At 44.3% G+C, this 60948-nt stretch overlaps 1 protein-coding gene across 1 annotated transcript; it reads right to left on the bottom strand.

The window, feature by feature from the left end:
• Positions 1-4708: 4708 nt before the first annotated feature.
• SPOCD1 (SPOC domain containing 1) lies at positions 4709-26581 on the bottom strand. The gene is made up of 15 exons (XM_074377816.1): positions 24371-26581; positions 15223-15264; positions 14072-14251; positions 13597-13638; positions 13364-13430; positions 13012-13102; positions 12064-12223; positions 11837-11953; positions 10371-10496; positions 8362-8488; positions 7979-8129; positions 7537-7672; positions 6894-6983; positions 6453-6639; positions 4709-5523 (listed from the first exon to the last, which is right to left on the bottom strand). Exons 1-15 carry the CDS (start codon positions 25553-25555, stop codon positions 4880-4882), a joined length of 3345 nt encoding a protein of 1114 aa, XP_074233917.1. The 5' UTR covers positions 25556-26581; the 3' UTR covers positions 4709-4879.
• Positions 26582-60948: the final 34367 nt, after the last annotated feature.

Genomic DNA, 60948 nt, shown 5'->3' with positions numbered 1-60948 from the left:
TGCAAACACACACAGGCACACATGTATAGACACTTGTGTGCTTACACACAGGAATGGGCCCATACATTGCTAAAATACACTCCTGCAAGGACACAAACGCTTAGAGTTACATGCACGCAGACATGCTTATGGACATGTTCACACGCATGTTCTATTCCTTCCCGCCTTCACTTCAGTGCTCCCAGTCCAAGACCCTTCTGCAGCTCTCACCCACTATGGATGACCCTTTGCAAGGTCGGCATCAAAGTAGGGCAGATGCCAGATGCATCCAGGACCCTGGGTATGGAGCTATGTGTCTACATATGGATATGGGAGTGTCACTGTGTATCTGCTAGTCTGTGTGGCTCTAGCTCTGTGTAAAACAGAGAAGTGTCTCTTTGTGGCACTGCATGTATTTTCCTGTGTACATCTGTGTGTACTTCTGGCAAGACCAATGTGTAGCCCTGTGTACCCATTTGTGTGAAAGTGAGTGTGGGTGACAGTAAGGCATTTGTGCATCTGTGTGACTGTGTTGGTGGACTGTCTCTCCAAGCACATCTGTATATGTATGTCTATGTGCCTGTTTGCATGTATGTGCATTTCTCATGTGTATGTGGCCCTGTGGTCGGGAATCCACAGGCTAGCTGGGCTGACTCCCCTCTCGGCAGAGGCTGCAGCCTGGGGTGGGGCCCAGTGAGACTGGACTGAATCCCTCAGCCATTGACAGTCGTATTTACAGAGCTCCGAGTAGGACGTAATTGCTTCTATTAATCTTTCTCCGGTTGTTAATTGCTCACTTATCGGGTTGTGTATTATGCCGACTGTTGCTCTTAATTCGCCTCCATAGCTGCAGGTGTTTGCTGCCTTATTAACTGTTAATCGGCGCAGCTAGGGATGGAGACTTAATTGGCCCCTAGAGTGGGACACAAGCAGGCCAGCCGGGCACTGCCAGGCTCTCAGCTTGTCCCTAGAACCCTCACCTGTGAAGCACAGGTGGCTACTAGGGAAGGATTTGGCCCACTGCCATCCTCCAGCAGACAGCAGTCCTGCATACAGTGACAGAGTGACAACTGCAAGGTGTGGCCCCCACGTAATTCTACCTCCTCCAGAAAGCCAACGAACCAACCAGAATCCAGCTTTTATAGACCCTCTTCATCACCAACAGCCTTCCTCTACCCAGGATAGGAGCCAATCTCGTTTATCTTAATTATCTGAACCTAATCGAGAACTAAGAGACCAACGCAGAGTGGAAAGTGATTCTCCTTCTTTAACACCTGCTCTGCCTCCCCTCTGGCCCTAACAGTCAAGGCTGTTAAGGTTACAGAGACACTGGGAGAATGCAGGGCAAGAAGGAGCTTCTGCCAGAGCAGGAAGGTAAAGTTAGACCCAGAAAGGACCTCCCAGCAGATGGAGGTCTGCTGCTCCATCCCAGCCATGTCAAGGGGCCCTTCTCAGCCTTTGCTGTCACAGCTCTAACAGGAACTCACTTCCTCCGTGGCACTGCTATGTTGCTGCAGTAGTGAGAAGGTTCTCCATACTGAGCTGACTTCTGCCTCCCCCACCCCAAGTCATAGCAGAGGAGTCCCAGTTGTCCACAATGGGGATATCGAGGACCAGAAAGAGCAAAGGAGTGGCCCCAGGGTTCCCCAGTCCTCTCTGACAACAGCTCAGATATGCGGCTCTTCAAGTAAAGTTTCTGCCCTCAGTCCCCTGCTGGGCTGACCTCCATCCCAGACATCTCAGTCCTGGAGGGTACTTTCTTGGTCACCACCTCCTTAGCTCTGGTTCTTAAGCTTCTCAACCTTAGCTGCCACTGCTGTAGCCACCTCAGAACTTCTGAGACAGCAGTGCAAGGTTTCTGGAAACAGTTGACTCCATAGAGAGACAAGAATGTAAGGGTGCACATAGTGGTGGTGAAGGGAGGGAGGGTCCATGTTTCATCACCCTGGCCTCCAGCCTCCAAGAAGGACAAACAGGCAAACCACTAGTCCTCATCCTCTGCCTCGAATCCAGTCTGCCCTGACATCTGGAAGTTCTTCCTGGTGTTTCATTGTCCTGTCCTGAGCAGCAAAGGAAGCCAATTTGCTTTGGTCGGAGTCTGAGAGGAGCTGGGCTCCATGGAGGGAGGGAGTGGGCTACCATTGAGTGCCTATTGTATGCCAGAAGCAGCAAGAAGTGAATGTAAAAGTGGCATCTCATTGAACCCTCACATAACCTGATGAGTTAGGGATTAGTATCTCTATTCACAGAGAAGGAAACTGAACCATAGAGAGGGCAACTAAACTTGCCCAAAGCCACACAGACAGAAAAGGGCAGAACTGGGATTCCAGCCAGGGCTGGCATTGCCTGGTGGAACTGGTTGGGTGTCTTTGGTCAGGGGTACCTGGACAGATTAATGTAAATTGCGCTGTAAGGTGACTGGGGGTCTGGGAACCAATGGTCACTATTATAGTTCACCCACCTACCCCAAATCTAGGAACCTTAATAAGCAAAACACTCACGCATGCGCGGCCCACGTGCCCATCAGGCAGGATGAGAGAGAAGCAAACGCAACTGTCCAGGGATAGTTGCCAAACAGTTCCGGCCCCGCCTCTATGTTAATGACATGCAGATACATGTAAATTTGCACACGCAACAGCTCAAATCTTTGGGAGCAATGGGGTGGCATAGGAGCGGTTGCTATGGAAACCCAAAAGCGACCGCCCCTCTCCTAACCTCACCAGCAAGCCCATAGACACGTGCACAAAGACCCAGGTTTCCTCGCTCCAGAGCACAGAGGATCACGGAGTCGCGGAGGGTGTGACCGGAAGGACCCTCAGAGACAGCATCCTGCCCGAGGGAAGCTGAGGCCCAGAGAAAATCGCGGGGAGAGCAGAGTAGCCGGGTGCCTTCCATTAAAACCGAGGGAAGCTAGGTGGCCTTTCGGGTCCTTGGCGACTCCTACTCGGGCCTGGCAACGTGAGCCCCGCCCAGCGTTGCTTAGCAACGTCCCCGAACCCTAGTAACCTCGGTCACGCCCCCGGCAACAGTTCAACTAATCCGCTCTCCTGGCCTCTGCCAAAAGAAATCCAAGGGGCTTGTTGACTAGGGCCAAAAGGTGGATGGAGGTCATGTCCAGCTCCCAGGCTCGAAGCCGACTGAGGATTTCGAGGTTCACCTATCCAAGCCCACCCCCCGGCCGAGGTGCTAGAGGGCCACCTTATCACCCCCATTTACAGAGAGTAAAACTGACGCTCCGAAAGGAAGTCCCGGCCCATAGTACAGAGCTTCTTCCTTGAGTGCTCGGTAAGGCAGCAAACGCTCTCCTATCTCCCTAGGAGGGAGCCTTGGGCCTGGAGTTAGGGGGCGCACCGCCGTCCCCCCTACTGCCCTGTGTTAAGAAAATGACCCCAGTTGCTGCCGACTCAGAATTGAGCCGTAGGTTGCATGATAATTTGAGTAATTTGCATATAGCTCTGAGCCTTCACAATCCCCTTGGAGCAGGAAAGTTCCGGAAGGAGCCCCGCCCCCTCTCCGGTTCACCTGTTCTGTCCCTTCTCCCTGTCCCATCCCCGGCACCCCACCCCCGCACCCGCTTCCAATCCCTACGGCTAAATTCCCACACTTCGTCCCGCCCCTAGTTTGGCCTCTGGTCCTGCCGGCCCCGACCTCCATCCCAAGGCTGAGGGCCCCCTCTGCTGTCGGCCGCGGGTAGGGCAGTAGCAGAGATCATGGGGCAGAGACGGGGAACTCCAAACAACTCTTGTCCCAAACTTCCCAGCCCTGGGAGAGGCTGGTACACCGGTAGACTTTGAGAAGGGGTAGGAAGGGGTATACCCCTTCAGGCCGGGGCGGCGGTTGGGGGTGAAGTTCGGGACGTGCCAGAAGTTCTCTCCTCCAATTCAGGCCCTGCTTCTGGGCCCTGGGTTAGGCAGCCAGGAGGTAGGTAGTGCCCCCGGCAGTGCCTAGACTCAGCTCTCCGGAGGCACACATACAGATGCCTTACAACTGTAGCTGCTGTTAGGAGCTCACTCCAGGCCCCAGGCAAAGCAGCCCCATTCTGTCCAAACACCAGCCTCCAACCCCACCCTGAATATCCACCCAACCCAGGCCAAGACCTTTGGCTTTCTCTGGTATCAGTCCGTGGGCGCTCACAAGAGGAACAGAGAGGAGTCATCCTATATGGACCTCCCAACTTTCTCAGCAGCCCCACACACGGACATGCAATCAGACACACACACATGCTAACAGGCACACACACACATAGAGACTCCCATATACACATAGAGACGCCCAGATACACACAGACACAGAGACATGTAGGGATTATGATGGTAATCTCTGACTATCCAGAGTGAAAATTTTTGGTCACTGAAAAATATAAAAACCACTGCAATCTGCTCCCCTTAACAATCTCTAAGAGTCTGCTCCTTCAAAAGCCTCATTTCTCTTCCCCTCTACCCCTCCTCAAAAAGCCACATTTCTCTCTCTCCCCAGCCTAGTGCTGCCTTCTTCCACCCACTTCAAAATACTTACAAAATACTTCCAGACCCCAGCATGGCAACAGCTGTGCCCTCAGGCACAATGATGGTTCAGGACCTCAGACAAGCATCTGGCAAGGCTGCCCCTCCATGCCCAGCACTTTAGCTCTGCTATATCTGTGCACAGAAACTCACAGACACACTGGTTACCTCTACCCCTACCTGGCCAGGCCCAGGGTCCCTCCTGTCCAACCAGCAGATACAGTCTCAACTTTGCCAAATTCTTTATTAAACTGAAAATCAACACCAAACAAACCGCAGAACAGGAAACTCAAACAACTGACTCTCTCCTTCCTCTGCCCCTGTGGCTCTCCCTGGAACAGCTTAGGGTGCAGCACTGCTGAGGGAATTAAAGCCCCTCTGCTGGTGGGCAATGAAGGTCAGGTCTCTCCAACTGGGGGTTCCAAAGAGGAGTCAGGGGCTGGGCCAGGGGGCTCTGGAGCTGCCGGGGCTGGCAAAGGAGGCCAAGGGTCCCAGGGACTGCATGCAGGAGGTGGGACAGAGGGTTGGGGAAGTTGCTCCTGGCCCAGGGACCTCAGTGAGGCTTGGAGCTGATGGCTCATGGCTACCAGGGATTCAAGATGCTGCAGGAGGGCTTGCTGGGGACAGGAGGCCCTGTGGAGGTGCTGACCATGGCTGCCCAGTGCTGCTGAATAGGGATGCCAGGACTGCCACCACCCTGGTTTGGGGGGCCACTGCCCTTGCCCAGGACCCTGCCAGGACTCAGACTCTCCCCACAGTCTCCCTCTGCCTCTGGGGGGCCTCTGCCAAGCACAAGTTCCCCTTGGAGCCAGGCTGCCTTTGTCCCGGCTCTGCTTCAGGGGATCCCTTGGGGGAGGGGAGCCTTTCAGGGCCACATCTGGCCCCGAGTCTTCTGGCTGGGAGCATCTCATCTCCACTTTTCTGTTGAAGGAGACCATTTTGTGAACCTTCCCCCACAAAGGGCTGGACTCTACTGTGGCTGGAAGCCCTGCCTTGGGGAGCAGCACGGCCAGCAACAGGCTTGAGTGAGTGGCTTCCAGGCCTGGAGGAAGAGAGAGGAAGAGAGGGGAAGAGACCAATGACCTGGGAGGAGAGAATGCCTAGCCCCCAGAAGTTGCATTCTGGCTGGGGCAAGAGGTCTGGAGGTTAGGCCCCAGGAAGAGCTTTCCAGCAGTGAGATGGTGCCCATGAGATGCTGGGGAAAGTAAGTGGGAGGGAGAGCCTGACTCCAAAGATTTGCTCTCACAATGTGGGAAAGGGTTCAACTGGCTGAGGGCGGGCATGGATGGTTTGACCTTGACTGTATGCTTCAGAGTCTACTACTTTGTCCCCAGGACATGCAGCCCAGAAAGGTCAAGTTCTCTGCTTAGGAACAGGTACAGTCCACCCCTTGACCCCCAACTCCACCCCCTACCCATGCTTTCCTGGAGCCACGCCCCAGAGGCTATCCATGCACAAAAGTCAGCTTGGCCCAGGATAGCTGTGGTGAAAACATCCCTCTTTCCTCTTTTATTTAGATCTTGCTTTCAGCCAGTTGTTTGTGGGTCCTGCCTCTGTCCTGCTGTGCTTGGGTCAAATGTGGCTATTTCGTGAGTTTCTCTCCAGGGTGCCTGATTGGAGAGGCTGTATGTGTGGTGGTCAGGCACCCAGCTTCTGCTATTGACTGGCTCTGTGACTCTAGACAAGTCACTTGCTTTCTCCCTACCACCGTTTCCTCATTTACGAAATGAAGAAATGAATACTATCATTCTGATGGGGTTGTTTTGAGGACTATATCAATTAATATCAATAAAGCTTTCAGAGCACTGTCTAGCAAGTAGTAAGCAATATCCAAATGTGGGCTATTCTTGTTTGTGTTGTCATGTTTGCCTGTCTCAGCTCCCTTCTGAGATGTGCCCATCTCCAAGGAGATGGGTGACTGTGTCACCAAGTGAGGGGAGGCAGGGTCTGGGACGGGCATGGGGCACTCACCTGGGCCTCCAAGAGGTCGCAGCCTTGTGGGCAGGGGCTGGAAGGCAGGCAGGGGCAGCAGGACCACCCCAACCTGTTCCACAGCTGCCAGGCCATGGCGCTGCTTGTTGTTGAGGTAGGAGTAGAGCAGGTGGAAGTTCTGGGTGTCCCGGGCACCGTGTGGGCACAGTCTGACCGCACAGGCATCCTGCAATTGCAGGAAGGAGAGCAGGTTTAGGAACAGTCACTCTTTGCTCCTGTGAACACCCCTGGTCTCATCTGAACCTCTGAGAACCCTGTGAGGAAGAGCGTCCCCATTTTCCAGAGGTGGAAACAGAAGGCCTGGCCGAGGGTCACCCTGTGAGTCTGTAGTCACAGTGGAATTTGGACCTGGATATCTTAAACCAGACCTCTGCTCCAGAGCTGGAGCAGAAGAGAGCTGAGGGGTAGGGGAGGGGTTACCTTGGCCCGGGCTGGGCAGATGCTGGCCAGAAAGTCCCAGACAGCGTTGGGGGGGATGCAGACTGCAGAGCGGATCACTGGGGGCAGGGCCTGGGGGCAGGCAGGATGGCCAGTCAGCCTCCCAGCTTCCCACCTGCCCAGGGCTGACTCGGTACCAGCTACCCAGAAGCCACAGCCTGTGGCCAAGAGGATGGGCAGGAAGTATACCAGGAAGCCCTAAATGCCCCTGGAGACCTACAGCCCGTCCTGGCCAATCCCCTACAACTTTAAGCCCCTCACTCCCTCCTCTAAACCCTGCCCACCCTCACCCAATGCTTCAGCTGATCATTCACTCAACAATGATTCCTAAAACCCTCCTCTGGGTCAAGAGGCACCAGACCCCTTCTCCTGGTTCCTTCTTGCTTTATGCCTTGGGCTACAGGGAGTCCTTTGCCCATGTGTCTCTGCAGGAGTGGGGCTGGCATCTCATTTGCCCCTGTGCCTAGCACAGGGCCAGGAACAGAGAGGGTGCCAATGACTTGTTTCAGAATGAGTGAGTGAGTGGATGAATGAATGAATGAATGAATGAACAGATAAGGGTGCAAGTAGTTGACTAGGCTGGCCAGTGTGCAAGGGAATCCCTTGACAAGCACGGCAGGAACACCTGGATGAGCTGACAGCTGTGTCCCGAGACCAGCTGGGCCTTGACCCGGAACTGCTTGATGGAGAACATGTCCAGAGACCCTTCCCAGGGCAAATGGCTGGGCAGGGCCTCTGTAGGCCCAGCAGGCATCTGGGGCCTAGAAGAAGGGATAGAAAGACAGGGCTAGGCACAACTCAAGTCATCAGGGCCTCCCCTAGCAGCTCCCTAGTTTTCAGAGAAGGTCCTGTATCCCCAGCGTGGCCTTAGGATGGCCTTACTCAGTGGAGACCAGCAGGCAAGGATGATTAGTTCCATTGCACAGACGGGGAAACTGAGGCCCATACAAGCAGTAAGATTTGCCCTAGGCCATATGGAAAAGCCCAGGCTGTGTCTGCTGCCCCAGCAAGTGGCTTCCCCTACCCACCCTGCTGGGCTGCCCACCTTCCTGGCCCCTGCCCCACACCTGTCCTGGGGCTCCGTGGGAGGCTTCTCCCTGGTCTGGGGCATCTCTGGAGAGGACATAGGGCCTAGGATTGGGACTCTCTGGAAGGCATTGTCCCCCATCCTCCCAGTGGCTTTGAAGGAGCCTGGCATCTTACACGAGGGCTTCCAGTCTGCAAAGAGCAGAGGCAGAAGCTGACATGGAGTGGGTAGCAGCTAGGCTGAAGCCAGCCCAGGGCATTAGAAATAGGGTTGAAACTGGGTTCTTTTAGAGATGACCTGGGACACAGGTACCCCTACCCTGCCACCTTCTCCCCAGTCCAGGAATCCCTGTGGCCCCTGAGCCCCCACATTCAGCCTTGGTCTGCCCACCACCCCTGCACCCCTCCAATGTCTCTCTCCCACCCATGCAGACGTGGCAGCTGGGGTCTAGGAAGTGGTGCTGCTCTGTGGTGTCCTTGTGCTGCTCCGCGGTGTCCTTCGCCATGGCAGGCAGGGCCAGTGCGCTGCGGTCGGTGGACACCATGGGTCCCTGAGGCACAGGAGGAGAGAGGGGTGGGCTGGGAAGGTGGCTGCAGAAGTCAGCAGCCCTCCATGAGTAGGGAGCCTCGTGGATGTAGTTTTACTTTTCTAAATAATATATTCTTTTATTACAAAAGTACCGTGAACTTGTTACAGAAAATTTGGAAAATACAGCCAATTTGAAAAAATTTTTTTAAATCACCCCTGTCCCACCACTTAGAACAACTATGGATTTTCTGGGTATTCAGTATATAGTCATTTTTCTATACACAGGGTTTGGGGGGTCCTTTACTAGAGTAGCTGGGGTCAAATATTCAACCTTGCCTTTTCATTTTGCCTGTGAACCACAGCAGAACCGTAGCACCTGCCACGTGACATCGTCCCTGTAGACACTGCACTGATGAGCGGACTAGAGTGTATGCATCACCTCTGTTTCTAAACAGTCGGGTCATTGCCCAGCTTTCACTATTACTAACAGTACTGAGGACATCCTTGTGCCGACGGTATTTCCTCAAACTTTCAATTACCTCCTTAGGACGGAGTTCTCAGAAGCAGATGACAGAAATGGGGAGAATGAACATTTTCAAGACTCCTGATGCCCATTGCCAAATCTCCCTTTTCCCTCATAATAGAAACAGCTCTAAACACAAACAGACATTGCTTGAGGAAGATCTGAAACGATTTTGAAAACTCTGCTCTTGCCCTTAAAACCACCTCAAGAGTAGAGCCAAAGAACAGGTTTTGGAGTCGGACAGGGACAGCCTGGGTTCCAGTCTCCCCTACGGCCAAGTGGCCTTGAGCAAATGGCTTCAGCTTCCTCACCCAGGAAACTGACATCACCTACCTCCCAGGGCACTGTGAGGTCTGAATGAGGCATTGTTTGTGAAAGAGGCACATAGTAGGTGTTCAACAGGAGTAAAGATTGCTATTCTGAGTTATTTCCCCTCCCCTACTCTGCACCTCACCCCCTTTCCTCTCTCTCTGGCTCCTCCTTCTACATTTACATTCGGTTTATTCTGGGAAAACAGATGGGCGTGGGTTGGGGAGGGGCCACACCCCCTCAGGGCTCCTCTCTGCACAGCCAGCAGTTCTGGTTGTTGGCCTGGATACTGGTTGGGGAGGAGCAGGGATTTCCATCGGTCATATCACTGCATTTCCCCAGCGAACATAGATCAAGGGACCTGCCCCACACTCCCCCACCCTGGACACAGCTGATTAGACCATGGTGAACATCTGACCCACGGAGCACCCAACCAAAGCCAGAGCAGCCCTCTTCTGAGAGTGACTGAAGTGAGCCACTGGGGTGCTCTGATTGGCTGCAGGAGGCTGAGCAGATGGGTTCATGATTCAAGGGCTGCTGAGCCACCTTTTCAGACCACGTGGAAGATGGAGGAGCCAAGGGAGAGGAAGGAGCAGGATGGACAAGAGGATGGGGCAGATCCCCTGAGGCAAGAGGAGACTCTACCCAGACTTCCCTGGACTCCAGGTGGTTCCCTGTCGGTAGCATCCCTAAGTCCTTCTGCGGAATAGAGCAAGTCTCTGCTCCTTACATCCAAAAAGTCACTGGCTCAAACAGTGCGGCCCTCCTGCTTCCCAACCTGGGATCTGGTTGGAATGTCTGAGCTTGAGGGTAACTGCGGAGACAGGACTCACTACCACTCACGTGAGGTGCCTTGGGGTTAGGCCAAAAGGAAGCAGACCAGCACTGAGAAGGCGCTGTCACCCCCATGCTCTCCCAGACCCAGCATGGTAATCATCATTACCCTGCTTTACAGTGAAGACCCTGGGCCTCAGTGTAGTCAGGGACTTGTCCAAGGCCACATGGCTGGTGAGGTGAGGAGTGGGAGCCTTGGGCACAGACCCTGCCTGGCACCAGGTCAGGCCCCACTTACCACCAGATCCTCCAGGGTCAGCATCTGGTCCATGTCCCGCAAGATCTCGACTTCCCCCTTGTGGGTCAGTTTGGAGGCCGGGAGGCTGCACGGCTCCTTCTGTAGCTGCTCAATTATCTCCAGGCCCTGAGGGGCAGAGCAGCCCCAGCTCAGCTGGGGTCAGGGGTCTCTGACCACCAAGAGCCCAAGTGCTCCCTTTTCTCCCTTGAGACCCCTCTGCTGTGACTCTTCTTCCATGCCAGCCCTGTCCCCTCCTCCACACTGCTGCTTCTGCCAGTCCCTCTGCCCTCAGCTCTACCTCTCCATATTCCACTCATTCACCCTCCAATTCCAGCCCTGCCTCCTCCAGGAAGTCTTCTTGAACTTCACCTTCTCCCACAAGTCAAATCTGCCTCCTGACTATACCCCACCCTCTGTCCCGGGAAGAATGGTGGAGTCCAGAGAGCGCAGGCTCTGAAGGACCAGCTGCCATTCACAAAGGCCCACAAGGTAGTACGGCCTTGGGCAAGCTTCTCACTGCTCTAAACCGCAGTTGTTCTGATCTCTAGAAATGAAATTAAGAGCATCATATTAAACAGCATATGTAGAGTGTTTAGCCCGGAGCCTGGCTCATAGTAAATGCTACTTGTGATTCTTATTGGTGATCAATGTCATCCTATCTGAAATGTTTCCTGAAAGCCTGCCTCTTTCTGACAACCCCTGGAGGACAGAGGCCCTGTCCTCCTTGCAGGGCTGGCTTCATGGGCCTGGGCTCCATGCAGTAGCCAGGGCCCTGGGTGTAGAAGGGCCCCATGTTTAATGCTGCTGTCATCTTGAAATTCTTAATTATTGAACAAAGTGCCCATATCTTCATTCTGCACTGTCCCCACCAAGACAACCATTATGCAAGCATCTCCCAAAGCTGGCTCAGTGCCCACACCTTCACTGCCCCTGAGCAGTCCCCAGGGAAGGAGAGCCCCACAGACACAGGGTCTATGGGGGTGTAGCTGTGAAGTGTGGGTGCTATGGGGTCTCTCACCCAGCCTAGAGCATCAGGAAGACTTCCAGCCTTTTCCAGGGCTTCTGAAGCTCGGATGGGAGCAGGGGAACCCCACAGGGTCTACCTCCCATGGATGCTGGGTGACAATCCTGGAGTCCAGACTCTGGACCATCAACTCCAGTCCCCCCACCCCCCAGCCCAGCTCCACAGAAAAGCAAGTAGAAGATGACATCTCCCAGGGATGTAACCCCTCTTCCAGATGCTTCACCCCCAACCCCCTTCATTTCTGCTTTTTTTTTTGGTGGAGAGTCTCTCTGACTCTCCCTGGCTGCCTGATCTTCCCGTTTCCTCATTTCTGTTTCTCTCTGTCCTGTTCTCCCTGCCTCATGGTCTTCCTCCTCTCTCTACTTTGTCTCTCCAGCTCCATCCTCAGCCTTCCCCCTCCCAAAACCCCTCCCACATGTCCTGACTTGAACCAATAGCTCACCCTCTTCTCCTCCTGGTCCCGCCATCGGGCCAGCTCTTTGGGGGCCAGCTGGACTGAGTTCATCCGCACCAGGTCGTGAGGGGTGACATCTCCGTGAGCCACTTTGAAAAACAGGTCCTGCAGGGACAGGGGCTGCACCATGCCGCTTGGAGAGACCCCCACCCCGACCCCATGCCAGGGCTTCGCACCTCTGAGGGAGGCCTGGCCCAGCCCAAAGCCCTGCTCACCCAGTTCCTGGGGTCTCGGAGGTTGAACAGGAGGCTGCGGTACTTGGTCTTGTAGCGGCTATTGGTGGCTTGTGTCAGGTCGTAGAGGGCTGTTTCAATGCCAGCAGCGATGCCCTCCACCGCCTCCTCACTCAGCACCAGGTCTGGGAGCTCCCGAAGGCTGCGGGGGACAAGGGCAGTGCCAGAGCACTGAGCCCATGGGGTTATCCTGGCACTCAGCCCGAGAGGGAGACCTGGGTGAGAGCAGGGTCTGGGCCAACTCCAGTTTCCCTTCTGAACATTTTCCTACATGAAGCCATTTATCCTCATTCCAACTCTGTGAGGGAGGAGGAGGATCATTCCCCATTTACAGATGGGGTGACTGAGGCTCAGAGAAGATAAGGGGCTTGCCCGAAGCCATGCAATTAGTGGATAAGCAAGATCTGATTGCTCAGCCCATGCTCCATCCCTAGCCAGTGAAGTGGGGTGTGGATGGAGGAAAGGAAGCCTGGAGGGAGGGGAAGGCATTGATCAGGACAGGGGACAGAGCCCTGGCCCTGGATGTAACCTTGAATCTGCCACTGACTTTCTGTGTGGCCTCTGCAAAATCCTGCCCTCTCTGGGCCTTGGTCTCAACATTAGTAAATGAGAGCTCTGGGCTCAGAGCTCTGAGATAGTCCCAGCACAGAGTCTCATTGTATCTGAAAGTATTTGCTGTGGGTGAGGACCATGAGGGCCTGAACAGGCACTGAGAGCTGTCATGGCTTAAGTGGAAAGCTCGACCTTAAAGCCAGAGAGACCCCAGTTCAAATTCAGTTCTCCATTGGCTCCTTATGCTGACAAATGACCTCACAACTACAAAATGGGGTTAGCTGTACGCACAAAAGCCCTTAGAACACAGCCCTGGGAGTTGTGAGGGTACCCCTTCCGGATGTCAAGGATGTCAGGGAAGTCAGAGCAAGGCCTTACCGACTCCACAGCACCTCTTGCATAGCGCGGACCACAGTGCCCCGTACCTCAATATCCAGGGGCAGCTTCTCCTGTTGGGGCTGAAGTTGAGCTGTGGAGAAAGAGAGTCACAGGCTCCCAGTGGATGCTCAGGGGCAAGTGGAAGGGGAGACTCAATGCTGACGGGTTGGGTAGCCAAGGGAGGGGTCCCAACCTCAGGAACCTACCAGGACCTAGGGTGTCTAGGACGTCTGTCTGGGAGCCGAGCCCAGGCAGCCAGCAGCCTCTACCCCTTTGGGAAAGGACTACGGGCTGATTAAAGGGGGAGGGCGTAGGAGAGGAGTCCTAACAGGAGCTGGGCATGGCCGCTTACCTGAGTCCTCTCCCTCATCTTGTTTACCACGCTCCTCCTCTTTAGCCTCCACTAGGCCGCACTGTGGCTGGGGTGGGGGAGTGGAGTAGGGGTAAGGAACTGAGGCCTTGTCTTTGGGTGCAGCCTCCTGGCCCCAGGGGGCCACTGCTTCTCCAGTTGCCTCCCCACTCCCCCATTCTCCCTGACCTGTGCTCCAGCGAGGGAGGCCGTGTGGCCAGGGCAGAAGCACTCACCCCAGGACACTCAGCATCGGCCTCCTGAAAGGGGACCCCATCCTGCAACAGAACAAGGATGTGGAAAAGAAGGTGGTGTCCCTGGGGGGCAGAGAATGACTCCCGGGATAGTGGAAGGGATCAGAGAGGCCACCAGAGTCCCATGCTGTCCCCCTTGAGGGAGGCCACTAGAGGACCTTGGGATGGTAGGACTTGCTCATTGGCCAGGAACAAAGGTCAGCGACTGCTCTCTCCCCAGATACGAGGGGCCTGGCCCCCTTCCTCCCTTGCCCTGGCAAGCTCCTGAACTCAGCAGTGCAGAAGGAGCACACAGCCCTCAGCAGACATCTAACCCTGCCTCTGGCTATTACACTGTGTGACCTTGAGCAAGTTATAGCTTCTCTCTGGCTGCAGCACCATCTCTATGAATCAGGTGTGCAAGTGCCGCTTTCAGCAGGATTAAGTGACATGTCAGTGTAAATAACCTGTTCTGTACCTGGCACCCCTCAAGGCCCTGGGCCATTGGCGTTTCCTTCTTTCTGGGCCTCTGGGCAGGTGAGGCTGAGCTGACCTCCATCATGTCCTCCAGAACCTCCAGCTTTGGAGGCAGCGGCCCCCTAGCCTGGCCACGGCTGATGGCCCCCAGGAGACGGATCACCGCGCCAGAACCAACCTGCTGGGGGAGAAGAGCCCTTCAGAGCCCTCGCCTCACCTGTACTTGTTTACTGTCGCTCTGTCCCACTGGACTGTAAGCTGCGTGAGGACAGGAACCATGTATGTCTTGGCCTACACTGTGTTCCCAGTGCCTACAAAAGGCCTAGAAAACAGCAGGGTTCAATAAATGTTTGTAGGCTGCCTGGCCTCTGTCCCAAGATAGGAGCCTGTATTCACTCCCATCCTCTCTGTTTCCCCTCTCACTCCCAGCCACGTTCAGAGTCAACTGGACCCTGTACTGAGACCCTTCTCACCCTTTTCACTAGAGATGCTGCTTATCAAGGGGACAGATTCTGAGTCCACTTTCCATTCTTCAAAGCCCTGTCATGCCCCTTTTTGGGGGTCACCGGCTTGCTCTTTGCACTTCCCCTGAAGCAGGCACATGGTGAACATGTCCATCACCCCTCTATTGCCTTTTGGAGGAAGCCCTTCAACATCATTTCAAGGTGCAGAGAAGTTTGGGGTCTTCTAATGATCTACAGAATCTATTCTATTCCCCTTTTTGCTTTGGCTGCTAGGAAGCTTAGCATTAACTTTGAACCCAGCAGCTATACCTTTCCAGGATTACAAGGCAAGGGGTTGCTGTAACAAGATTTCCCCTTCTCCTTCCCCTTTTCTTGCTTCCTTTAGGCTTTTATCCCAATTTAAGTATGTTTTTATTCTTTTAACTTAAAACAAACCATGGGGAATTGTTTTGAAAGCAAATGGGTCTGAACACTAATCCTTGAATGAATTATCATGAATGGTCAGGTTCCAAGGTTTGGGGGAAACTGGAAGTCTGAGATTCAGCATCGTAGGGAATGGGGAACACTAGGAAGCTCTGGACTAGGGTAGGCCATGAGGGGCTGGGATTGCCTTTACTGGGGAGGACCCCTCCCACCCCACCAGACCTCAGGAGAAGGAGGAAGAGGAATAATAAAAGCAAAAACCTACATAACACACATGCTTCACCCCATGGGGCATTTTCACTGCCTCCTTGGAAAGAAAGAAGACACAGAGATTAGAAATCAGAGGACCAGTGACCCCACTGCAGGGAATTCACAAGAAGACACCCACACTAAGGTGAAAGATGTATATTTAGTGTTCGCTGGGTTGGCATTTATAACAACAAGAAAAAAACTGGATATAATCCAATGTCCATCAAAAGGGGAATGGGTAATAATTGGTGATACATCATACTATGGATTTTAATTGGCCATTAAAAGAAATGAGTCATAATAAAAAACTAATATTCATTGGGGGCTTATAAAGCAGCTGGCCCTGGAGGAAGTCATACCTGATCTTATCAAGGTCTCAGAAAATACCAAGAAGTATGTACAATTTCTATCCCCATTTTCCAGATGCAGACACTGAGGCTCAGAGAGGCTCTGAAAAGTCCTGTAGCTAAGTGACAGAGCTAGGATTAGAACCTAGTTCTGCCTGACTCCAGGGCCCAGGCACTTAAATGCTGGGCTATATGGAAAGCACTGACAGATGTGGAAAGATTCATGGAAAGATGTCAAGGCATATTATTTGGGGAAAAAGAAAAAAATAGGTTATGGAACAGTATCTGTTGCATAAGCCCATTTATGTAAATATATATTTATAGATGCATAATACAGGTTATCTCTTGGGAATGAAATTCCAGGGGGATTTTCGCTTCTACTTGTAGACACTTGGCTATTTATGTTATTCAAAGTGAGCATGTGTTTCTTTTACAATCAGAAACATATTTTTTAAATTAAAAAACGAGTTCAGAACAATATGTGTCGTGTGCTACCATTTGCGTTAAAAATGGAGAGAAGGAATTTTTAATTTGTATTTGCTTGAATCTGCATAAAACATCTCTGGAAGTATCTACAAAAACCTTATAATAACAGAGGCTGCCAGCAGGAAAGGGACTAAGAGCTGGGAAGGAGACTTTTTGGTTTTTGTTTTTTTTTTTCTTTTTTAAACCATGGGAATGAAACAGCCTTTCAAAAAAGTAAATTGAGAAACGGGGGAATACAGAACACAGGGGACATCTGGGAAGGAAAACAGGAAAGATATTAAGAATAGTCCTTCACAGTTTAAAACTTTTTGGCTGGCCCCCGTTCTCAGGGGTCCATATACTAGCATATGAGACTCTAAAACATCAGACAGCAGAATCAGATCAGCAAAGACTTTAGATACTGGACTTATCAGACTGGAGTACGACATATGTATGTATAATATGTTTAAAGAAATAAAAGGAGATGTCATACATACAAGTGAAGGGCAAAAAATATATATAGAAAGACCAACCAGATTTGGTTGGGAACCAAACACAACTTCTAGAAATGAAAAATAGTATAATAATAACTATTAAAAGTAAAAGTCCTCTTCAGCAAGTGATGTTGGGAAAACTGGATAGCAGCATGTAAATCAATGAAGTTAGAACACTCCTTCACTCCACACAAAAATAAACTCAAAATGGCTTAAAGACTTAAATATAAGACAAGACACAATAAATCTCCTAGAAGAAAACATAGGCAAAACATTCTCTGACATAAATCTTAGCAGCGTTCTCCCAGGGCAGGCAATGGAAATAAGAGCAAAAATAAACAAATGGGACCTAATTAAATTTATAAGCTTTTGCACAGCAAAGGAAACCATAAGCAAAACAAAATGACAGCCTAAGGAACGGGAGAAAATATTTGCAAATGATGCAACTGACAAAGGCTTAATTTCCAGAATATAGAAACAGCTCATACAACTCAATAACAAAAAAGCCAACCCAATCCAAAAATGGGCAGAAGACCTAAACAAGCATTTCTCCAATGAAGACATATGAATGGCCAATAGAATATGAAAAAATGCTCAGTATCACTAATTAGCAGAGAAATGCAAATCAAAACTACAATGAGGTATCACCTCACACCAGTCAGAATGGCCATCATTCAAAAGTCCATGCAATAAATGCTGGAAAGGGTGTGGAGAAAGGGAACCCTCCTACACTGTTGGTGGGAGTGTAGTTTGGTGCAGCCGTTATGGAAAACAGTATGGAGAGTCCTCAAAAAACTAAAAATAGACTTACCATATGACCCAGCAATCCCACTTCTGGGTATATATCCAGAGGGAACTCTAAAGTAAAAAGATATGTGCACCCCAATGTCCATAGTAGCACTATTTACAATAACCAAGACATTGAACTAACCTAAATGTCCATCAACAGATAACTGAATAAAGAAGTTGTGGTATATTTATACAATGGAATACTACTCTGTCATAAAAAAGAATAAACTAATGCCATTTGCAGCAACATGGATGGACCTAGAGATCATCATTCTAAGTGAAGTAAGCCAGAAAGAGAAAGAAAAATACCATGATATCACTCATATGCGGAATCTGAAAAAATAAAAAAAGGACACTATGAACTCATCTACAAAACAGAAACAAACTTGCAGACTTAGTAAACAATCTTATGGTTACCAGGGAAAGGGGGTGGGAGGGGATAAATTCAGGAGTCTGAGATTTACAAATGTTAGCCACTATATATAAAAATAGATTTTTTTTAAAGTTTCTTTTGTATAGCACAGGGAACTATGTTCAATATCTTATAATAACCTTTAACAGAAAAAATACAAAAATGAATATACGTATATATATATGCATGACTGGGACATTGTGCTGTACACCAGAGACTCACACATTGTAATTGACTGTACTTCAATTTAAAAAAAATTTTTGAAGTCAATATATAGGTTTAATAGCATATTACATACAGCTGAAATAAGTTAGTGAACAAGAAGATAGATTTAAAGACATTATCCAAAATATTCACAGCACATACTCTGTTGAAACACCATCAAAGAGACACAAAGGATAGATAGAATGAAAAGGACTAATTTCACTTTGGAACTAAAGTTCCAGAAGGAGAGAGGAGAAAGAATTGAGCAGTGGGAGTATTTGAAGATAGATGGCTAAGAATTTTCATGAATTGATAACAGATAATTGAGATTCAAAAATCTCAGTGAATTTTCAAAAGTTAAGAAAAAGTAAATCCACACCTAGACAAATCATAGTGAAACTGGTCTACACCAATGATAAAGAGATCCTAAAAGCATCAAGAGGGAAAAAAAAGGCTAACATTTTAATAGCACTGAAAAGATGCTACCAGTGTTCTGAATGTCTTCCATGTTAGTTCACTTAAACTTCATCAAACTCTATGAGCTAGGTACTGGTACTATATTATTGCTCCCATTTTACAGAAGGGGAAATTGAGGCATACAGAGGCACAGAGAGGTTAATCAGCTTGCCCACTGTCATACAGTTGGTAAACCAAAGATCTAAGATTTAAATCAAGGCAGTCTGATTCCAGAGGCCACACCGTTAACTACTAACCCTATAATGCTGCTCATCAAAAGACATTTTATCTACAAAGGAATGGCAGTTAGACTAACAGCTAACTTGTCAATAGTAATATGGAAGGCAAAACATAGCAGAATGATATTTTCAATATGCATAAAGAAAATATCAATTGTGGAACAAGAAAAAATATTTTTTGAGAATAAAGGTAAAGATATTGAGAAACCAAGAAAGTTATTATTTTTCTTGATAATTTAATTTTTCTCAATAAACAAGATGTTAAAGGATGAACTTGAGGCAGAAGGAAGGAGAAATGATCCCAGATAGAAAAGCTGAGATGCAAAAAGGAATTCTGAGCAAAGAAAATGATAAATTTATGTTGTTAAATCTAAATAAACTGATTATATGAAACTATAATATTTGTATAATTTGTGGAATTAAAAAAATAACTTAGGACCAACTTACTAGATAACAACAGCCCATAGATTGGGGAGGTGCATACATGAAATCAAAGCATTCTGAGATCCTCATATCATTTCAGAGAAAGATAAAAATAGTAACTACCTTTATACTTATGAAAGGTTAGGTATTTGTGTTAACATTGCTAAAACAGCCACCAAAAGAATATTAACAGGGCACAGAAAATTTCCAAACTATTAGAGAGATAAAAAAGGAAGCAGAAAAACTAATCGATCTAAAAGAAGGTAAGAAAAAGGTGAAAAGTATAGAAAATGCAAGATATATGCAAAGCACAAAATAAGACAGTAGGAATGGATTCAAATAAATCAGTGACTACAACAAGTGTAAATGGACTAATACTTCAGACGAATATAAAAATTATCAGACTTTTTAAAAAAAGAAAATCCAATTACAAGATATTTATAAAACTTATTTCTAAAACACAACAATGCAAAATGGTTAAGAGGAAAACATAGAGTAATATGTGAATGAGCAAATGCTAACCAAAATAAGGCTTTGTATCTCTACTAATATCAGATAAAACAGACTGTAAGGCAAAAAATAGAGGCAAAGACCTCATTACATAATGATTAGCATTTTCACCAGGAAGCTATAATAGCTCTAAATGTATAAGCATCCAATAACATAATCTCAAAAAACATCAAGGAAAAATTGACTAAGCTATGAGGAAAAAGACAAATCCACCAGTAACAAGAAATTTTAATGTATTTCTCTAACTACTGCTAAATCTAGCTGACAAAATAATCAGCAAGGATAAAAAAGATTCAATGAAAACAATGAAGAAGCTTAATCTGTGTGCATGTATATAGAACACTGTTCTTATCAACTAGAACATATGTATTATTTTCAAGGACACATGTAACATACATGAAAATTAAGCACAGCCTGAGCCATAAAGCAAATCTCAATAAATTTCAAATGACTAGTATTTTTTAGACCAACACCCCCCAATTAAATATAAATGTGAGCCATATGTGTACTTTTAAGTTTTCTAGATGCCACATTAAAAAAAAGGAAAAAGAAACAAGTGAAATTCATTTCATATTTTATTTAACTCAACATATCCAAAATATTATCATTTCAACATGTAATCAATATAAAATTATTAATGAAATTTTAACTTTTTTTTGTACTGAGTCCTTGAAATCCAGGGTGTGTTTTACACCTGTAAGTACATCTCAGTTTGGATTGGCCAAGTTTCAAGTGCTCACTAGACACAAGAGGCTAGTGGCTACTGTATCAGACAACTTAGATAAAGATGACTTTCTCAGAACACAATATGATTAAGTTAAAAAGCAATAATAAAAAGAAAGAGAGAAAGAAAAGAAAGAAACCCCTATGAATGGAAATTAAGAAATACACTTTTGAAAATGAATATATGTGTATATATATGCAAGACTGGGACATTATGCTGTACGCCAGAAGTTGACACATTGTAACTGACTATACTTCAATTAAAAGGGAAAAAGAAGAAATACACTTCTAAATGACACATAGGCCAAAGAAAAATTGTAATAAAAATTATGAAATACTGAGAATTGAATGATAAGACTATATATTAGAGTGTGTGGATACAGCTAATACGATAATTAGAGGCTTCTTTATAATTTTAAATTACTTTATTAGAAAGGAAAAAGACATAAAATTAATGAAATAAGCATCATTCTTAAGATATTATAAAATTAGAGACTAAATGGAAAGAAAGATGACCCTGAAAACAACCATACAATGGAGAGGATCAACAAAACCAAAAATTGGTTCTTTGAAAAGACTGAAAACACCAGACAGTTCTCTGGCAACATTAGGGAAAAAGGTAAGGTACAACTAGACAACATTTGGAATGAGTAATCATGAGTGCACAGATATTAAAAAGATTAAAGGCTACTGTGAAATACTTTATGCCAACATGCCAATAAATTTGAAAACTCAGATTAAGTAGATACATTTCTAGAAAAATATAGCTTAGCAAAATTGAGTCAAGAAAAAAATATTTTGAACTGAATAAACCTACAATCATAGAATAAACTGAGTAGAGAAGGAAACATCTTCCCTAAAGAAAACACCAGTCCAAACATTTTTTTTATCAGTATTCTACCAAAATGTTCAAAGAACAAATAATTCCAATCTTATACAAATTATTGCAGAAAACAGAAAAGGAGAAGACACTCTGCAATTCTAAGAGGCTGCAAAACCTGACCACTTATTTGCTGTGTGACCACTTATTTGCTGTGTGACCCTGAATTCCAGTTTTCTTAATCAGCAAAACAAAGTTACTAACATTGACTTTTAATACTATTGTGAGGATTAAATATGAGATGATGACGTCTGTGAAGCTCCTGGTATACAGTAAGCACTTAAAAGAGCTATTCTTAGGCTGTTCAACTGCTGGAGACACATTCCTCCCTCACACACTTCCTGATGCTTTGCAGCTGCAGACAAAGTACCCAAGCCTGGGAGCCTAGGTGGGGCCGGAGGAGTTGTGTGCCTCCCAAGCTGTGATGGGCGGAGCAGGGGCACTGGCAGAGCTGCCCTCCCATGTCCCCTGCTATCCCATCCACAGAGTGACTCCAGACCTCACTGATCACTCACTGTGGGACTCAGGACAGAGAAGAAAATGGTGTTTCAACCCACCTCCCCACCTCCCTCCAAGAGTCTCCAACTCACACCAAAAGAATACAACACAACCAACCTCTCAGCTTCCCAGCCATTTTGGGGCCCAGCTGATAGAGGCGGCAACTAAGATTCAGAGAAGAGAGATCTCTCTAAAGTCACTCCATTCTAAGAAGCAGAGCCTGACCTTGAACCCGTCTATCTGCCCTTGACATGGGCCAAGCTGCCTCCAGGAGAAGGTGCCAGGGCCCTGAAAGGGGCTCCAGTCCAGCCAGGCACTATGCCCACGCTTGCCATGCCTGCCCACGCCCCACTCAGCCCTGTCCTCAACCACCTGCCCGTCCCTGTCACAGCCCAGCCTCAATTCTTCTCCTGCAGCTGGCACCAGTTGCCATGGCAACGGGTTGTTTGGGAAGTTGTGGGATGACAGGCGGAGCCACAGAGTCAAGGATAGGGCCAGGAGGAGAGAGCAGCCGTGAGCTGCTTGCAGTGCAGGCAGGCAGGCAGGCACCTGGCTCTACCACCCCTGCCCCCAAACACTGCAGACCCAGGAATCCCAATTCTGGGCATCTGGCCCAAATACATAATCTGAAATGGGGAGAAGCCAGATGCACAGGGATGTTCACCCTGGCAGTACTTAGAGCAGGACAAAATTGTATGTCAATAACAGATAACATTTTTGAGTATTTTTCTTATACCAGGCACTGTGCTAAATGTCAAACACACGTTCATGTCATCTCATCTACTCCTCACCACCACCCTTTGGGTAAGTTCTTTTAACACCCCGATTTTGCAGATGAGGAAAATACACTCCAAAAGGTGAAGCTACTTGCACAGGTCATTCTGATAGTGGCAAAGCCAGAATGAACACAAGCTGTTGGCCTCTGGGCTTTGTGCTCTTTTTTATTTTTATTTTTTATATGTTTTTTCTTTTTTGGGGGAGTAGGTAATTAGGTTTGTTTGTTTGTTTTAATGGAGGTACTGGGGATTGCTTGGTCCTGCGTGCTAGGCATGCACTCTACCACTGAGCTATACCCTCCCCCTGGGCTTCGTGCTCTTAACTACACAATAGTATTTGGAAATGAGAAAAGGAAGTCCTGGCTTATCCTCTGGTCCTGTTAGTGCCGGCAGACAGCTATGATGCAGGGTCCAGGGAACACACAGATTCAGCAAAACAGTATGTACCAACTTGGAAAGATCTTCAAATAATTTAGCACTTGAAAAATAAACAAAGTAAAAGTCCCAGAACAATGAAGCATAGTATGAGCCTACTTATATATAAAAAATTGTGATCAATATATAGACGTTCATATATGTATAGAAGTTCATAAAAAGGAGACTAGAAGGATGTTAACCATTAACAGTGGTTATTTCCACACAAAGGGCAACTTGGCCAGGAGACATTAAAAGGGATTTCTGCATTCCGTGTTAACAAATTCATTGTAAAACAGTTTTTTTAATACCTAAAAAGTCAAGTTATAAATTTTGACACACGTGATCCAATTTCTAGGCAAAGAAAAGATATCCATGCATAGGAAAAAGATGGAAGAAAGGACATACACCAAAATGTCAATAGGAGATAGCTCTAAATGCTGACATTATGAGGGTTTTTGTTTCTTCCTTATTTTCTATGATAAACACTTACTAGTTTTTTAACTAAAAATTAATGTTTCTGAGTGATGTTTGCAAAGACAATGTAACAGCATTTCTAATGTAATTATAGTATCAAATAGTGGTAAATCACACAAGCAGCTCATTGGTTCCTATCCCAGTTCTACTAATTTGCTATCTGGTCTTGAACTAGTCATTTCACCTGTCTGAGCCTCCGTGTCCCCATCATTAAAATGGGTATATAGCAATAGCATAGACCTTGTAGCGTGTTAGGAAGGTGGGAAATAAAGTGCTCAGCACAGTACCCACCATGTGGTAAGGAAGCCTGGTGCTATTACTGCTGTGATGCTAATGAGGAATGTGTACAAGTGGGTAAGCTCTCCAAACAGACTGCCTGGGTTTGCATCCTGGCTCTGTCATTTACCAGCTGTGGGACCTTGGGCCTGTAACCTTACCTCTCTGGGCTTCATGCAAAGAATAAATCAAAAGCACCTAGCATATAATACATATTCAATAAATGTCATAAAAAATTCAACTACGTGAGAAATATACATCAAAAACAGGTAATGCCATATTCTCCCTTGGTGTATAAACATGTCAGCTATGATTATTAATCAAATGACAGTTATTATTAGCAGTAAAGGAACAATGGAAAGGGAAGCAGTGAATGCAGGGAACATGGCCAGGAACTGACTCCCTTGCTGTATGAGCTTGGAGAAGTTTGTTAACTTCCCTGAGCCTCAGTTTCCCCATCTGGAAATATAGGACTAATGCCTATCTCACAGGGCCATGGTGACACCTGAGGAAAAGCAAATTTAACATGAATGAACCTTACCTTGTGCCTTATGCTGTGCTAGGCATGTTATTTTACACCATCATCACATTTAATGCTCAAAACAACACCATTAAATTGGAATTAGTGTTCCAATTTTACCAACAAGGAAACAGGGAGGTTATAAAATATTCCAGAGTAACTCAGCTAGGAAGTGGGCAGAAATAAGATTTGAACCCAGGACTCCCTGACTCCAAAAGATAATGATGCCTTTTCTATCCCAACTGTTTAGACTCAGCTTACCAGTCTGTGGCAGCCTCCTGGGCTGGGGTCCTCTGGCTGGTCCTGGTTGGAGTTGTCTGAGCCTCTGTCAGCGCTCTCGTCCTGGTCATAGGGCACTGGGCCCCTTCTCAACTTTTTAGCACGCCTGCAACTTCTCTGCCCCGTGGATGGGCCTGAGCTGGCCTTGCCGGCTGCAGGCTCCTGGGAGCTGGTGGGGTTGTCAGTGGAAGCAGCAAGTTCCTGCTCTGGCCTCGCCCCCGACCCCGGCTGAGCCTTGACCTCCAGCTCTTCCTGGTTGTGCGAGGCGGCAGGGCCATGATCATCGCCAGCTCCCACAATGTGTTTGGCTTCTTGACACTCTGTAGAAGCCTTTCCAGACACTCCCAGGCACAGTGCAGGGCTCAGTGGAGGATCCCAGGCAGGTGGCCGAAGGGACTCTCCTTCACTGGGCAGTGGGGACCCGACAGGGTCACAGGGGCTGCCTGGCTGGGCCCCAGCCCCTGCAGTAGGCAAATATTCAAACTTCTTAGTCCCTGAGGCACATCCCACCCAAACTTCACCTGGATCTCCAGGCCCAGACCCAGTGTCCTTGGAAGAGAGAGGATTGCAAGGGCCTCCCACAGACTCCATGTCAGCACCTTGTGGGGGACCTCCCACAGACTGGGGCTTGTCCCCACCAGGGCTCTGATCAAGCCACAAGATGCCACCAGCCCGCTCCCCACCCTCTGAGTGGGCCTCACACTTCCTGCTTTTCTTTCCTGCCCCCACAGAAATGCTACAAAGATTCCTGGGCCAACCTCCAGCTAAGATGTCGTGCAGAGAAATCTGGAGCCTCTTGGGGGCCTGAGCCCTCCCCTGGGCAGGCACTGTGGGCATCAGGTTGTGGAGCCTGGGGCCAAGCACCCAGTCCTGGCTCTGTCTCACAGCTTGCAGCCCCGGGACCACCAGGTGGTCCTGGGCCTCCAGGCTGGTTCCACAAGCACCCACAGCCTGGGAGCTGGCACCTCCATGGGCCTCTTCCCTGAAGACCTTCTTCCTGCTGCCAGCCCAGACTGGCACCCCAGAGCTCTCTCCTGGAAGGTTTAGTACTAGGCCTGACATGGAGTTGGTTTCTTCCACATCCTCCCAGAAAAGCCCACAGCTGTGGAGGGGACTGAAAACAGGATCTTCTGTGCTGGAGCCCTCTGCAGCCGCCTCCTGAGACATGTCTGTCCACCTACTGGGGCCCAAAGCAGAAGGCAGGCCCTGTGAGGAGACAGAGACTTCACCATGGAGGGCCTGACTCGGCAGCCCAGTCAGGACACCAGGCCAGTGGGAACCTGGGAGGCAGCTTCCCCCACAGGTGGCACCTCCAGGGAGACAGCCCACAGTAACTTCTGATGTAAGCACCCCAGCAGGACCTGGGGCCCCAGGTGAGGGACGGGAGGCCTGCCTCCAAACAGGGTTGAGCTAGAGCCACCTTTAAGGCCCTCCCCTCTCAGATGTTTGCTTAAATGGGCTATAGAAACAACAATGATCATTTATTAATTACTTACTCATGTGCATTATTTCACTGCATGCTGGCAGCCACAGGTGAAGAAACTGAGATTCAAAGAGGTAAAGTGACTCGCTCAAGGATGCGCGCGGACGGCAAGTGGAAGAACCGGGGTTCTCTCCCCCACAAAAAGCCCAGCTCTAAACCACTTGGCACAGAGCAGGCACTGAATGGGGTTCATTTCCCATCACCTCGCCCGTACCCCTGATACTGGTCCAGGTTTGACAGACACTCCACTCAGGCTCCCAGGCCTCACCAAGCAATCCCCCACCGGTCCAGACGCTCTCACCTTGGGTCCCTGGGTTCCACCCTCAGCTATAAAGGGGCTGGGACCACGTGATGCGGAGAGCCCTGGGCGAGAGACGGGGGCGGACTCTATTGACGCGCAAACGGCGATACCCGAAGCGTGCTGGCTTCCCTGCTCCGGCAGAGGGCGCCCTCTCCCTCCCGAGGGCTTCCCGGAGGAGGTGCCAATTCCTGGGTGCCTGGCGACGAAGGGTCTTGAATTCCTGCCTGCGAATTAAACATGATCCTTGGGAGATGGGGAGTTACAGAAAGTGCCTGAACTTTTCGGGGAATGTCAGAATCAGATCTAGATTTTTGCTGAATCATTTATTTTAATTATTTCTCAAATATAATTCCTGTAGATAAAAATGCACACCCAAGCCCAACATAAAGGTTAGAAATAAAAGCTAAAAGCATCACCTCACTCCCCAGTTCTTAGGAGCAACATTCTTTCTTCTTTCTTTTGTCTTTTTTCTCTTTCTTTCTTCTCTCACCATGTTGTCATTGTTTTAATTTTTATTAATATAACTGAATAATATACTTATGCTTCTATTTATTGTTAACAGTAACTGTTGACTCCCTGCTGTGTGATTTCATTAACCATCCTTCCCGCATTCTCCCAGTTTTTGTTTTTTATATTTATGTCTTTTGTTTTTCTATTGGTTGCTAATACAGCTCCCTGAGTACGGGGGATTTGGTTCCCCAAACCCCCACACACCAAAATTCCCCAATGCTCAAGTCCCTTGTGTAAATTGGCATAGTATTTGGATTTAATCTGTGCACACCCTCTGGAATACTTTAAATCATCTCTAGATTATTTATAATACCTCATACAATGTAAATGCTATGTAAATATTGTGTGTGTGTGTGTGTGTGTGTGTGTGTGTGCTCAGCAAATTCAAATTTTGCTTTTGGAGACTTTCTTGAAATTAAAAATACTGTATTTTCCATCTGAGGTTGGTTGAATCCAGATTCAGACCCAGCACATACGGAGGGTCCACTGTATCAGTTTGCATCTTAGTCTTAAGTATCTTTCTTCTTTAGATTGTATCTCTCGACTCTCTTCTGTATGAAATGAATGATTTCCCTTGATATCTCCTTCCCACTTCCGCCTTCCTGCACCAACTCAACTTTAACTTTTGCTTTGTTAAGATTTGTAGTGTGTACACTCTATCCTGCAAATATAATTCAGTTTGCCTGTATGTTTTTCTTAACATTGAAAGCCAATGACATTTATAACATTATAACTATGTGAATACTTTCACTGTAGAACCAGGGATTTGATAGACCTCACTGAGAGGGAGAAGGAATTTCCCAACACTATACACTCAGTTAGAATGAATAAATAAATATATATGTGTACGTTTATGTATATGTGTGTGTATATATATATAAACATGGATGTATCTCAAAGACAAAATGTTGAATTTTAAAAGCAAGAAAATGTTAATGAGGGAAACTGAGTGCCGGGTATGTGGAAACTGTACTAATCTTCCATTCTTTCTCTAATACTAAAACTCTTCTAAAAACTAGTTTACTTGAAAAAAATGGAAGCTGTACTGTGCTCCATATCACAGGAAAGCTATCAGGACCACAAATGGGGTAAGAGTTGAGACTGGAAGTCACCAATGACCACAATCAGTGTTCTAAAGAAATAACTTTTTTGAAGTGAGAAGACCTCCCACTATGGGATGTCCTCCCACTATAGATGGCAGAGATTTGGACCAGGGCCCCTAAGAACAAGTGAACTGTTATTATGATCCATTTAGATAGTGGAAATCTCCCACCACTGGGCAAAGAAAGAGGGAATGAAGGTACTATGGTGACCATGTGGCACAGAGGATAAAAGGACAATGGTAACTAATACAAATAGTGCTACCTCAAGCCAAGGACTGGTCTAAATCCTTAACCTGTATTAATTCTATATTTAGCCTCCTTTAATTTACTTTATAAATCTTTCCACCAGGTCTTTGAGGTAAGTACTGTTATTATCCCTACTTTACAGTTGAGGAAATAGGCACAGAGAGATTAAGTAACTTGCCCAAGGTTAGTAAGTTGGCGTAGGAACCCAGGCATTCTCACTCACTCCTGATATTCTAAAATGTCTCATTGTCATAAAAAATAATCAGGTTTTGCCCAGGTTTTAGCCCAATTCCCCTTATCGAATAGTTTGCTGATTCCTTCATTGATTTGTGACAGCATCTCTGATGTATACTTGGTCTTCACTAATGCATGGGTTTATTTCTGGATTCTCTGTTCTGTTCCATTGATCAGTTTGCCCTGACCAATATGCCATTGTTTCAATTCTATGATTTTGTGATAAATCTTGATATCTTAGGGGCAAGCCCCACCCCCAACTTGGTTCCTGTTTTTCATGATTGTCTTAGCTATCTGTATACCTTTATTCTTCCATACGAATCGTAGAACCATTTTTTCAAGTTCCCTGAAGAGTTCTGTTGGGATTTATACTAAAGTTTCATTTAATTTACAGATTAGAGTTATAACTGAATATTTAAAACACTGAGTCTTCTAATCTATAAATGTGATATATATCTCTCTATTCTTTCAGGTTTTCAATTAATTTTTGTGATTTTTCTCCATCAAAATAGCATACATTTTATTTATTTATTTGTTTTTTTGTTTGTTTTTATTGAAGTATGGTCAATTATGATGTATCAATTTCTGGTGACAGCACATTAAATAAATTATTCTATATTTCACAATTTTTGTTGTTTTTTTATATTAACTTTCCACTTTCATTGGTTATAGTACCGAAGAAAAGTAAGGCAATCATATTTCATTGACTGTGTATCCAGAAATTTTGCTGAACTCTCTTATTAATTGTAATAATTTTTCTATTGATTCTTTTTTAAGTGTATGTAACTCTATGATCATATGGTCTGAAAATAATAACAATTTCATCTTGTATTACATCAGAGTTATATTTCCCTTTTTATTTACATCTTTCTGGTAGTTGCATTATTTCTTATATATCATAATTCTTTTTCATATCTTATTCCATAGTTTAGAATTTCTAGTGCAAGATAAGAAAAAGAATCTTTTCCCCCTCTCTCAGGTGCTTCTTGCAGGGGCACATGGGAGCCACACAACATCACAGGCGATGTTAATCTTTATCACATGGTAAGATAACATTTTTCAGACTTCTCCACTGCAGAGTTACTGTTTTAAGAGTTTTAAGATGGAGAGAGGTAATATTTTGAAAGAATATTTAATAATGTGGAGAGAGTGTCATAATGTGATATTAAGCATAGGCAAAAAATGGAAGTAAATGCATCAAAATGTTAACAGTGGTTCTTTCTAAGTTGTTTCTTTTCCTCTCTTTTGCTTTTCTGAATTTTTTTTACTGTTCCACAACAAATATGTATGACTTGAAAACTTCTTAAGTTTAAAGAAACTATATATAATATCACCTCCATTTTATAAACAACACATGCAGACATATTTAATTCATAAAAAAGTTATAAGACTTTCATTAAAGGTTGATAGTTGAGGTTAGCACTGGGTAGTAATTTTTATTTCTTCATTTTAATTTTATGTATTTTTCCATTTTTTTTACAATAATCTTGTTGTACTTTTTTATTGGACCTCAAATACATTGAATCAGGTTTATTTTAATCACTGGGTATATAGGACACATTCTCATCACTGATCTATTCAAAGCCTCCCTTAAATTGTTTACGAATGTATGTATGTATTTGTTTCTTTTAATAATATAAAATGATCCATGGAATCACTGCCCAATATGAAAAATAAAACACTGATAAGAACTTGCATCCACTAGTCTGGTCTTCCCCAAAGTGAATTTGAATCCTGTGTTCACTGCTTTCTTGCTTTCCTTTTTAAGTAGTTTTATCACATTTATATCTATTTCCCAGAAGTATATCTTTTGTCTAGTATTCAATTTTTATAAAAAAGATACCATGTTGAGTGCGATATTTGGGGATATATGTTTATCATTCAAAATTAGATTGCTAAATTCCACCTACACTGTTGCATTTAACCATATTGCGTTCATTTTGACTGTTGTATAATACTTCATTGTATGTTATTCCAGAATGGCTGTGTCTGTTCTCTTGCCACTGATTTTGTGCTAACAGGAACATTCTTGTTTCTCCTGATGTGCATGATAAGAGTATCTCTTGACCATGGAGCTAGGAGTGGAATTGCTAGGTCATAGTTGTCTTAGTTGGGTCCCCTAAAGCAGAGCCTGAAACAAAAGGGATGCTGATAGTTTATTTGAGGAGTAGCACCAGGAAGCAGGAATGAGGTAACAGAGAGAGTGAAACAGGGAAAAAGGAAAACATAACATAAGAGAGCAATACTGAGGTCACTGTGAGGGGCTGGTTCGCAGAATTGTGAGCCTGAAGGATGGACAGCAGGGGCATTTATCTGCAGACTCCTGAGCCCCAAGGGTCAAGGGCTGCCCCTGGGATGTTAACTTCCCTACATTTCCAGGCTGTGCTTGTGGATGGACTGCATCCCCCAACCCCTGGTCACCCAGCAGAGAAAACCCCGGACAGAAAACAGAAACACATGCATCTTGTGCCAGGGTGGGACCTGTCAGCACCAGTGAGTCCTGAGCTGGGTGGCAGGGAGGGGGGCTGCAGCTGTGGCTTAAAGATGGGCTAAGAGGGTGTGACGCTGGCACCAGAGGTGGCTACGGGATAGACTAGGTGAGTGTAAGACTATTGCACACTGATGCCATCTGTGCTCCCAAGTGGTGCCAACTTTCTCTCCCATCAGCCATGTGCGAGAAACCCAGTGATGCCACATCCTAACAACTGCTATTTTCTAGCTCCTTAATGACCAGTTTCTGATTTTTAGTAGCCTGCCTCTCTCTCTCCTTTTTCTGCCTTTCCCGCAATAAGTATGTGGTATTTGGGGCATATATTTCTTTTACATTTTGATGGGAAAACAAATCTTTTGTTTTTTTTCAATGAGTAATTTATCTGTTGAGAGTGTCAATTGCTGCAGAAGGGCCTGGAAATATAAAGACTAAGAAAGAACCCATCGCGAGGCCTGGAGGTGTTGGGGACTCTGGCAGGAGTGGCTGAGGCAAGGGACGGGGGAGGGGGAGGCTGAGCTGACCAATCCTCAGAGGGCTAAGAGTCAGGACAACAGAAGGAAACAAGCAGGAGGTTTGATAGCAAAAGGGAGGAGAGGATGGCATGCAGCTCCGTGTCCCGAGGCTTGATCCCATCTGAGGATGGACACCAATGGCTTACAGTCACCCCCAGAGCTCTGCTGAGGCTGCCAGGTGCCGCTGTCCTTGAGACCCCAGCCCGTGGGACCTCTTCTGGATACTTCTGCTCCTCTAACTCAAGGTCATCTCTGCAGCCACTAAGCACTGAGAACTCTGTAGCTGGGGATGCCGGTCAAGTTTACTGGGCACTGCTGGGGCATCTGGCAGAGCCCTCCCGAGACACCGCTGGATGTGGCTGTCCCTCTAAGTCCTCAACTGCAGCCAAAGGGACTGGATTTCTTGTGCTTCTGAGCTTCTAGCAGCTGAGGCGATGGCCAGGTGCTCCAGGGCTCCTGATCCCCATCCTGCAGGGTCTTGGACAGACATGGCCAGCAGTAAACCAGGGCAGTGGCCACTGAAGGTAGATACACCTGTGTTTATACAAAGCTGCTCAAGGCTGCTGATGGACACACACTGAATCGGTATGACTATGTATCACTGTTGATGTTGACCTTGAGCACCTGGCTGAGGTCGTGTTCGTCAGGTTTCTCCACTGAAAAGGTGCCCCCACCCCACTGTACTCTCAGGATGGACGTCACTCTGCAGCCCAGACTTCAGCGGTGAGGAGTTCTGCACCACCTCCTTTAGGGCGGAATATCTACATAAATTATGGAATCCCGCAAGGGAGATTTGTCTCTTCTTAATGATTTGTTTATATCATTTATTCAGTCATTTATTTATATCAGTGAGGACGCATGGATATTTATTGTATACCTTGGGTTGTAATCCAGTGCTACTTAATTTATTTCGTTGCTCCAGCTCTTCCAGCTTTGGCCCCTGGGAACGCTTTCAATCAGTTCCCGTGTCCCTTTGACATTTTGACATATGCCTATTTGTGTGTGTGTGTCGGAGGCGGTTATATTTGCTATCTCCTTGGAGACTTTTGATGTCAGATATCAGATGCAACTGAGACTCAGACTGACCCCCCTGCCCACCCCCTCGCTCACCTCAGCCGCTTGCTCCTGGGTTTCCACACCCCATGCCCTGGCTGCCCCTCTGGCCGTGGGGGACCTCAGAGCTGCTGGACACACTGAACTTTGGACCCTGCCCTTTCCTCCCTCCCCAGCTACTGTCCTGCAGAAACAATGCCCTTTCCCCTGGCTGTGTCTGTCTGCCAGTTCCAGCTGCAGAAAAGCTTTGTAACCATAGGGACGTAACTGCTGTCCTCAGTGTGTACGAATAAACTTATTTAAAGGACGAAAAAAAGTAAAACTTCTGCCTCTCTATTGTCTTTGAAACCTGCCTTATCTTATCCATTCCTAGGCTTCACTAAATGTCCTTTTGCCTGAAACTGTTTTTATCACCCACCCTCCCAGCTGGTCAGAGTAGCATGGAAGTCTTTGGAATCAACCAAATGCGGATTCCAATCCTAGTGGCCCTGGACAGTCACTTGACCTCTCAAAGCCTCAGTTTTCTCATCTTAAAAAAAGAGACAAAGATAGCCTCCAAATAGCTGCCACTGAAAGAGCACCACTGTGTGTATGAGGTGATAACTTTAAAAATGCACCTAATATGCCTAACACACATAGTAGGTGCTCAATTAACAGAAGCTAGTATCACTGTTAGTAGTTAGAATGGCCCTGTGTCTCCCTCTCCCCAGTCTGCCCCACAAATCCATCCTCCACTCTAAAGCTCAGACATGACAATGACACTCTTCCACTCACAATCCTTCCAGAATCCAGAATCCAGAACCCCCCTGGGATTCGAGATCTTATAGATCTTGCCCTGCTTTATGCCCTGAACTCATCTTCCTCTCAACCCAAATCCCACCAGACTACTTACTGTTCCCCAAACAGATCTTGTACTTCACACCACCTTGACTTTGCCTGTGCTATTCACTCTGCCCACAGTACTCTTCCAGGCTTTCTCTGCCTGGAGACTCCCAGGTTGGCATTTCTGTTCTCAGTGACAAAAACCAAGCAACAGACCAGGTGGCGCTTGTGGCTCCTTCCTCCCTTACAGCACCTCCTTCGCACTGTGATTATTTGCTGTCACATCTGCCCCACCCTCCACCCTTCATGGACCAGGCTGCCCAATGATCAGGGTCCTGTTTTATCAGACTGGGTGGTAAGGAGGGAAGGGCATGGATTGAGTCCCGCAAACCTGGATCTGCATTTGGACCCTGGCTCTGCAGCTTATCAGCCCTGTGGCCTCAAGCGAATTCTCTAACCTCTTTGAGCCTCATTTTCCTTACTCATAAAATGATGATGATAATGGTAGTCATTTCATAAAAATGTTGTAAGGATTTCAGTAGATAATCCATGTGAAGCTCTTTGCATAATGCCCAGCACACAGAAAATGCTGAATACATGGTCCCTTTCTCTCTTCTTAGTAATATCAGGCAGCCAGGAGTTGCCTGCTCGGCCCAGCTCTGTTTATTGATGGATTCAAGGCTAAAAATAGAACTGCAGCCTTGGGGAGTAGGTACTTTCAGAGCCAGGAATTGATGCCCTTGGTATAGTGGATGGAGAAGGAGCCTGCTTCCCTCCAGGGCCTGCTCAGAGAAATACAAATCTCGGTGCCTCTGGCCTTTCTTTGTATTTCCAGGGCAGGCACATGGAGCCCTGGCGGCCAAGCTTTCCCAGCAGAGAGCCCTGCAGTCTGACAAACTGGCTTCTAACTCCAGCCCTGCCATTCACTGCCTCTGTGACCTTGGGATGGCAGCTTTCCCTCTCTGAGGATCATGATTACTCCTAGCCTGGGAAACTGACAATGGTAATAACATTGTTTGTCATAACAAACAGCTTACATGCACAGAGACCTTGAGGCTGATGACCAGCTCTAGGACTCTGGGTAATGAGGTCCCCTCTCTGAGCCTCTGTTTCCGTATCTCTGAAATAGGCACAGTAGCTCTGACCTTACCAGGCTGTCGTGAGGGGCCCTGGACAGCAGTCCCTGATGGCAGTAGTACCTGATGGGAACCTGAGTTATTTAATGGTGCATCTCCCTGCCTGAGAGTGCAAGGAGCCAAGACAGAAATTTATTTGAGCTGTTTGTAGCTATTGATTCACCAGCCGTATAAAATGCAAAGAAATGCGTCCAACAGAAAAACACCTCTTGTCTATTGTGGCTAACAGGCTGGCTGTGCCAGCGGATAGACCACATCTGTGCAATCGGCTTCCCCTGCTGTCAGTTCAGTGCTCCGGGTGAGTTGTCTTGTCTCCCAGAACAAGATGCTGATTGAACTAAAGCAGATCCAGAATTGTGGGCAGGAACCCTCATTTTCCCTTCAGTGGTGGTCTTAACAATGAAGTCAAGGGCCTACATCTGGCTTCCAGGGGCACTGAGCCTGCCTCCTTCCCAAAGATACAGACATACAGGGCTTGGCTGACCCACAACTTCCAGGCCATACACTTGGATTACTTCTTCCCTTCTCTTCCTGAAACAGGTCAGGTCAGGCTGCAGTCCCTGACTTAGTTTTCTGACTACAAGATGGATACAGAACTGCGTGACAATGACATTAACAAAAGTACACAATCCCATCACCTTGCAGTCCTCAAGGCAAGAGGATAGTACAGCAGTCCCTGCAAAACATCAAGACCCTGGGGCCAGGGCATCACATGCGAAGGTTTACTTGCCAGCCACCCACAATCTGCACACCCAAGAAAAGGAGAAAATCCCATTCTTCTGCGTGAAAGAAAGAAGACTGGACCGTCATCTGAGGTGACTGCAAGCCCTGTAGGACTGGTCCCACTAGCGGGGCACTGATCCAGCAGCAGCTGAGATGAGAGTTCGAACTCTAGATTCTCACTCTCCTGGGTTTGGATCTCAGCTCTACCACTGGGGAGCCCTGGGCCAGTCTCTTAACCTCTCAGCTCCTTGGTTTCCTTGGTGTGTATATTGATTTGTTTGTCTGCACATTCACAGTACTCTTGCTATCTGACAATGGAGTCTACTCTGGCCAATTTAAGTAGAAAGAGAATTTACTTAGGAATGTTAGGCTCACTGGATGGTGGGAAACTGGACTCTAGATGCAGCTTTCAGGAACATCTCCAAGAAGCACACTGCAGAACTGGACTGCTGGGGGAGTTGCTGCTGCTGTCACAGACCCCAGAACTGATCGTCCTTGGCCACCACCCAGGCCAGCAAAAGGTGTGCCCTATAGGCAGCTGTTCCCACACACAGCCCACCTCCCAGCTGGTATCTCAGAGGGGTAAGTGTGATTGGAGGAAAGTAGGTCACACACCTGCACCCTGCAAGGGAGGCTGGCTTCTGCTTTGGGAAGGCAGAACTTAAGATACAAGGGATAATCAAAAAGTAGAAAGATTTTTTGAACTGTTAGAGAGTGATGAATGATAAACATTTTTTCTTGTCTGTGAACTCCATGAGGCAGGTATCTGGAATGACTTGTTCACCTCTGTATCCCCAGCACCTAACATGGAGCCTGTGATGAATAAACAGATAAATAAAATGTGGGTAATGAAGAACCACCTGCACTTTGAGACTACTGGCGTCTCTCAAGGAGCCACAGCTTCATGCCTTTGGAAAAGTTGCTCCTTCTTAGTGGAATGCCTGTTCCTCCACAGCCCCTTGCCTGATGGTGAAGTTGTCTTCATCTTTCATTTCTCAGTTTTGACTCACCTCTTCCTGGAGGCCTTCCTTGATGTACAGCTCCATCCTTACCACTGCCATTGTCACCACCATCACCACCCTGGGGATGCCCTGGGCAGCTGGTTTAGCAAGGTGATTAAGAAAGCAAACTCTACAGCCTAACTGGCTGATTTCAAATACTGGCTTCGGCTCTTACCAGCTGTCGGAGATTATATTAGTCTTGTAATCATTCTGAGGATCATTCTCCTTGTCTGTAAAATGGGGGAAATAATAGTATTTATGTCACAGAGTTGTTGTGAGGGTTAAATGAGATAGTGTATGCAAATTCTTAGAGCGGGGCTTGGCACAGAGAGACAGCTCAATCCACCGCTGGTGCTGGTACAATCCTTACCGTTCTAGCACCTTCCGGGGCAACACTGAGGTTGTTTTCATGTCTGTATCCCCAACTTAACTGAGACCTTCTGGAAATCAGGAACTGAAGCGTCTTTTACTCACCCTCCCCGTACCTCCCCATGCGCCTGTCTGACACACAGTGTTTGATGGATAAATAATTAGCTCAATCAAAGAAATTACAAACACAAAGACTGACAGATAAAACACTTAGAGTCTGTCTATTAGGAAAACAACTACATTATGTAAAGATTTCATACCCAGAAATAAAAAAGATCTAAGTTGCTAAGAGAAATCCAGACAAAGGTCATAAGCAGACAGTTCAGGTGAGGAAATAGAAATAGTAAATAAACATAGAAGAATATTCAATCTTCAGTAGGAGAAATAAAAATGATACCAATGAAAGCAACAATAACACTGAATACAGAATTGGATACGGAATTATTTATAACACTGAAAAATGTCCAATAGCAGAAGAATGGTTACATAAATAATGATACATTGATTCAATGGCGCAGTGTTCCACCATTAAATAATCATGAAAATGTGGAAACAAGTGCTTATGATATGGTAAGTTTACAAGCAGACTGCAAAATTAAATTTAAAGCATGATCAAAAGTGCAAAATGTTCATCTGGACTTGATGAAAGCTTGGCAGAAGCTTTCTGAAATTTCAAGAAAATGAAAACTATTGCCTTGATAAAAAAAGAGAAACTTTACTGAGTACCCACCATACTCCAGACACTATGCCAAGGGCTTCCACATACATGATCTCACTTAATTCCCCAGCTGTCCCTAAATCCTCATAAGGTAGGCATTGTTCCCTTTTATAGGTTAGGAACTAAGGCAAGAGAAGGGCAACAGCCTGCCTGAGGCAGCAGATCCAGGAATTGGCAAAGAGGAATGCCAAGCCTGGTGTGCTGGACTGCAAGCCCAGGCCTCTTTCCAGCACATCAGATGTGTAAGATGGATGGGGTCCAGTGGCTTTTCTTTCTTTTTAAACATTGCCTTTAGTGCTGTTTAAATGTCATTTGTGCAATCAAAACACAATTAAAAGAACAACCGAAGCTGTCTCAAGAAAGCAGCTTAGCCCTGGTCCCTCTAGAGAGCTCCACGGACCAGTGCCCCACCCTGCCAATGGCCGATACCATGGTTCTGCCCAAACAATATCAAGAAACAACCTGGCTGAATCTTCCCTCTCTCATCATTGGATTAAAAACCCCTGGGAATTAGAAAGAGAAGAACAAACCAAACCTAAAGTCAGCAGAAGGAAGGAAATAATAAAGATCAGAGAGGAAATAAATAAAATAGAGATTAAAAAATAGAAAAAAAATCAATAAAACCAAGAGCTGGTTTTATGAAAGAGTAAATAAAATTGACAAATTTCTGGCCAGGCTCACCAAGAAGAAAAGAGAGAGGATCCAAATAAAATAAAAAATGTAAGAGGAGAAATAACAACAAATACTACAGGTATACCAAAAAAAAAAAAAAAAAACATTAGAGAATACTATGAACAATTATATGCCAACAAATTTGACAACCTAGAAGAAATGGACACGTTTTTAGAAACACACAGTCCATCAAAACTGAGTCGAGGAGAAATAGATCATTTGAACAGACCAATCATTAGAAGTAAAATAAAATCTGTAATTAAAAAAAATAAAATAAAATAAAAAAAACCTCCCTACAAACAAAAATCCAGGACTGGATAGCGTCACTGGGGAATTCTACTAAACACACCAAGAAGAACTTACACCAATTCTTCTCAAACTGTTCCAAAAGATTGAAGAGGAGGGACTACTCCCCAAGTCATTCTATGAAGCCACCATCATCACCTTGATACCAAAACCAGACAAAGATACTAACAAAAAAGAAAATTGCAGGCCAATATCTTTGATGAATATAGATGCAAAAACTCTCAACAAAATATTAGCAAACAGAATCCAACAACACATAAAAAAGATCACACACTATGATCAAGTTGGATTTATCCCAGGGTCACAAGGATAGTTCCACATAGGCAGATCAATAATGTGATACACCACATCAACAAAAGAAAGGACAAAATCCACATGATCATCTCAATAGATGCAAAAAAAGCATTTGATAAAATTCAACATCCATTAATGATACAAACTCTTACCAAAGTGGGTATAGAGAGAAGATATCTCAACATAATAAAAATTATTTATGACAAACCCACAGCCAACATAATACTCAATGGTGAAAGTCGAAAGCCTTCCCACTAAAATCTGGAACAAAGATGTCCACTCTCACCACTTCTATTCAACATAGTATTGGAAGGCCTAGCCACAGCAATCAGACAAGAAAAGGAAATAAAAGGGATCCAAGCTGGAAGGAAAGAGGTAAAATTGTCACTATATGCAGATGACATGATACTGTATATAGAAAAACCTAAGGACCCCACACAAAAATTATTAGAACTGAAAACAAATTCGGTAAGGTAGCAGGATACAAGATTAACATACAGAAATCTGTTGCATTTCTTTACATTAACAATGAAATATTGGGGGGGATGAAAAAAAATCCCTTTTAAAATCACATCAAAAAATAAATAAATAAAATATTTAGGAATAAACCTGACCAAGAAGGTGAAAGACTTACATGCTGAGAAATCTAAAACATTGATAAAGGAAATTGGACATACAGGTTGCAAATGGTGTGACTGACAAAGGCTTAATTTCCAGAATATACAAACAGCTCATATAATTCAATAACAACAACAACAAAAACCCCAAACAACCCAGTCAAAAAATAGGCAGAAGACCTAAACAGATATTTCTCTAAAGAAGACATACAAATAGCCAATAGGCACATGAAAAGATGTTCAACATAGATAATTATTAGAGAAATGCAAAACAAAACCACAATGAGGTATCACCTCACGCTGGTCAAAATGGCCATCACTAAAAAGTCCACAAATGACAAATGCTAGAGAGGCTGTGGAGCAAAGGGAACTCTCCTACACTGTTGGTGGGAATGCAATTTGGTGCAGCCACTATGGAAAACAGTATGAAGATTCCTTTAAAAACTAAAAATAGACTTACCATATGATCCATCAATCCCACTCCTGGCATATATCCAGAGAAAACTCTAATTCGAAAAGATACATGCACCCCAACGTTCACAGCAGCACTATTTACAATAGCCAAGACATGGAAGCAACCTATATGTCCATCCATAGAGGACTGGAAAAAGAAGCTGTGATATATTTATACAATGGAATACTACTCAGCCATAAAAAAGAATAAAATAATGTCATTTGCAGCAACATGGATGGACCTGGAGATCATCATACTAAGTGAAGGAAGCCAGAAAGAGAAAGAAAAATACCATATGATTATCACTTACATGTGGAATCTAAAAAAAAAAAGAAGAAGAAGAAAGACATAAATGAACTTATTTACGAAACAGAAAGAGACTCACAGACATAGAAAACAAACTTATAGTTACCAAGGGGAAAGGAGGGGAATAAATTAGGAGTTTGGTATTAGCAGATACAAACTACTATATATAAAAAAGGTAAACAATAACATCCTACTGTATAGCACAGGGAACTATATTCAGTACCTTGTAATAACCCTATAATGAAAAAGAATATATGTATATATGTATGTGAATCACTATGCTGTACACCAGAAACTAACACAACATTGTAAATCAACTATACTTCAATAAAAATAAATAAATAAATAAAACTGGGGAGGCACCTGGCATTTCGTCACTAAGATCCCCCTTCCATCCCAGAGTACCCAGGAACTCTGGGTACCCCTGCAAGGGGGATCCTGGTACTACTGTCAGGATTTCAAAAGACCAAATGGAAACTGCTTTTACCCTGAACAAAGCCTCATGGGCTGCTGAAGCGCCCAGTGTCTCTCTTTGGATGGAATCAGAACATGGGGAGAAGGATCACAATGTGTCCTGACCCTGCACCAGGAGGAAAGGTGCAGAGCCCTAGAGTATTTGACAGAGGTGTGGAACCTCAGCTGGGGAGTCAGGGATATCTCCTGGGGGAGGTAACTTTTTCAACTGAGATCTGGAAGATGCATAGGAGTCAGCCAGGAAAAGAGCAGAAAGAAGGGGGAGAAGCATGAGTAAAAGTGCCAAGGCAGGAGAGATCTTGGGCTTTCAAGGAAATGAAATGAAAGAGATCACAGTAGACAGAGTGGTGGGCATTGAAAATGAAGCCAGAGAGTTCAACAAAGGCCAGCCCTACAGAGCTCATGGACACAATGGGCAACCACTGAAGAGGAGAGAAGGGAAGGTATTCTTGATATGGTTAGAATGCCTGGTTTGAAAATAATAAAGTTAGTTCTTTCCCACCTCTCTTCTCAAAAGCAACAAAGAGGGGGAAAATGAAAAGGCCATCTTTGAGGAAACCAGGAGAAAACTGAAATGGAATCACAATTAAGTGGAAAAGCAGATAAAAGCAGGAAAGCACACAAAGGAGTTCAGAAGGAAGTAAAGAATTCCTATCTCAGAGTGAGATGGTGAGGGGCAGCCCCATGAAGGAAATGGCATGCATGGGGTGGGTAGAGGCCAGAATCAGGAGATTCCCTGGACCTTTTTGGGTTTTGTGTAGTAGAGGAGTTGAGGCTGAATCAAGAATCACACACAGACAAATGAGATTGAGGGGAGGAGAGGGACACTGAACTATGGAAAGCCCTATCAACATTAGCAATGAGGTAAAGGCTCAAAGAAGTCATATACACCCCAGAGTCATAAGAATAACTCCTGCTATCCTGAAACAGCTCTGCCCACCCCTGACATGAACCTCTTGCAAATATCTGGTCCATGGAAAATTTGTATCACTCAAATATTAGCAATCAACAACGGACCATCTCAGGTTTGGTACACAGATACAAGAAACAACAATAAGAGGACAAGAACAAGCAAAGAAATTAAACAAAGAACCAAATAAACAAAAACCAAAGAACGTTCACCAGAATCAAAACAAAACAAAAAGCCTCAATCAAGCATTTATTTCTACAAAATAAGAGTACAGAGAAGAAATACAAGAGCCCATGGACACAATAAATAACAAGATGACAAAAGGAAATGAAACAAGCTGTTAGGGTTCAGGGAAATCACAATATCAGAGAAGTGAAAGTCGCAAAAAAGTGAACAGACTCTGCTGAAACTTAATAAGGGACAGAGGGGATAGAAATAAAAACAAGTAAGAAAAACAAAGTGAAAGCCTTTTTTTTTAAATTTAACTGATGACAGAAAAATGACAAAGAGAAACCATATGCATGTAACAGAAGAAGTAAACCAAAATAATGGCATCAAACAATGATTACAAGACAGAATTCAAGAAAATGTCTTAGAAAAAAAGGAGACCTTGAAAAGTTAATGAGACCCAGGAAAACTGACTGGTATATGATCAGTACCAGATATATTCTAATAAAGTGGCGAGATTCCCAAGTTAAGAAAGAATCCTTTGGAGGGAGGAGGGTATAACTTAGTGGTAGAGCAATTGTTTAGCATGCATGAGGTCCTGAGTTCAATCTCCAGTATATCCAGTAAAAAAAAAAAGAATGAACTTAATTACCTCCCCAACAAAAAAAAATTTTAAAAAGAAAATTTGCAAAGGTTAACCACTATCTATAAAAATAGATTTAAAAATTTCTTCTGTATAGCACAGGGAATTATATTCAATATCTTGTAATAACCTTTAATTAAAAAGAATATGAAAACGAGTATATGTATGTATATGCATGACTGAGACATTGTGCTGTATACCAGAAATTGACACACTGTAACTGACTGTACTTCAATTTAAAAAAAAATCCTTTGGGCAACTCCACAAAAGGGAACAAGTCACTTGCAAGGCGGGGACACCAGGTGCTTCGTGGCCACATCCAGCATTAGAATTCAATAGAGCAACACCTACCACATCAGCAAGGAGAGAACGTGTGACTCAAGAATTTTATTTTCAGCCAAACTGTTGATCAAATATAAAGGCAGAAGACAACATTTTTTGAACATGTGTGGGAGTTTGGAGGCTGACAACAGCACCATCTAGATTTGTTGGAAGAATGGGACTTTTGTGTGTGTGTGTGTGTGTGTGTGTGTGTTTGTGTGTTTGTGTGTGTGTGTGTGTGTGTGTGACTTAGAGACTTAGTCAGTGTTCATTTATGTGTTTATTCAACAGGCACTTAAAGACCGTGGTATGTGTTGGGCTGTGTGTTCCAGACTATAGATGAGTCTTACGCCAAGTGCTAGAGAGAGTGGGAGGGAAGCATCCTTGGGGAGGTAAGCTGGGCTTTGAAAGATGAGCGGGAGTTCTTGAAAGGAAGGGTATCCCAGGCAGAAAGAAGAGCATTGTGCAAAGACAGGCAAGCATAAAGGCATAGAGCAAACATTCTAAAATGCAATTCAAGATATCATCAAGGGTGTGTTCTAAAAGGTACCCTTTAGAATAAGATGAGTGGGGGACCCTGAAGACTTAGGATTGGGAAAGGGGAAGAGGACTTGAATGCTGGGTTGCTTTTTGTTGTTGTTGTTAAGACTTAAACTTTATCCCATAGGCAATGTGGAGTCCTGGAATGTTTGCAGAATGAAAATCACTGTTTAGTTGCAAGATGAAAAAGATCAGAGGTTCTGCGAGGATTCAGATTTCACCATTCCCACAGTTTCTTAAGCTAGCATTCATACTGGATGGTGCACATTCTAACCATTCCTTTTAAAGTCAGGAATGAGGCAACGTTGCCCACTATTACTGCTTTTGTTCTGTGTTGTGTTAAAAGTTCCAGCCAGCACAGAAAGAAGAAAAAGAAATTAAAAAAAAGAACTTAAGGATTCCTGTGACCATCTAAATATTGTTCATTGCTGGCGTCATGGAGTGTGCTAGTATATTTCCTTGCTTCTGCATCTTTATGTTTTTCCTGGAGTTTTTAATTATCTTTCCTTTGTTCTCATACTAGTTGCCTTTATTATTGAGGGCAGCATTTTCCCAATAACTCGGTAAGGTCAGCATTCCTATCCCCAATTTACAGATGGAGGAAGGGCTATGAGGGGTTGACAGTCCACAGCCGATACACTGTGGAGCTGGGGTTCTTATCTGTCTTGGTGGGATGACTATCAACTCCTAGGCTGGCTGTACTCAGAGACGCAATACACGTTGGGGGGATGGTGGTGTAGTGAGGGAACGACTCAGTTATATGAACTTCACAAAGTTCACAAAGAGGAGGATGGTTGCAGGAAATCCAAAGGGCACTTAATTAATGAAGATTCTATAAAAAGGTAGATGGAGGGCCAGCCACTTGAGCCAATATTCAAGTCCCCAAAGAGGCCAAGCAACCTCTCTCCAGCCTCAGGCTTTTTGCACATGCTGTCCCGTTGCCTAGAATACTCTTCTCTGCTCTTCCTGTATCTGGTTCCTCCTCATCCTTCAGGTCATCCCTTCATTCCCCTCCTCAGAGAGATTTCCCCTGTAACTCTCCATTTCTACTTCCCTTCATTGCTCAGGGGTTTGTTATCAAGCCAGGCTCCCTATTCCCCAAGGAAGGAGGCTTCTTGGAGGCTCCCTAGGCTTCATGCAAATAAGCCCTGGGCAGGGCATCATCAGGTCATCAGATTGGCCCATTCCTGTAGAGGTCCCAGCCTGGGTGTTGGTAGACGCCATCCCCAACCCCTGCAGAAATACAGGAAATAAAGCACTTGGGGAATTCCATGTGATTCAGCTCCTAGAAGCAGAGGACTTCTTTTTGAGCACAAATGAGAGCCCCCCCAGGGGGTCCCTCATCTCCTTCTCTCTAAACCCCATATCTAACCATCTGCTTGTTCAATAAATTTCTTGAGCACCTCCCATGTGCTGGGTGCTGGGCTAAGCACTAGCTGTCCACACAGGGCAGGTCACTCACTGCACGTGGGCACCCAGTACAGGGAAAGGTGGAGGCCAAGATGTAGCCCACAGACTAGTCACCAAGCTGGGGGCTCACAGAGCTGTGTCTGCTCCAAAAGCTGCCTTTTTCGAATTCCTTTGAAAGCACTGTATGGACTAGCAGCAGCCCTGCAACTTGATGAATTAAACCCATGTGGACCGTGCCCGTGTGGAGTTACAGTCCAGTGGGAGACGGACAAATAATTAAACAATGAAATATAGAAGCAGGATTCACCTTTATTTTGCTGCTGAGGACACTGGGTTTCTGAGAAGCTCAGCAGCTGGCCCAAAGCCACACCACACAGACAGAGTCTGGGTGCAAACGGGTCTCCTGGCTCCAAAACCCCAGTCTGCTCTGCAGAATGAAAGAGCCATTCTAGTTACATTAGCACTCATGTTAAGCATGAGTCCCAACCTTCAGCATCTCAGTTTCTCCCTCTTCCTGACCCTTTGATGGTAAACTCGGGTTTCTCTGGTCCTGAAGGTCGTCCCCTCCTTGCCCTGGCTCCCTCTTCAGTTCAATTCGCTCAAATCTGCCTGCTGCCAATTGCCAGGGCTTTTGGTGAAATGACTCCTGCAGTTTTTACTTCCTGTCTCATGTGTTTTTGGACCCAGTCATTCATCCCAGAGGCTGGGCTGGGGACAGACCTGAGTGACATCCCTGTGCTATACTCACAATTCCATTCACAGTGGCAACTAAAGCCATCATATATCTAGGAATAAGCTGATGTGAACAAAATGATAAAACTTTACTGAAGAACATAAAAGGAGATCTGAATAAATGGAGAGACACACCATGTTCCTGGATGGATAGACTCAGTATTGTAAAGATGTCACTGCTCCCCTAAGTAATCTATAAATTTAATGTAATTTCAATCAAAATATCAAAGGTATTTTTTATGGAATTTGACAAGCTGATTCTCAAGTTAAACTGGAAGAAAAAATGCAGAGAAATATACAAGAATAGAAAAATATTTTAGAATTTTTTATTGTGGTAAAATACACATAACATAAAATTTATCATCTTAATCATTTTTAAGTGTACAGTTCAGTGGCATTATGTGCATTCATACTGTTGTGCAACCATCACCACCATCCATCTCTAGAACTTTTTCATCATCCCAAACTAAAGCTCTGTACATATCAAACAATAACTCCCCATCTCTCCCTTTCCCCACAAGAAAAAAATTTGATGAGGAAGATATAGCTCAAGTGGTAGAGTGCATGCTTAGTGTGCACAAGGTTCTGGGTTCAACCCCCAGTACCTCCTATAAAAATAAAGAAAAAAATAAACGTAATTACCTCCCCCCTCAAAAAACAAACAAAAAAAATTTAATGAATAAAACTAAGGGGGAGCTACCAATCCAGAAATAAAAAATATTTATAAAACAAGAGAAATTCTATTATCCATCTATCTAATGATCATAAGAGTAGCATTTCAAAACCACAAGGAAAATATAGAATATTTAATCAATGGCATTAGGACACATGACTCTCCAATTTGAAGAATATAAAATGTGAACTCAACCTCACACCAGACACACTTACAAAGTAACTTTGATTTAAAGAACTCAATGTTTAAAATACAAAACCTCATAAATCATTAGAAGAAAAGTAGGAAAGGTGGATAGATGTGAATACATAGAAACATTTCACTTTTGAATGACAGAAGACTGTAGGAGCAAAGATGAAAGACAAGTATCAGACTGGAAACAGACTCGCCATAGTCATGCAGGAAGCACAACATCTCGAAATAATAATTTTGCTTATATTTTTTCCACTTCCTCACGTCAATCAGAGGTTCCACTTTACCTCCAGGAGAATTAGTGCTTTTATAGCAGGAATACAAAGGGAGGGCAACAGCCAACGTTCAGATGTCATTGTTTTTTAACTTCCCAGATAGTCTGCTGAAGCTCACATCAGAAACCACACCTTTGAAAAGCAGAGCCTTTGATTTGCAAGAGGATGCTTTTGCTGAGAGCAGAAAATGCTCTTGAAAATCAAAAGGGAAGGTCCTGAACGCAGCTCGAGAGAGAGTTTATGTCTTAACTATAGATTGAATAATGAACAGAGAGGATCCAGACCACGTGCCAGCTAGGGAAGTCAATGGGGTCACTGGGGTAGGAGAGGGAAGAGGAGCGGGAAGAGGCATGACCTTGGAAGAGGTCAGGGAGGCCTGGGATGAGGGAACTGGACTTGTGGGACCACAGGGAAGGGAAGGGAATCAGTGCCCATTGACTACTAAGCCCTCTCCATCACAACTACCAGGGGGCTTTCTGGGTACTGGACTGTGACCAGCAGACCCTTAAGTGGGCACCAGAGGCCACCTTGGCTGAAGAGTCACATTAGCTATTTGGCTCTTCACTGATCAGCCTGGGCCTTAGTTGACAGTTGTCTGAAGTGCTCAGTGGGAGTGATGCCCACCCATGTGGGCATGGAGCCCCATCCACACTTATCCCAATTAATGCATCCCCTTTTCAAATGGCTCATCAGTCTCCCAAACCAGGGGGTAGGATCTTCTACCACAACAGGAAAGGTAGTAGTAAGGAAGTGAAGACCCCCCTACAACCTGCACACGGTTAGAACTAAACAACAGTAGAATCTACCCCAACTAAATAGATCCACACTATGTAAAAAAAATCTACAAATCAATAAAAACAGATCAATAACCCAATAGAAAAACAGGCAGAGAGAATACAAAAAATAAGATTCACAGAAGAAATACAAACATCTAATAAGTATATGAAAAGATGTTCCATGTCAGTTCTCATTAGAAAAATGCAAATTAGAACAACAAGAGCATGCATTTTGTTTAGCAAATTGGCAAAAATTAAAAAGGCAGATAAGGAGGCAGAGAGCACAGTCATATGCCCTTGATGGAAGTAGTCATTGCTGAAGCCTTGGTGATTCCACAGAAGTTTTTAATGTGTATACTTTTAAAATCAGCAATTCCATTTTCAACCAAAACATCCCACCAAGGGATGGTTGGGAACATCATGGGTAGAGGTCTGTCCAAAACGTGTGTGGTAGAGTTGTTCTGCAGCATTGTTGTCAAAGTGAAAAATTGGGTAACAGATTGGGAGTGTAGTTGGTGGGTGTTGCTGTTTGGCTAGGGTGGTCACCGCAGGCTTGGCTGAGAAAGTGATGCTTGAGTAAACCCTTAAAAGCAGTGAGAAGTGATCCATGCAAACTCTTGGGACAGGACATTCCAGGTGGTGGAACTAACCAGTGTGAAGACATGGAGCCAGAACACCCCTAGCACGTCCAGAAAAGCAAGGATGCCATTGTGGCTGGAGTAGAGTGATGGGGCCCGGAAGTAGGGCCGGGTGGGAAGTGGGGTGAGTAGACAGATCGCGTAGCCTCATAGGCCGTCGTAAAGGTGCTTTGGTTTTTGCTGTGACATTGGAAACTACTGGAGGGATTTATCATTAAGATAAAAAAGCAGCATATTAAATTAAAGTATTGGATGATATGTTTAAAAACTCATTTTTAAAAGACTAAAAGGAAATAACAAAATTGGCCACAGCTACTGAGTTAAAGTGAAGGGATTATTCATTTTTTCCTCTATCCAACTTTTAACGTCTCTGTATAGTATGTTTGTTATTAAAATTTTTATAACAGTTTTTTTTTTTTTTTTTTTTTGCACTGGCTCCTGATGGGAAGTCAAGAAAGTACCCTGAAGGAGGAGGGACACACAGAGCAATGGAGAGTTCGAAGGGGAGATGCAAGGCCATGACAGAGGCAGAAACAGGGCCCATGGTAGGGAACAAATGCTGAAGTGGGAGAGAAAGGAAGAGACAGAGGCAGATGGAGAGCTGGGGATGAGTGAGGCCAAGACAGCCAGAGACATGAGAAGTGGTGACCAGAATAGGAGCAAGGTCCTAACAGGGCTCAAGGCAGAGACCAAGTGCCTGCCTGGACCTGTGGAGGGGCCCAGCCCCACTATAACCCCACCAGGCCCTCAGTGCCCCATCAGCTGAGCAGCAGCCCATCCTCCGGCCCATCCCAGCATCTCAGGAGGAGCTCTCCATGTCTGCTGGGATGGTCTTAAGCAGGGAAGTGACATGACTGAACTTGAGCATTCACAGAGCCCATGTTTGTGAGGAGGAAATGGGCTGCTCCCAGCACCAGCCCTAAGAAGCACCTGGTACTTCTGAGACCGAGGCAGGGGCTACAAAATGCTTTCACATCACACACACACACACACACACACACCACACCAGATACCACACACCATGGAGAGCCATCAGCCTGCATGGAGAAATTCTGGTACCTGGTGAGAGCTGGGGTGTCTGCTGGAGGTACCCGGTAGGGCATTAGCAGCACCTGGCAGCAGGAATTCGTTTTTGAGCCCATTGGAGAATCTGCCAAGATGCTTACAGAGGATGGTGGTGCCCCTTCCCACATATCCTTGGCCCAGTGACTCCTGGCAGCTGGGGAGCCAGTTTCAAGCACTCCTCCCCACCCCTACTTCAAATGTGCCCTGTGGCTTCCCTGGGCTTTTCTGCCTCAGGACTTTCTCTTTAGCTGGGAAGGCCACTCCAGGGGGCACAGTGTGGAAATGTTGGAATCTGATGCCCTTGGGGCAACCCTCTACGTAGCTGGCGTTTGGGTGAGGGGCGGGGGTGTACTGGAGTCCTGGATAAACGCCTCAGCTTTCTGGCCTTAAGAGGCACAATTCCGAGGCCTGCTACTCATGCTTCCTCAGAGGGGCCCCAGCCGCACTGGGCCCCGTTGCCCACAGTGATGACCAGCTCGGAGAACATCATGTTGCAGAAACCATTTGTCCTGTAGAAAGTCCTCCATTCTGGATTTGTCTGCCTGCTCCTGCGGGGCATCACTCACCTTGTTCTTCCATCCCCTGTATTTCCTGTCACTAGAAGGCAACTCTGCCAGCCAGGTACCAGAGCAGATGGTGTTGGCTCCTGGCCAGATCCTCTTGGCCAATCCTGGAAGCCACTTGCAAGCACACTGTACTAATGCCCTTCTGAGTTTTGTAACCTGAGAGTGTTCTCTGGTCCTGAGAGGAGCTGGGGTATTAATACCCCAGGAGCAGCCTTTGACCAGAGTAGGGTGGGAACTGGTGGCTCAACATTCCAGCTCCCTTGCCTCTCAAGGGGGTTTCTGGCATGTCCCGCACAGTCTTTCAGAAAGTCCCCAGCTGTCTGAGTGGTGTCCCACTCTGGGTTTCCTCCTTCCCTGCCTCACTTTCCCACTCCCTTAAAGGTACTTCCTGTGACCATCTCCAAAATGAACCACTTGCACCCAAATCCTTTTCCTAAGGTCTGCTTTTGGTGGGGAGGGGAATCCAAGCAAAGGCAGATACTTCATAGGTGGGGCTGTGCACATCATGTGACATCACATCAGGAGACACACAGAGTGGTGCTAAGATTGATCAGTGGGCTCAAATGGGGACAACCTAACCCCTCCGTTATAAAATTCCTCGTCAACTTTTCATATAATAATTTTATCCATTGGTGATTATTGCCTGAACCCATTATTTTATTAGGGGTTGTAAAAAAAAAAAAAGATGATTTTCTAATCCTATCAATCCTTCCACATTTATTAGTTAGAATTTTTTATAAGGAACTTTCTCTCATAAATCAGGGCTTTTAGGTTGAGATGAAATAGTAGAAGAATGACAGGATAAAGTCCTAATTCTCTTTTTCATTGCTAATCCTCAGGAAGAGGAATTATGCCCTAGTTACCTCCAATGGTATTTAATGATATTTGGTTGATCTGAGGCTTTCTCTCTCTTTCTCCCTGAGCATCAATATGGACAAATGAGTCTGTATATATTCAGTGTTTCACAGTGAATATTCATTATCAGTCATTATTCTGCTGTTTGAAGGGTCCCATCTTTAACACAGTGGGTGTCCCTTCTTTATGGCTCCTATATGTCCTTTAGATGTGATCTCATCACTCTTTGACAATGTCCTTGCTTTCCTTCCAGGCTCACATTGTCTATTTCCTGCCCCAGAATTGGAATTAACCAATCCTCCGAGAAGCCGTGGTTCTTGGCAGCTGGAGAACACAATTTGGGCACTAGATGCTGCTCAGTAATAGTAGGCTATTATTGCTTCCAAATTTTTCAGTGGGCAGAACTGGGAAATACATACTTTTGAACAGAAAAATTAAAAGATTATGAATTTCTGCTAATATTTCCAATTTAAATGCAACGGTTCAGGGTTTTTGCTTAACTTGTTGATCTTATTCTCATGTATCTTTTCACATACACTGAAGATTTTGGATTCTGGTTTTGGGTTTTTTTACATTTTTTTAATTGAGTTATAGTCATTTAACAATGTTGTGTCAAATTCCAGTGTAGAGCATGATTTTTCAGTTATACATGAACATACATATATTCATTGTCACATTTTCGTTTCGCTGTGAGCTACCACAAGTTCTTGTACATATTTCCCTGTGCTATATAGTATAATCTTGTTTATCCAGGATTCTGGTATTGATATCATTACTTATTTGCATTATCCTGTGATTTATATAAAATAGTTACAAAAATAATGCCAATATTTTTACTAACAATAAGACTTCCAAATGAAGATTTGAGATTTCCTTGCAGCTCTTTTTGTTCTTAGAAAAGATTCTTTAAGGATGTAGTGGATACGTTGTGTGGTAAAACCACTTGAAATGATCATTTTTACTGAGTGGTTATATCACCACCTTGATATACATGTAAGGTCCTTCCTTCATTTCAGATGGCTTTCAAATTTTAGAGGTTGCTTTTTTTCTCCTCTTTTTTTGATTTAATGTTATTTTTGAGTATGCGAACTTTTTATCTGATTCCAAAGTCAAAACCACATAATATGTGTGTAGAAAACTTCCCTTCCATTGCTGTCCCTCCCACTCTGTTCTTTCCCACACAAGGCATCATTTTCATTTTTATTTTTTTGGTTTATTCTTCCAGTGTTTCTTTTTGCAAATATAAACAGTTTGTATACATGTTTATACCCCTCTCTGCCCCATTGTTACACAGAAGATGGCAACACTAGATATGCGGTCCTACACCTGCTGTTTTTCACCTAACAGTACAGCTGGAGATCACTCCATTGCAGTGAACTTCCACGTTTGTTTTTACAGCTGAAGAGGATGCCACGGTGTGAATGGACCCCAGCTGATTCACCAGTCTCCTAATGATGGGCATTTGGATTGTTTCCAACCTTTTGTTATCTCAAATAATGCCACAATGAATAACCTTGTGCCTAAATCATTTTAGCCTTTTTTCCAGTGTATATTTAGGTTAGCATCCTGGAAGCAGGACTGCTGGGCCAAAGGGTAAATGCATAAGCAATCATGTATTTTTTTAGGTATTTCCAACTTCCCCTCCCAAAGAGATGTACTGTTTCATATTCTCCTTAATAACCACTTTTCAGTCATTCATTCAAAAAATGCATATTGAAACACTGAGCAAGATAAACATGGTCCCTGTGCCAAGAAGCTTACAGTCTGGTAAGGAAAAGAGAGTGAACAGGTGATCACACAAATAATCATTCATGATGTGTATTAAGAAGGAAAAGTATCAATTCTGTAAGAGTTTACAACAAGAAGCCCTCACCTGATTTGCAGGGTCAGGAAGATTTCCCTGAGGAATAATGTCTAAGCTGAAATCTGATGAACAAGTAAGAATTATCCAGGAGTTAAATGGGTTGGTTGGTTTCTTGCTTGCTTTTTAACTGAAGTACAATTGATTTAACATGTTGTATTAGTTATTGGTTTATAGCATGGATGGACTTGGAGGGCATTACACTAAGTGAAATAAGTCAGACAGAGAAAGACAAATACTGTAAGATTACCACTGACATGTGGAATCTAAAAAAATACAACAAACAAGTAAATACAACAGAAAAGAAACAGACTCACAGATATAGAGAAGGAACTAGTGGTTACCAGTGGGGAGAGGGAAGGGGGAGGGGCAAGATGGAGGTGGAGGATTAAGAGGCACAAACTATCAGCTATCAAATAAGCTACAAGGATGGGCTGTACAACATGGGGAATATAGCCAATATTTTATAATAACTATAAATGGAGTATAACCTTAAAAAATCATGAATTACTATTTGTATACCTGTAACATATGACCTTGTACACCAACAATACTTCAATTTTTAAAAATATGATATTATAAAGTAAATACATTTTAAAAAAGAATTATCCAGGAAAAGTGGGTGGAGGAGAATACTTGGGTAAACAGGAAAAAAAACCAGAAACTATAATTAAGGAAAAGAGAAACCCTTTATAGCAAACATGATGGGGTACAGTGATCTGTATTCAGAAGAAAATTTATAACTTCAAATTATTTTACTGTTAAAAACATGCTGAAAACAAATGAACTAAATATGCAACTTAAGATCTAGAGAAATAACAAAATAAAGCAGAAGGAAATTTTTGAAAATAAGAAATTAATGAAGTAGAAAAGAAAGAAATAAAAAGCAGTTAAAAAGATAAATTAAAATTGGGTAAATTAAATCTTTGAAAATACTATTTAAAAATACAAAAACCACTAACAAGCCTAATTAAGTTTATACATATGGAGAGAGAAAGAGAGAGAGAGAAGATATGACTATGGATATAGAAGTAGCTAAAGAAATTTAAAGATAACATCATGGCAACAAGCATGGCAAGCCCACAGGAAGAAGGCAATCTATCAAAACATAAATTATCAAAATCGTCTCAAGTAGAGGCAGAAAAGCTGAACACACCAAAATTCAAAGAAAAGATTTAAAAGGCTATTGAAGAACTACAATTAAAACACATCGTAGGCCTCCCTCCCTCACTTTGTTTCCCTCTCCCTCTTTTTACTTTTATTTGTACGTTGGCTCCATGCGCTCATGTCACACAGCCTCTGTGAGATCAGAGGGAGACCAGCTGGCATCCTCGCTGTGACCTCACTGACAGCCTACACTTCATTACCTTGCGAAACATAAAAAAGAGTACCTCCTGCCTTGTTGATAATAACAGTAGTAATAACAACAACAACAACAATAATAATAACAGCAATAACAAAAACTCCTGGCTGATGGGCCAGCTTGAGTCACAGGGTCAGTCAGTCATAGGAGTGGGCTTGGCTGAGTCATACTTCTCCACTCCGTGGCTTGGTGGTTGGGGCGCCAGGATTGCTGATTGCACCCAGACCACATGGAGTTGGGAGGGGTTACCCAAACAAGTATAAACCAGTGGAGGACCACAGTCTACCATAGGCACTCCAGCACCTTCAGACAATGAAAAGAGGAAAGGATAATGAATTGAAGAATGGCATGTTGAATGGTGACCTTGAGTCAGACAAAGCCATATAATATAGCTAAAATTTAACTTCACCACTTATTGGCTGGGTGACCTGGGACAAATTCCTTATCTTCTCTGTGCCTCAGCTTCCTCATCTGTAACATGTAAATGACAATTGTACTTCTCTAATGGAATCGTTCATGTAGAAAGTATTTACTCAGTGCTACCAAATGCCAGGCATCATTCTAAGCATTTAGGAGGCATTGGGGAGCAAGACAAACAACCTGGCCGCTAGCAGGGCAAACAGTAAGCACAATAAGCAAGTAAATTATATGTCTTTCTGGAGATGATAGATGTGCGGGAACAAACAGCGGAGCAGGGTAAGAGGCAGAGAGGGCTGGGGGAGGCAGGTTGCCGTATTAATAAGGTGGCTGGCATTGGCTTTATTGAAACAGTGAAATTTGAGCGAGGACCTGAAGGAGATGAAGGAGTGAGTGGAAGCAGGTATCTGGGTAAAGTGCTTTCCAGGCCCAGGAAAAAGCTGGTGTGAAGGCCATATGGAGGCGGGAGCTTGCTTGGGATGTTGGAGAAACAACAGGAGGTCAGTATGGCTGGAGCTGAGTAGGGGAAAAGGAGTAGGACAAGGAACCGGCTCATGCAGGGCCCTGGAGGCCACTGCAAGGACTTGAGATTTTACTCTGAATGAAATGGGGAGCCACTGAAGGTTCTGAGCAGAGGAGTGACATTATCTGGCTTACATTTTTAAAGGCTCCCTCTAGTACGAAGTTGAGGACAGAATGCCAGTGGACAAGTAGAAAAAGGGAGACCAGTTAGGAAGCTACTGCAGCACTCCAAGTGAGAGACGATGGTTCAGATGAGGATGATACCAATGGAAGTTGTAAGGAATGGCCAAATTCTGGGTATATTTTGATGGCAGGACCAATGGAATTTCCCAGTTGGAATATGGAGTGTGAGAGAAAGAGAGGCATCCACAGTTTTTGGTCTGAGCAACTGGAAAGATGCTCATCAACTATAGTTGGGGGAGTTCTAGGTGGAATGGGCTTTGGAAATGGGGGAAAGATCAGGAATTCAGTTTTGAACATGTTCAGTTTGATATGCCTATTAGACATCCAAGTACAGATGGAGAGTAGGTGGTTGGAAACATGAGTATGGAGTTGAAAAGAGAGTGGACGATATGATTCAGACATGTAACTAAATGTATTAAAGACCCTGGGCCTGGATGAGAGCACCAAGGGAATGAGAGTACACAGGGAAGAGAAGAGCTTCAGAGTCCAAGACTGGGACATCCAACATGAGTGAAGAGGACAGACGAAGAACCACAAAGGGGCTAGAGTCACAGTGACCAGTGAAGTAGGAGGAAAACCCAGAGGGAATGAGGGCCTGGCAGTGGTGTCTCCGGGAGGAGAGAGTGATCAGCTGTGTCAAAAACTGCTGTTGGGTCAGGCAGGATGAACAACAGCGATTCAGGTGGCATGCTGGGAGAGAGGGACTCCTTGGAGGGAGTTCACAAGAGGTGAGGGAGAGGGATGGAAAGCAAGGACAGCAAGGCTGCAAAGGTGAGTTTTTAAAAATGGGCTGAGAGCTGGCAGGGAAAATAGAGGTTAAATAAAAAAAAAACCAATGTTTACTTTGTCTTACTTTATAAGAAGGGAGAAATCACAATATGTTTGTTTGCTGATAGGAATAATCCAGTGAATCGTTGTGAGACAAGTCCCTGGCGGAGAATGAACTGGGGAGGAGGTGTTGGGAGGTTGGAAAGAATGTTATGAAACAGTCACTTAAAAGCACATGAAAGTGAAGGGTTCATTGGCATATGGTGTGATTGCCAGGCAGCCTTCAGGGCCGACTTGAAGTCTGCGGTCAAGAATTGTGAGAATTAAGTGAGCTAATGCATAATATATGAAAAGCACTTAAAACAGTGTCTGGCACATAGAAAATGCTATATAAGTGTTAGCTATTATTATTTAAAATTAACTGTAGAAAGGTCTAAGAGAACTAAAACCAGAGCATTAATAATGTTGTGATAAGAAGACATCTACTCATATTTGGTATTTTATGTGTTTGTAATGTTTAAGAGAATTTGGTCTATTAGCATGACAATTAACTGTGTAACTCAAACAAGTAATGGAGTAATTGATTAAGGCTTATGATTGTCAGTAGAAATCTGAGTAAAGGAATGCCCAATATTAGAACATCTAAGTGCGTTTTAGGCTCACCATATTTATTAGTTTAATTTTCTAGATTGATAATAATTCTTTTGCACTTAGGAAGGTTTTGTTTGTTAAGTGAGAAAATTGAAATACTTAAAAAGAAATCAAATATATTTAAATGTATCAGTGCAGTTCTACAAGGGCGAAGGTGTTTAATTAACTGAGCTTGTAAATGGAACCAAACATTATTCACAGTCTCCTTAGAAATTATTCTCAAAATACATTAGGCTTATAAATAGAATAATAAGATTTGTGAGCTGAACACAAAAGCCTGAGGAAGAACCAAGGTTTGTGAATTTGTAATTTTAATAAACTGACTCCATTTTTAAAACCAAAAATAAACCTTCTTAATAGTATTCTCTGCAGACAAAAATCACCCTCAAGGACAACAAAGATTAGCATCCACAAATCCCAGGGACAGCTGCTTCTTGTGGGAGAAGCAATCAGAACCCAGAACAAAATACCTTGCTGTGGAGGGTCGTGTAGGGGGCTGGGCACCATGAGTGGGCATAAGGTAGAGGAAGAAAGGAATGGGGGTGGGAAGATTGGAAGGGAAGAGAGAAGATGGTCACCCAGCTGAGCATCTTGGAAGAGAGTTCAGAGTGAAGGGCTGAGTCTCCAAGTTAACTGGGAGGTGTGAGTGAGACAAGCCAAGAGGACAGGGAGGCCACTTGAGATATGAGATTTCCTCACTGAACCTCTTTTACATTATTCACGACATGTCAGTAAAAATGGGAATTGCTTTTACTTTGGTGGCTGAACAGTCTTTCTTCTATGCAATCCCAGATCACGATGGAGCTACATGTGAAGCCCTGGTTCAGGAGAATCTGAGATGTCCAGGCAGAAAGCTGACTCTTGAAACTGTCCCTGCAGCTCTGTCCTGGCAAGAGATGCTGAATTTGGAAGGCATGTGGGTGCTGGAGAGGGGGTGCTGCTGGGGGCAAAGATATTTTCTCGGGCTTCTCCTCAGCTTCTTGAAAGGAGTCATCCTCAGGACCATTCTTCTCTCTTGGCCTGAATCCCGCTTCACCAAATAGCCTTCCAGATTTGGTTTTGTTTCATTCTGTCTTTCAACACCTGTCTGTTTAGTGTTTATTATGTGCCAGGCATTGTCCTCAGTTCTATACACGATTATCTTGTTAAATTCTCTTAACTCAGAGGTGGGGGTGGGAGGAAGATGCCCACGGTTGCCTGGCTAGGTCGCCTAGCCCTGAAGCCCAAATTTTTATCCACCATGCTACATTGTCTTTCACTGGTAAGGTTTGCCTCCCAGAGACCTTAACACCAGGCTTAATGATGGCCGGTCTGAACCTCAGCCTCCTCAAGCACCACATGGAAATAATGCAGCCTATATATCAGACAGTTTTGTCAATTAATAGGGACAACTGCACCAGGCCAGAGAGAAAAAAGGAAATATTCCTGGTTTTCTTTACAAAGATCCTGTGCTCTAAACCCAAGGACACTGCAGAAAATGAAAAAAACAGACCAACTTCACTTACTCATATTGATGCAAAACTCCCAAATAAAACTGTGGCAGAATGAGAAATGTAATATTTCTTGTGCAACTGAGTTTATAGACTTGAGCTTATACTCTTTTTAACATATTAGCAAAGAGGCCTTAATAGTGTATTAAGAGAAAAATATGCAGTGATCACATGGTATCTATTATAAGAATGTTAAGATAGTTCAATATTAAGAAGTCTATTAATATAATTTATTCCAGAAAAGGGACTAAAATAATGATTTTTTTAAAAATACATCATGATCTTTTTTGGTTTTCTTTATAGAAATAAAAAGATAGATCAATATCAGAAACTCTATTAATATAATTTACCATATTAATAAGTAAAAAATAAAATGATATTTTATTAAAAGATAATGAAATGCATTTGATAAATTTTATATCCATAACTATTTTAAATCTTAGTAAAATAGAAATGATACTTTCAAATGATTTTTTTTAATGTCTCAAACCAGCTTTAAACATCATGCTTCACGATGAAACTCTAGAAATAGTTCCATTAGGTAAAGAAAAATCAAAAATCCCTACCACAACTTTTAATTAACATAGTTCTGAAAGTCCTAGTTGATTTGCCTAGGGAAAGGAGGAGGCAAAATAATCATTATTTAAAGTTAATATGATTATATATCTGGAAATCCCCCCAAAATCCATTAAAAATATTGAGTCCAGGAACATAGCCAATTACAAAATAACTATACAAAAATCAACAGCATTCCCATCAAACAATAAGAAGCAGTTAGAAATTACAATAAAGAAGAGTTGCATTCATAGTATCAGTAAAGACATAAAAAAAAAAACTAGAAATAAACTTTCGGAAAATAACTAGAAATTAACTTTATCAGGAAAAAGTTCTGTTGAGGGGTATGGAAGAAGACTTGGAGACCTACACCTTGTCTTAAATAGAAACACTCAGTATTTAAAATCCACCTGTTTTCCTCAGATTAATGTAAAAATTCACAAATTCCAACTCAAAATCTCCAAAACTCTTATCTTTGAAGTCAACAAAGCAATTCTAAAACTAATTTGAAGAATAAATCTCTAATAATATTCAGGAAAATCTCAAAAAAAGTGAGAAAGGACTTGCTCATTCATTAAAATATTACAAAGTTTTAGAAATTAAAATAATCTGGTTCTGGCATATATGTTTTCCAGTGTACCTGGGATTTTGTTTTAATCGGGTATGGTAAGGTGATAGACGGAAACACAACTGCCTTGGAAAGAGTTTATTATTTACAGTTCCCGAGAGGAATGGGCATGCCACGCCATGCTGGGCCAGGTGAGAAAACACCAGGGTAAGGTCAGGAGGAGAAAAGAATAAGAGGAAACCTTGGGCCAGAGATTTTATTGTGGTTTTCACAGGAAGAAAGGGTAAGGCAGGGTAAGCAGCTAAAGGATTGGATGGTTTGAATAATTTCAGCAGCTCTGGGCTATAGGAGTGGTCCACTGTTATCTGGTACCTGTCCCCAAGGTGATTTAGGGCAGAGGGAATTGTTTCGTGTGTGAGATTTAGGTAGAGAAGGTGTTTGTGGCTATGGGTTTTGAATTGGTTTCTTTGCATATGAAAGGCGTGCTTATAGCCAAGTTGTTTACCATCTCTAGGAATTAGCTAGCTAGCCCTGGGAAGGGCAGTCTCTTCAGGATTAGTAAAGCCCCAAGATATCAAAGCATCCTAAAATACAGAATTTTTTTTAGAAAATAATTAATACATCACAGTAGACAAAAGACAATAAAACAGAATAGAAAGATGAGACCAAAGTACGTAAAAGAATTTGATATATGACAAAGATAATTTTCCAAATCAATGAGAAATTTCTAGATTATTCAATAAATGGTGCTGGGGACAACTTCTTAACCATTTAAGAAAAAGTTAATTTAGGGAGGGAGGGTAGCTCAATTGGTAGGGTGCATGCTTAGCATACACAAAGTCCTGGGTTCAGTCCCCAGTATCTCCTCTAAAAAATAAATAAATAAATGGGTAACCCTAATTACTTACCCCCCCAAAATAAATAAACTTCAAAAAAAAAAAGAAAATGTTTTAAAAAAGAAAGAAGAATTTAACTTAGAACCATATCTCACATAATAAACATGAGACGCTCACAAAAGAAACATGAGATGGCTTAAAAATCTAAATGAAATGATAATGTGCTAGAAACATGGGCAGGTGAATAATTTTTATAAACTTGGGGTCAGTGGGGAAGTTTGCCAGCTAAAATACAGGCTAAAGATGCCCCAGGTAATATTTGGGACAAACTTTAAAAGTATTCCTTATTTATCTGGAATTCATATTTAACTGGGCATCCTGTATTTTTATTTGCTAAATCTAGCCCCCCTGGGGAGAGGAGACCTTTCTAAGAAAAACAACCAATCAAATGCAGTTACAATCAGATACATCACAATAAAAATAATAAGGCAATTTTACCTATCAGATATGTGAAGATTAAAAGTTGCCCAAATCCAATATTGGTGAAGGTGTGGGGAAATAGGTGTGAGCACTCTAGCCAGCACCTTTGCTCTTACATCCTCCATAGCTCCAAACCTAGAGACCTGACACTCAGCGCATGTTTCCTCACCCTCCATTCACTCCTCAACCCACCGTAGTCCGATTTCTGCCACCATCATGCCATTAAACTGCTCTTGCTCATCTAGAAACTAGAATAGACATGTCTTTTTTTTATTATTGAAGTATAGTCAGTTACAGTGTGTCAGTTTCTGGTGTACAGCATAATGCCCCAGTCATGCATATATATACATATATTGGTTTTCATATTCTTTTTCATTAAAGGTTATTACAAGATGTTGAATATAGTTCCCTGTGCTATACAGAAGAAATTTGTTTTTTATCTATTGTGGTTAACATTTGCAAATCTCAAACTCCCAAATTTATCCCTTCCCACCCCCTTTCCCCCGGTAACCATAAGATTGTTTACCATGTCTGTCAGTCTCGAACAAACATGTCTTAGTCTTTGTCTTATTCAATTTCTTTGACACTGTTATCCACCTTCTTCTTGAGACACTTAGCTTAGCTTGGAACCCCTTCCCTTAGCTTCCACAGCCCCTATACCCTCGGATTTCCAGTTATTTTTCCCACCACTCCTTCCCAGTCTTCTCTGTTCATCTCTTCAGTATTGGCACATCTCCAGTTTTCTCTAGTAGGTCCTCCTCCTGGACGTTCTCCATGAACAGAACAAGGACTCTCCCACTCACATCTGTCTTCAGAGCTCCAGACCAACAAACCCAACTGCTTACTAGCCTTTGATGTTCCACAGGGCACTTCAAACTCAAATGACCAAAAGGAAAAACATCCTCTTCACCCCCAATCTTCCCCATCTTAGAAAATGCCACCAACATCTAACCAACTGTTGAAACCAGAAATCTGGATGTCATTCTTAAGTGCCTGTCTCCTTTGCTTCCACATCTAGACCATCACCAAAACCACCAAGTGTTCTGCCCTTGAAACTTCTCTCATATGCATCTACTCATTGTCATTTCCCCTGCCACCACATCACCCTAACTAACTTCAACTCCTCCATCTCCTTCCCCTCCTACGACCCAACAGAAACCACAGGTAAAGGGTAAGAACAGAAAATCTGCAAAGGGAATTCAAATGACCAACAAACATGAGAAAATGATCAACCTTGTTAGTCATTAAGGATACATTCAACTCAAAAGTTAATAAGA

This window comes from Camelus bactrianus, chromosome 13, assembly GCF_048773025.1.
Source record: "Camelus bactrianus isolate YW-2024 breed Bactrian camel chromosome 13, ASM4877302v1, whole genome shotgun sequence".
In the NCBI taxonomy this organism is placed as follows: domain Eukaryota; kingdom Metazoa; phylum Chordata; class Mammalia; order Artiodactyla; family Camelidae; genus Camelus; species Camelus bactrianus.
Note: the sequence above shows the minus strand (reverse complement) of the source record. Positions and strands in the feature narration are given on the sequence as shown.

Bases quoted from the DNA above. Each gene is read 5' to 3' on its own strand.
- SPOCD1 (XM_074377816.1), bottom strand. From the start codon at position 25,555: ATGTCTCAGGAGGCGGCTGCAGAGGGCTCCAGCACAGAAGATCCTGTT. The intron at 13,639-14,071 runs GTACAGAACAGG...GTTCTGTTGCAG, and splicing joins AGGGCCTTGAGGGGTGCCAG to GATGGGGTCCCCTTTCAGGA. The intron at 12,224-13,011 runs GTAAGGCCTTGC...TGTCCCCCGCAG, and splicing joins CAAGAGGTGCTGTGGAGTCG to CCTTCGGGAGCTCCCAGACC.